We start from the raw sequence: 72,089 nt of genomic DNA, 5'->3' as shown, positions 1-72,089 counted from the left end.
CACAAAAAAGTACAGCATCATTATCTGTTAAAGGGGCTTGGTGAAGGTCCTGATCTTAGTGAACTCACCATTCAGAATGTAGAAAGTTTTTTCTGCAAACTGTATGGAGCAATGAATGTTAACAACATCAACGATGTTCAAGTAAGCATGTTTGTGAAGGGCATGACAATAGAAAGACTGCCACCAACTAGAGATTCTCTCTACTTCCACATTCAGCGTTCTCACTTCCAGGCTTTGGTCTGGCGGCAGGCCCACATGCAGCAACCAATTCTGCCACCCCCTGAGACCATGGGATGGAAAATGGAGGAAAGTTCACTTGTTCCTCAACTCATGTCACTACCTCCAGATGCTTGTGAGGAGTTTATCTCCTGTGGTTGCACCAAAGAATACAAGACAGCTACACTGTAGATGCAGTTGTAAGCCTAACCCATGTACTGCTGCTAGCAAATGCAGAATGTCATGTGATACTTGTATGAATCAATAATAAGTAAAAATAACATTTCAGAAAACTGAGTTTTACGGTGATATCTATGTTTTTTTGTTTTGTTTTTTTTTTGCCCCATTCATACGGTGGTGTTTTGAAAGTGTCTGAGACGCATATTGTTTCAGTACAAAATATTAAGAACTGGTACCCTAATGAATATGTTATATAGTGGATTTATATTCAGGAGACATTGAACCTTCAAAATATCATGTATAACAACTTTTACCCTCACATGGGTTCATCCAATGTGTACGTGTCAAAATTGGAAATGTATGCATATTAGCGCATATTTCAGTAGATTAAGCCTCATTTGCATATTTAAACATTACATTTCAGAAAACTTGTAATACAAAAAATACTTGTCTTAATGTAAGTGACAAACTGGGAAAGTTTTGTGGTGATACATAAAAGTTTAACATTTTACCCTATCTACCAGTATTTTTCTCACCTGAGTGCAAGGCATCTATGTTTGAATGAAAATTCCGAGAAACTGGGGACCTAAAAAAAATGTTATATTGTGGATTTGTATTAAGGACAATTTGAACTATCTAAAAATGCTGTATAACAACTTTTCCTCAAAAATGCCTACAGGGTTACAGAATCCTGAAATCTGGTCCTGACTAGAACGGAGGAAAAGAGTCTACATGTGCCGTTAACGTCATTACACAGTACCGTTTTAAGCCGCTAGATGGCAACATTGACCATGGAATAGTTATAGTCACGAACTAAAGTTCTACTTCCTAATTTGAAGGGAATTTGTGTTGTATGTGTTTTTAGCCTACTATTTCAGCCTGATAAGCATAATAGTGCATTTATGTATGATGAGCTGCAGAAAGATTATTTGCAAGGAATTAGAATCTAAGTTGTATTTTGTTCTTTTCTTTCAGACTATATATGTATGTGATATGTATACATGTGTGTGCATATTGGCAACTGAATATCAATGCTGGAACAATACAGAGTTAAACCCCATCTCTTCTTCATCATATATTCTGATCGATATACCATCCAGTATAGTGCCACTACCCTACACCCGAATCAGTGCAACCTTATAACCTCCCCAATAGTTAGTAAGCCTGAGTTAAGTCTCCATCCTCCTTGATATTTGTGCGAATTAGAGGGGAGACAGAGGTCTAAAATGTGAGGTGCATGGTCAGAAATGACAATGGCAGTGTAGTGTGCAGAATTAACGAAAGAAAGTAGAGCCTTGTCAATGAAAAAGTAATCAATGCGAGAATAGACCTGATGGACAGTGGAGTAATAAGAGAAATCTTTAGCATTAGGGTGAAAGAAACGCCAGGGATCAACACAGCCAATTTGATCCATATAAGCTGATAGTGCCTTAGACATTGCAGTAGGGTTGACTGATTTAGAGTGAGCGCGATCCAATGCAGGGTTTGTAACACAGTTGAAGTCTCCTCCCAAAATTAAGTTATGGGTTTCCAAATTTGGAAGATGAGAAAAGATTGTGGACATAAAGTTTGGGTTATCCCAGTTGGGAGCATATATGTTTGCTAAAACAACAGGTGTTTGGAAAAGCTTTCCTGAAACTATGACATAGCGACCACCAGAATCACAGTGCACATGGTCTGGGGTGAACCTGATTCGTTTATGTATTAAAATGGCAGTGCCTCTGGATTTGCTATTAAAATTGGAATGAAAGATTTGTCCAACCCAAGGCTTACAAAGTCTCGTATGATCATCCATGCGTAGGTGCGTCTCCTGTAGAAAGACGACATCAGCGGAAAGACTTTTTAGGTGTGAGAAAACTTTGGAACGTTTAATTTGCCTTCCTAAGCCGCGCACATTCCAGGTAACTACTTTAAGATGATGCCCGTTTAAACCGCCTGGTGTCATATTGGCATTTGTCATTTGTAATATCCCAGGCATCTGTCAGTAAGAAGGGTGCCCTGCCATACGCATTGTGTCATGGTATATTGGAAATAGGGGAAGAAGAGGGAGCAACAGAAAAAAATAAACAAAATAAAAATAACACCACCAAAAAAAAGACATAGGTCAACTTACCAACCCGGCCGCCCACCCACCCACCCCCACACCCAAATTCCCAACATTCCAACTGGAACCTTAGAACACACGCCTGATGCTCGTCTGCAAAAGGCAGCGAGCAGCCATAGTACATGTACATACAACCGATTTTTCATGTAGTGTTATCTGCTCCTAATTTGTAATTATGTTATACCCTAGGCAGTACAGTGACCCAATAAACTGATAATATGCACTTTTGCACTCTGAATAAGAGCCTCAAAGTGGTATGATATCTAACTTGTGGAAACAAAACGTCCAAAAGTCCAGGAAATTACATTAGAGAAAAATAATAAAAAGAGCTAATGCTAGCCGCTGACTGTAGAAAAAGAGAAAAAGTAAACCCTCGTCACGGTTGCAACAGCCACTTCAGAACAGGTTGTATACATTTTAAAGACAAATTTAAATAAAGGACAAGCCTACAGACTTTTCCACTGAAACGAAAGTGCAATCAAACCAGTTCAGCTTGTTAATAAACGTTCAGACAGCTAGCCAAGAGCTAGCATTCACCTGAAATAAGCAATGTGGCTCTTAAAGTGATTCAGCGTTCCTCCGTGGTAGAACTTGATTTATCCGGGATAAGGATGCGTTGTTGGTAGAAAGCCTCATAGTCCATGAGCCACAGGGGGTCGTCACTACCACTTGGGGGGGCAAATTCTCACTATATTTTTCTGAAAGCTACATATCTCTGGAGTATAAAATGGTATGATAGCAAGTTGGATCTTGTAGCTTTGTGGCTGTACAGGCCTTCAAAGTTGACCTCTGATTTGAAAAAAAAAGGAAATTCCGCCTATTGGCTTTTTTAGTTAAAACACTCATAAGAGCCTAGAAAATAATCCAAATCTTATTATTACTGATGCATATGTGGTGTTTGATGTTGGCATACATATTTTGACTCATTATGTGATTTTGCTCTTCATTTTGGTTGATTAAATTCAAGATTTATGTGCTAAAAAAAGCTAATTTGAGTTTTCAGAGCAACATGTTATGGCAATACCTGAATGCAGACCTTATTGATTACTATTCTACCCTCCTTACTTTCAATTGCGAGTTGAAATTAATGTTAAATTATGACATACATAGGTCTGCAGTACAAATGTTCTTTAAATTGTAGCTGAAACGAGTACAAAGGATCTTTAATCTATTCATTGAATTCATCGTCAGAACAGGAGCACAGAGGATGGCATCTCTATGGCACTTCACTCTGCCCTGTCCCACCTTGACAATAGCAACACCTATGTAAGAATGCTGTTCATTGACTTCAGCTCAGCGTTCAACACCATCATCCCCTCCAAACTGATCACCAAACTCAGTGAACTGGGCATCAATACCCCCCTCTGTAACTGGATTCTTGACTACTTGTATTGCATTCATTGTGTCTACACTTGAGATAAATAAGTTTGGTTTTTCTTTTATCACATATACATATATTGGTAGATGTTTTTTCTTTACCTTGACATGTTTCGACGTATACTTTCATCTTCATCAGAAGGTCACACGGTGGAGTAGTGTGACGCATTTTTATCAGCTGATGTTGTTACGGAGGTGTGATCCACCTGTCAGTTTTTTGATAGGTGGACCACACCTCATGCTGTCAGTCAGCCGCCCCCCAGGACGGCACTCCAGGTATGGGAGAGCATATATGCTCCCTCATCTCTGTTCATCGTCTTTGGGCTCCGCTTTCTTATTTCAATCGCCTCCTTTATCCAGCGGTGGTATCGGTTGTTCTCCTGCTTAATGACTCTAGCATGCAGGAGGTGTGGTCCACCTGTCAAAAAACTGACAGGTGGATCACACCTCCGTAACATCAGCTGATAAAAATGCGTCACACTACTCCACCGTGTGACCTTCTGATGAAGACGGAAGTATACGTCGAAACATGTCAAGGTAAAGAAAAAACATCTACCAATAAATGTGTTTGTGATAAAAGAAAAACCAAACTTATGGATTCTGGACTTCCTAACCAACAGACCTCAGTCTGTTAGGTTAGATAATCGCACCTTCTCAGCCATCGAACACCAGTGTACCACAGGGATGTGTGCTGAGCCCTCTCCTCTACTCCCTCTTCACCTACGACTGCACACCTGTACATGGCTCTAACACCATTGTCAAGTTTAAAGATGACACTACGGTGATTGGTCTCATCAGCAACAACGATGAGATGGCCTACAGGGAGGAGGTCCAGCACCTAACATCGTGGTGCACTGATAACAACCTGGCTCTCAACACCAAGAAGACCAAAGAGCTCATTGTGGACTTCAGGAAGTCTAAAGCTAGCACACACACACCCATTCTCATCAACAGGACTGAGGTGGAGCATGTCACCAGCTTCAAGTTTCTGGGTGTCCACATCTCTGAGGACCTCTCTTGGACCCTCAACACCTCTACCCTGATCAAAAAGGCTCACCAGCGTCTCTTCTTCTTTCTGAGGTCCATCTGTCTCCTCAGATCCTGGTGAACGTCTACCGCTGCAACATCGAGAGCATCCTCACCAACTGTATCATAGTTTGGTATGGCAACTGCTCTGCCCACGACTGGAAAGCACTGCAGAGGGTGGTGAAAACTGCCCAACACATCACCGGTTCCTCACTCCCCTCCATCGAGGCCATCCAGGGCAAGCGATGCTTGCGTAAGGCACACATCATCAAAGACTGTTCTCACCCCAACCACAGACTGTTCACTCCACTCCCCTCCGGGAGGCGTTACAGGTCTCTCCACATCCGAACCAGCAGGTTCAGAGGAAGCTTCTTTCCTGCGGCTGTCACCTTACTGATCTCTAGCTCTGCATCCCGGTGACATCCAACCAACTAAGCCCCCATCACCCCCTGCCCCGCCTGATTCCTCCTTGCCTGTGCCTGTTGAGGTGTCCACGACCATGGCAACCTTGACAGGGACAACAAGGAGGCGGACATCCCCTAGCCCCCCCCACAACTGCACTACCCTATCCCACCCATCTATCCCATCCATCTACAAATGTACATACTGTAATTACACTTATACTGTACATAGCCATATTCCACTGCTTTTCATCCTGCACATACACTTAATACTATTGTAATGTTACTGTTTCTGCACTACAATGGTACTGTTACCACACTGCATATAGTTGTACATACTGTACATATCTTTCTATATGGTTCATACTAAATATCCATATTTATTCAGTTTTTCTGTAATATATTCTTTTAATACACTGCATATATCTATATTGTTCTTACTACTACTATTATGGTACCGCCACTACATTGCACATACCTGTACATGTTGTTCATACATTGTTCATATTACAGTACATAGCCATATTTATTCTGCTCTTAACTGCTAATACACTGCACATATTTATATTTAATTTATGCTACTCTAAACCACCTTCTGCAAAACAACTGTATACTACTGTCTACACTGCACTATATTTCTTGTCCTGTCTATGCACCACCTGCCTATACTGTGTACAGTATATAACATTGCACTTTTCTGCTTTTTTGCACTGGTTAGACGCAAACTGCATTTCGTTGTCTCTGTACTTGTCTACGTGTGTCTCTGTACTTGTCTACTTGTTGTCTCTGTACTTGTGTACGTGTGTCTCTGCACAATGACAGTAAAGCTAAAGCTAATCTAATTTAATCTAAAAAATGATCTGCCTCTACTTTGCCTCTTTACGGATCATGCTATGAATAGCAGCAGCAATGTCTGCATAAGTTGAGACATTGTTATTGACCTTCTGGACCAGAGACATTCCATCAATGATTGTTGCTGTATTATATTCATCTGGAAGATTATCTGATAGTGATGCAAGTTTCTGCAAATGCTTTGCAAGTGCTGCTTTAGAGGTTTTCCTTGGGGTCCCCTCAGGTGTCGCCAAGGTCCAAGAGGGTGACAAAAGACTTCTCTCATGTCCAGTCTTTAACATGATGGTCTTGCCATGTGCCTGTGTTTTCTTTTTTGACTCATGCTCGTAAATGTCTTTAATTTTTGCTTTGTCAATGTATCATGGAATTTGTGCTTAGGTGTATCTGACTCCAGCCTCTATGTCATGATCTTTGCCTGTAGTATGAGCCTGAATCAGATCATCCCTAACCTCTTGTGTTGCTTTGCCTGCTGTAGATATGCAAATGAACTCATGTTCCTCTGAAAATGGATTGATCCAATTTCATTGTTTGTCTCATCTCATCAGAACTGTGTAGAATTTTTAAAACTGTTGTAAATGTATGTACTTGTAGATCTTGGAAAATAGTTATTATTTCTTTTCAATGGAAATTATTTTAACATCAGATGAAAGACAATTTTAAGTATGATGATAATAATAATAATAATAATAATAATAATAATAATAATAATTGTACATAATGATAACAATGTGTAAAGTATGAATATTTTCACCAACCAGTTCATCTAAATCTCATTCCCACATTCTTACTAGTCAAAAGTACAACTGAAATGTATAATGTAGATCATTTTAGCACCTGTGATGCAATTACCATAATTTCCCAACTATTAGCTGCAGCTTATACATTGATTTTGCAAAATTTCTTCAGCTATGAGGTTAATACACGGGGGCAGTTAATATGGTATATGGTTTTGTTTCTTTCAACTTCATAAAACACTGTCCTGTGGCTTATACACAATACGGCTAATACACAGAAAATTACTGTATGTATTTCATGTGCCCTGGACATTATAAAATTATAATATTTATGTTAAGCTGGGTACATGTGGTGATGTGAACAATTTTCATATGGTATTCCTTGAATGTAAAGGTAATATGTGATTGGTAATCATGATGTTTTGATCTCTTGGAATATCTCTTATTAAATACTAATTTACTGAATTTTGGGGTGTTTCCGAATAGTACATTTACAAATAGTAAATAGCATAGCAATGCAGACCTATGTAATCATTTGTATTTCAAGTCTCTGCTGGGACGTAGGAAGGTATAAATACATTGATTAATGAGGTAGTGGGCATTTCAATTAGTGCTGCAACACGTTGTGTCTCTGAAAACATAGATTTGCTCATTATTACACATAAATCTTGAATTTTATCAACCAAAATTAAGGGCAAAATCACATAATGATTCAAAATATGTATGCCAACATCAAACACCACATTTGCATCAGTAATAATGAGGTTTGGATTATTTTCTGGGCTCTTATGAGTGGTTTAACAAAAAAAAGCCAATAGGCGGAATTTCCTTTTTTCAAATCAGAGGTCAACTTTGAAGGCCTGTACAGCCACAAAGCTACAAGATCCAACTTGCTATCATACCATTTTATACTCCAGAGATATGTAGCTTTCAGAAAAATATAGTGAGAATTTGCCCCCCCAAGTGGTAGTGACACGCCCCTTTTTGGGCCTGTGGCTCATGGACTATCAGCGTCTTCAGGGGAGTTGAAGACATGTTCTCTGTTGTCGTAGGTGACCCTGAGACGGGCTGGATACAGCATGCCAAATCTCACTCCTCGTTTGTAAAGAAGTCCTTTGATCTCGTTAAATGCTGAGCGCTTCTTTGCCACCGCCACGCTAAAATCCTCGAATATACGGATTACATTATCGTTGTAAGAAATGTCCTTGTGAGATTTCGCCCACTTCAGCACAATCTCCTTCTCGATGTATCTGTGGAATCTGACAATAAAAGGTCTCGGTGCATCTTCTGGTCGTGGTTTGGGCTGTAAACTTCTATGGGCTCGATCCAGCTCAGGAGGCTCATGAAGTAATCCACCAAGCAGGGTAGAAAACATTTTAGCCATGAAATCCCTAGGATCTTTCCCCTCAATATTTTCCGGTAGTCCCAGCACTCGAAGGTTTTGACGCTTTGATCTCGACTCCAAATCTTCCACCTTATCCATGAGCGCAACATTCTCCTGAATCACCGACTCTAGGTTGGATTGTAGTCCACCCACATCGTGTTCTATCTGGGTTATCCGATCACTATGATCAGATAGGCTGGTTTCCATTTCTCTAATTGTGGATGCCTGGGTCGATAATGTCGCCTCAATCGATTGAACTGATGAACGGATAGGTTCCAGGGAGCTGTTTAGTAGAGTTGTGAATTCGCCTGTCATCGTTTTTCGAGTTCTTCAACCAACCTTTCAGTGGTAAGCAGTGATGGGCTATCCGCCATGTTGCTAGCCCAACTTTTAACACTTGGGGTTGATGTTTGAGTCGACGTCTTGTTGGTTTTCGACGACCTGCTCCTTTCTGTTCTTTTCGAATGTCGATATCATAGGCTACGAGGCACTTGAAATTAAATGGGATAGGGTATTTTGGTACAAATTGTCTGAAAGTAATCGGAGCACAGACAACGCACGTCTTAACACCACATTGCGTTAACCGGAAGTCCTACACTGCATATATCTATATTATTATTTCTACTATTATAATGTTACTACATATATTATTCTACTTATTGTATGAGATAACTGCTAATACACTGCACATATTTATATTTAATTCATATTACTCTAAACCACCTTCTGTAAATCAACTGTATACTACTGTCTACATTGCACTATATTTCTTGACCTGTCTCTGTATATTTCATCACCTTTCTATACTTTGCATTACATTGTATGCATACTGTAGCTTAGGGCTGTAACAATATACGATTCGAAACCGAAATCGCGACATTCATATCCACGATACTGTGTCGCGGTTTGAAAAGGCAGAATCGCGACACACCCTTTCTAGTGTTTCACGCAGTGCTTTGCAGCTTACGCGGCCGCAAAAGCAACCACATCTCCCGCTTTACTTATCGGTAGCCTACGTTGTCCAAAAACAAACAAATAAATAAATAATAATTTCATACCTCTCCTTGCTTTCATTGTAGACTATGTGTGCAACTTTACCAAACAGTATAGAAGTAAACCCCCTCTCCTTGCCCCGCTCTCTCTCGCGCTCCCTCCCTCTCCTGCTCAATGAACACGCGCGACTTAAATAAAACATTCACAATCGTGAAAGCAAGGACGCATAGAAGACGACTAGCTAAATTACTATTAAATCCGCTTAGCATCATCAGCGTGCTGCACATATTTTTTTAAAACTCTTGCATTGAAGTTGACTGATCATCTCAATACCAACGTTTCCCAAAAGGGTCTGTCCCAAGGAGAACAAGTATTACCTTGAAACTTAAACACACATGGGGAAACTGAACAGTCCAATCAGTAGACTATGATAGCATAGTTGGCTAGCTCAGCCTACTTTGTTTACAATATTTCCATGCTTCAACCAGCCAGCTGAATTAAAGAGTTGTAATAAAAAATAGTAGGCCTAGGCTATAGGCTAATCTGCATAAAGTGTGCTGTCATAAATATCAGTCATTCAGAAAAATATTTTTAGATCAGGATATAAAATAATAGATATATTATATTGTAATCCTCTGGTGTTCTAAGGGAGGCTATTAAAATGTTATTTAATAACAAAAAAAAGCCCCCCCCCCCAAAAAAAAAAGAAAAATCGAGATTCGTATCAAACAGTGGGTCACAAATCGTGATACAAACCGAATCGTGAGGTTGGTGTATTGTTACAGCCCTACTGTAGCTACATGAATCACAGCTAAGATCCTTGGTTGCTATGAAGGCCAGTCGTTCTAAATGGATGGTTGCTATGGCCAAAGGCCAGTTATCTCTGCCGTCGTCAAGCGGGCATATCCTAACTTTATCTTATTTTAAACATCTCTATTTTACTTAGCCTACTTCCATACAGTGACTCCTATTAAGAAGTGGCCACTTCATTCACGCTTACCATGATTCACGCAGCAACATTATTAAATTAATCTGTCACTATGCCTATGCCAACGTTTGCAAAGAGGAGAATCTTTAAATTTGATTCACAATGAAACGTTACATTTAATGTACATGTAAACAATGAGTAGGCTAGTTTTGGTTGTTGTTGGTGGTGTTACTGCCCTTAGTTATGCCTACAATGCAAAATTGTTCCCTCGTGATTGTTAGATGCATTTCAAAACATCGCGACGTGAAATGCCACCACAAAACATTGTTTGTGAATCGGTCTTATTAGGAGTCCTCGCTTAAGCTGTCACAGACTCAGGCATTACTTTTAGGGCTAAAATGCTTCCTGAATTACTCTTAGTAAAAAAAAATAGGAGTCCTAAAGTTACGAGTGATGAAGTTACGAGTACAAGCATCTCATATCAAATGACCATGACATTACGCTAAGCAACATAAATCTCATAACGTTACAGCAACATCTCCTCCCTATGACCTAGCTAGCTAGCTTCTAGCCACACAAGAAATGAATGATGTTAAAATCTCCGCTTAGCATTCTAATAACAGAAGGGGCACATTTATGTGGACCACTACAACATGACTCATTATGTCTGTAACGTTAACTGTATAAAACACTTACTTTCATAAAGGAAGCACACCATCCAGCACATACACATGGAAACCGATATTTTAGGTAGCCTACTTGGCCACAAACTCAAAACGTGTCTCTCTGAAGCTCTGTTCTAGAATCTTTGCTCTGAAATCTGTCCCCATTGCTAAGCAACATCAAATGAAATGAAAAAAAAAACGAAATGACAGTCATCCAGTATTAAATGTGTACGTGTGATTACGAATGGATGTGTGTAGTTTGCAATTAGAATAAACAAGAAATAACATTTCCAATAATTTCCCATGATAAATTACATAATATTTGCACCTTCCTTCCTTGTGAAGCTCACACTAATTCCACCGCATTTAGTGAAATGTAATACAACGTTGCCACCTAGCGTTCAGATGTAGGCTAATTAAGATTAACGTGGCATTTCCTGCTTATTCTTTTGTCAACACCATGCTTTTAGGAAAACAATCTTTTTATCATAGTTCCCTCTTCAATGAGCGATTACCAGCTCGTTTTTGTAACAGAGATAGCTGTTTATTGTCCCTAGGTTTACAGAAACACCTATTCATATTAATACTTAGCCTATGGAGTGCTGCCGACCACTGTTCATTACGGCCCAGAATGCCTTGCATGTCTTTACAACAAAACAACCCAGTAAAACCTGATTTCCCGTAAACATATGAATTTGCATACATTTTTAATAATACTCTCCCATCATGATATTTAACAATAATGAAAAATGTATTTTGAATACCGTCAATGTGAAAACAACTCTATTATGTAAGCTATATATAGCTACTGTTCTCCTTGCAATTTCAGTTCATAAGTCCATACTATCCCATGGCAGAGCAAGGATTTCATGAGTGGGCAAGGTTGCCCGGAGACATTGTGGCTGCCCAGAGGCATTGAGCATACTTGGAAGGCATTATGATAGAAGGTGAATGGTGCAAAGGTGAATGGTGAGTTACCAAATACCTGTGGGTGGTTTGCAAAATGATGTAAACTTTTGGAATATTTTTTTTTTTTTTTAGCTTATGCACCCTCACATTGGAGTCCCCAGTTCATATACAAAATTTGGTATCGATATGTGACAGTGTTCCTGAGATGGACGACTTCCTGTTTCGGAGCTTCGCCACCGATTTCCTTTGGCTGTGACGGGCAAACGCTTTCGAAAATCAAAAATCCTTCCGGTAACTTTTGTGAGGCTTGGTCCAAGGATAATGTACGTCAAGTTTTGTGGCGTTCGGACCAAATTTGTGACCTGTGAAAATTTAGTTTCGCTTTCTGTTCAATCCAATATGGTGGACGAACAACACGCCCACCTGACGTCATCTTCGTGGCCAACTTACACCGGTACTGACCGGACGTTTTAAAGTTGGAACGGTGTCTCTGTCTCAAAGGGCCTAGGAGCTAGAGCTGACAAAAAATTAGGGAGACGGGAAAAATAATAACTAGACTGCATTTCCGGCGGGAACTGCGAAAGTGTGCTTGCCCTGGTCCGGTCAGCAACGTGAGCGGACAGTGGCATACGCTATGCTGAACCTGGCTTGATCCAGGCATTGTAACAGTGCCTTTCGATGTTGGAGCAGTGGCAATACCTCAAAAGCTCTATTCAATGAATGTTCGTTGGATTTTACCTGTGGCCTGCCTTCGAATTTAGCTTCTATGACTAAAATCAAATCAATAAAATAAAACAACAGCAGTGATTGGCTGCAAAAATAAATAATGTCACGCGTCTTGCACCTCTCAAACTGGGCTATCAGGTAACCTAGAGAAAAATGTGAAATTATAAAATATGACTAAGGCATTCAAATGCTGCTTGTTTGTCAGGATACTTTTTCACTGATTTATTTTAAAAATATGAGCTATGAGTGTGAATGTTATATATTCCATCACCTAATTCTGTTTTACTGGTTTATTTGACAAATAATCTATATGGATTTGCTCTATAAAGACCTTATGTCTGTTTGGGATTGTTTTGAGAGCCTATTGATGTATCTCAGAATAAAGGAATGTCCACAACATTAGTGATGGGGTTTTTTTTGTGTGTGAATGTATTTTACTTAACTCATTGAATGTAGCTGGATACTCATGAACGCATGTCTCTAATAGCCACAATAGGAGTAATTTTAGCAACACCGTATTTTGTGTGGCCCATAACGACCCAGTGGATCATGAAAATGTGCCAAAATTCACATTCCTTGCTTGTTGTTGGTACATTAATCCCATTCAGATTGCCACTTATCTGAGATGTAAGAGTTCAGTATAGGTTTAAGGTCTGGGGCAGGGATTTGACATTCTGTGACTTCTTCATTGAGGGCTTGCTTAGCAGCACTGTCCGCTTTCTCATTTCCCCTCAGACCAACATGGCCTGGGACCCAGCAAAAAACTACACTCAAGTTCTGGTTCTTTAGACGTTCTAGTTGATCAAGCTCAGCTTTGGTTGTACTTTTTGCGTGACATTAAAGCCTACTGGAAAGATTTTTAATTGCAATTTAATTTAATGCAATTTACTTTTACGATTAAATAAAATTAATTTATCCCTCTCACCCATACTTTTCTATTTATTTACAAATGTACATAGGCCTACTGTAATTACATTTATACAGTTATTCTACTGATCTTTATACTATTCATCCTGCACATAGACTTATTCTTACTACTCTTATAATGTTGTTTCTGCGCTACAATGACACTGTTTCCACACTGCACATAGCTGTATGTTATGTACATATCTGTTATATATTTGTCATATTGAATATCCATAATTATTCTGTTTTATTATATTCTGTTAATACACTGCATATATCTATATTATTATTTCTACATTATAATGTTACTGCTACATCTACATACATTATTCTACTTATTGTATGAGATAACTGCTAATACACTGCACATATTTATATTTAATTCATATTACTCTAAACCACCTTCTGTAAATCAACTGTATACTACTGTCTACATTGCACTATATTTCTTGACCTGGCTCTGTATATTTCATCACCTTTCTATACTTTGCATCACATTGTATGCATACTGTAGCTACATGAATCACAGCTAAGATCCTTGGTTGCTATGAAGGCCAGTCGTTCTAAATGGATGGTTGCTATGGCCAAAGGCCAGTTATCTCTGCCATTGTCAAGCGGGCATATCCTAACTTTATCTTATTTTAAACATCTCTATTTTACTTAGCCTACTTCCATACAGTGACTCCTATTAAGAAGTGGCCACTTCATTCACGCTTACCATGATTCACGCAGCAACATTATTAAATTAATCTGTCACCATATGCCTATAGGCCAACGTTTGCAAAGAGGAGAATCTTTTAATTTGATTCACAATGAAACGTTACATTTAATGTACATGTAAACAATGAGTAGGCTAGTTTTGGTTGTTGTTGGTGGTGTTACTGCATCCCTTAGTTATGCCTACAATGCAAAATTGTTCCCTCATGATTGTTAGACGCATTTCAAAACATCGCGACGTGAAATGCCACCACAAAACATTGTTTGTGAATCGGTCTTATTAGGAGTCCTCGCTTAAGCTGTCACAGACTCAGGCGCTACTTTTAGGGCTAAAATGCTTCCTGAATTACTCTTAGTAAAAGGAGTCCTAGGGCCCTATTTTAATGGTCTGAAACGGAAGTGTCTTCGCGCAAAACGCAAGTGACTTTGTGGGCGGATCTTGGGCGCTGATGCTATTTTACCGGCGGGATATTGACTGTTGCGCCCGACGCAAATCTAAAATGGGGTGGTCTGAAGTAGCTACATTAATCATGGGTGTGGTTTGGGCGTAACGTGCAATAAACTAGGGGTGTAACGGTACACAGAAGTCACGGTTCGGTTCATACCTCGGTTCGGACATCACGGTTCGGTACGAGTTCGGTACAATGGAGGGAAAAGCAAAACAAAAATGCAGAAACCATTTTTTTTGTACATGTCTCAGGCTGTACCACCTAGTGTCATACAGTCTCTTTCCTGAGCTATCTGCAACACCCTGAAGTGTGTAAGATGTAGGATAAACAGTACAATAAGTACCCAGACTCCATCTGTAACTTGTAAACAAAATAAGACAATCAGCTATAAAACTGAAAATAGGCCTACAGCATCTCTTATTTCTGAAAGTGCAAATTACATAGAAAAAATATTTTTAAAAATCCACTTAAACAAGACCTTCAACATCTGTGTTTAGTTGTATATGAAAGGGTCTACAATTTGCCTCAATATTTGTTTTTATTGTGTGTAAAGTAATAATCTAGCCTACTAACTGTGAAAATATCACACTATTTTGCCTTTTTTTAAAAAAACGAAATTGATCCTTTCATTTTAGAAGTCACGTGACTTTGCCCTTTGACGTTAACTCGTGGTTTGTTTGGCTTGTTTATTAGCCTGGTTAGCGTTGTCACTTTATTTTGCTGTCTATGCACTTAACTACGGTGGCCGAGAAGGGCCATAACACATGCAACTTATGAAAACACATGCAAATCAACAAAACACATGCAAATCAACAAAACACGTGCAAATAAACAAAACACCAACAACTTAAGAAAACATCTTCATCTTCATTTGAAAACACGTGCACATCATTTAGAAAACGCGCTGCAAATTCAGACAACATTTCAGAAACGAGCTGCAAACTGCACTCACAACACAACGGAAGTGTTTCCGGGGGACACTTAAAAGTGATGAACAACTCTGAACAGATGCGAACGGGTGTGACAGCAACAGCTGGCTCTGAATGATCGGAAATGTGAGTATTTGGGTTTATTTTAAAATTTTAATGGCACTTAAAAATAATGAACACCTCTCCTTTACTGTCTGTACGTATGTATGTATGTAGGTTTACACTACACTGATGATAATGAGCCTACTATGAAACTATCTAGGGATTGTTTTCATGCTAACTGTTAATTGTTAGTAGCGTAGTTTTGCTATCTTGCTAGAATGCCCTGAACATATGTAATTGTAATGGTGAGAAACTGTTTCAGCAAATCTACCTTTTATTTATTTGTAAATTTATTTGTTACTACTTGTTTATTGATTGTGAATAGTGTTGATTAATATTTGATTAATATTTGACACATTGACCGTTCCGGTTACCATAACAACCGGAATGTTTACTGCCTCCTCAGTTGATGTTTATGCTGAGTGAGGCAGGTATGTATAGCGACTAAGCTCTGAACATTATGACAATAATTGATAAATACTAGATAAATATACACAAAATATACATGATTTTCTTTTGTATTGTTGGATAAAAACATGTAACATATGTAGATACATTGTTCTCTAACTGTATTGAGTCAGATATTAATAAAATTATACGTAAGATATTAGCCTAACGTTGTTAGCATTCTAATCTTAATTATAAACTAGCTGCTATAGCCTAGGCTACGTCAAGAGTATTCAATTTGCTGTTATGAATTAATTGTATAGGACTACTGTTATTAATTAATTGTATACTGTTTGTTGTCTTTCTTAATGGGGTTTTGTAATGTCGGGACAATTTATCTTAGGATAGCTAATGTTTTAACCATAGATTATACGTTGGATGTTGGAGACGCGGCTCCGCGGCTCGCGCTGAGAACGCAATTTAAAAGTGAAAAATACTTAGCGAACGGCTTATTGCCTATCTAGCTTCTACCAACATTATATGGGGGAACGGGAACTCATTGTTTTTTTGTCTTATTGTAGGACTTGATCTGACTTTATCCCGTTTGTGTGTACCCGGTTGACGACAGGTAATTAGACTTGTTATGTATTGTTCTTTTATTTTTCTTCTGAGTTGATGTTTATGTTGAGTGAGGCAGGACTTGATCTGACTTTATCCCGTGCCTCCCTGTTTGTGTGTACATGTTGATTGACGACAGGAGCTGCAAACCCCTTAAATAAAAAAGCAGTTAACGCATTGGTATGAGCGTCTATACGTCCTTTGTGGTGGAGCTGGAGAGATCCTCTACATAATGTTAAATCCTTTTGTGAAAATGAACGGGAAGGTGTAGCGCTTGCCTGACTCCACTGGTACATATTAGCTGCTAATGTATAAAAGTCAATGACGGGGTAACATGACATTTTGTATAACTTTAGTTTCTCAATTGTCTTCCCAAAACGTCAACTATCGTTGACTAGCAGCTGAGAGAGAGGGGCAGCTCATTGGTTGTGTGCACGTAAATAAAGAGGGTGAATGAGATGAGTGTAGCCTAGCTTAATGTAAAGATTTGGATGTTGTAGTTATATATTGTGGTATGTTATATTACTTTATTACACGGCTCTTCATAGTGCTGCAGAATGCTCCATTCACTTGAATAGGCCTTTCCAACGTTCGGCGGTCTGCTAATTCTGAATAACAGACCGTTGCTAAGTATAACAGACCGCTGTCAAGGAAAATGGGCTTTGTGCTTCCAAGTCAATTCTTTCATATTACTACGCAAGGATTGGAACTTCATTCAAAAGTGAAAGCAGACGGTTGATCAGCTGTGTTCTAAAGAATGTTTGATTCAAGTTCAGCGTGTGTTGTTGCGAACTATTTGTTTCTCAGCAAAAGCCATGATGAAACGGTAACAAATAGGCTAATAGCCTAGGCTATGTAGGCTAAAGAGTCATATCGTGGGGAGTTTATTGTGTCGTTTTGGTAAGTAGCCGTGTAATAAGCGGGATAATGTATAGAACGCCGGTCATTGTCGGGAGATAGGTCCCTTCAGGGCGGAACAAGACCCCTCCGCTGCGCGTCGGGGTCCAGTTCGCCCTGTCGGGACCTATCTCCCGACAATGACCGGCGTTCTATACATTATCCCTTACGTAGCGCCGAGGCTATTTACATCCTGTATGACTGTCCCCAGTGTTTTCCCAATCTGTGTGCGAGTGTCTGCCGCTCCGTCTTGTGTTGTCAGTGTGTGTGTATGTGTGTCTGTGTCTATCATTGAATGGATTAAAATGAATTCACCATATCAGTGTCTGTGTTTTCAGGCTGCCATGTTTTGTCCTTTCTGTGGCCATGATCTGGGGACTGTTCAAGCCTTCTGTGGCTCATGTGGCAAAAATTTACAATTTTTGACTGAAGCTGAAGATGACAGTAAATAGACTTTATGTATTTGCAGAATATAAGAGTTGAACACACACACACACACTGTTTGGAATACTAGTAGCTACATACAAGATCTTTTGAAATCCACACCTACTAATCTAAATGTTTGATGTTAAAAAAAGTAAATATGTAAAGGTACTAATTGGATTGTAATATAATGTAGTACATACTTATATAACCTTACATATAAATATTACTTCATGAAATAAAATAATAAATATGTTTTTCCCCTTGATATTTGTCAGGGTCAGCATTGGACAGCCCCACTGAGGAGGACCTGATTCGGAATTACTTTGAGGATGGCTACAGCCATGATGAAATTTTGGATTTCTTGGCAACAGTTCACAGTGTTAAAATGAGCCTTCGCTCTTTAAAGAGAAAATTGAAAAGTATGTCATTATCAAGGAAAAAAAATTACTCTTCTCCTGCTACTGTACATGCTGCTATACAAAAGGAGCTGAAAGGACCAGGCCAGCTCCATGGCTACCGTTCGATGTGGCAGACATTGCGCCAGAAGTACTCTCTGACAGTGAGAAGGGATGATGTCATGGCTTTGATGAGACAGGTTGATCCCTCAGGAGTTCAACTTCGTGCAAGTCAAAGATTTGTAAGGAGAGTTTACAGCTCCCTTGGACCAAACTATACCTGGCATGTTGACGGGTATGACAAATTAAAACCATACGGTTTGGCTATTAGTGGCTGCATAGATGGATACTCCCGCAAAGTACTGTGGTTGGTGTGTGGAGCAAGCAACAATGACCCAGGGGTCATTGCTCAAAACTATATACGTTGCGTCTCAGAAGGTGGAGTCATACCAATGAGGCTTCGAACAGACTGTGGCACTGAAAATGGCACGATGGCAGCAATCCAGTGTACCTTAAGATCACCTTACACTGATGTTTTTGCTGGGGCTGCCAGCCATATGTATGGGACCTCAATGGCAAACCAGAGAATTGAAAGCTGGTGGTCATACTTCCGAAAACAAAGGTGAGGTGTTTTTTTTTTTTTTAACAGTATATCTTAATGATCAGAGTATTTCAGATGTTCTGACTACTTCTTACTTCGTAAATCATTAACAGTATGTTGTCTTTAGAAAGTTTTTGGGGTAACATAAGTACAACTTCATGTCAAGTGTTTATTTTTGCCATTTGCTCAAGTACAACGTACAGGCGCATTGGAATGCTTGTGTGGATCACTCAGTCAATAAGAAAAAAAACACTCATTAATCATTTCCCTCATTAAACTTGCAGATCTCAATTCTGGATGGACCTCATGAGTGACCTGAGGGAGAGACATCTGTTCAATGGCAGCCATGAGCACACATGCCTAGTGCGGTTTGTGTTCTTGGGTGTGCTACAGGGAGACCTTGATGAATGCAGGAGGAAGTGGAATACCCATACCATCAGACCTGTTCGTCTGTCTCGTTGTCCATCTGGTAAACCAGATGTCATTTACAACCTACCTCACAGGTTTGTTTCTATTCATTTAGATTAACGGTTACATTTTTCAAATTTACTTCATCAGAAATATCAAGACATTATATTGCTGGTTGAGTAGCGTTAAGTCAAATTATCAACTGGAGAGAAAAAAATACTTTTTCCTGATTGGCTATTAATTCTCATCCCTTACATACAGTTCCCCCTAAAAGGGACATTCCTATCTATTCATTTCATGTGTCATTACAGTGTGCCAGTTGACAAGCTAACATAAATGTAAACTCTCAGGTTTGGCGGAACCGACTGTGGGTTTCCAGTCTCACAGGAGGAATTGGGCCAGTTTGCGGTTGAGTCAACCTACAGTCTATGTGGAGATGCCCAGCTCCAGGCTTACTTTGAGGACCTACAGAGACAAAGTGGTCTAGTGCAGCCTTTGACCTGGGAGTCCTGTGTGGAGAGCTACATCAGATTGAAGAACATGGCTGAAATGTAATGAAATGTGAGTAAACCTACCACACACTTTTTTTTGTTAATGTTTATTTAGATTCCAGTTTGCACTAGGCAAACACACAACAATGCCTTAGAATACATACAAAAAAAACCCACATATTTGTGTGAATGGTGCTAGTACAGTACCTGCAAACTCTAAATACTGTTAGGACGGATACAATGCCTTAGAAAACATATAAAATATGATTTAGAAAATGGTGACTGACAGGTGCAAACAACCTGCAAATTTTGACAACGCAGGCAAATAAGAAAAAAACATGTGCAAATACACAAACAACTTAAGAGAACATCTCATTTATAGTTCACATTACTAGGGGAGTGTAAAACCTGGGGAATTTTGGATTCCAAAGTCCATGTTATTTCTAAACTGCTCATACGTCTTTGACATTGGTATCTCAATTGTATTTGAACAGGTTCTACCGACTGGGAAGCGAGATGTCCAGTTAAACACCAGTGTGGGTTGAGGCTGAATTCCTGAGGGAGGCACTGTGTTCAGTCCTGTGGCAAACATGAGGATGTTCTGGAGGGAGAGTGCTGTTTGGTTATCTGAAAGAAGTATAGATTTTGATTGTAAAATATAATTTCAATGCAACTGCAAATGAGCTGTCAAGACAATAATTGTTCTAATTAAAACAAACCTTCTGTATCAAGAAGATAGTCTCTCCAGAATCCTATTACTCTGGTTTCTTCCAGTCGTCTTGAGCTTCCCTTTTCACTGAGCTGAACCTCAAAGATTGTCTCCAATGTTGCAGATGTCAGCTGTTCTACACTTGAGCACATATAGGCCCTGAATGAAGAAGTATGCTGCTCCAAAGCATAAATGACATCTAGCGTTGAAAGCCCATCCTTGAATCTAGAAAATCATGTAGAGTAATCATCACCTCCAAAATGCTAACAATGGCAGCATCTTAAAGGAGCAGTCCCGCAATCATACATAAAGTTAGCAAACTTAATGCTAAATCAAGATGTAAATACATTTAAAATAACTGACAATCCAATACTTTCAATCTTATTTAATAAACTCTTGCATGCACACTCCTTGTACTACTAACAAGAAGATAAAATGTTTGACTTGGAAGAACATCTCAAATGTAGGTCTAATTAGACAGACATTACCTTTGTATTGAGAAATGGTTGCGGTAAATTATGTACCACTGCATGATTTTTTTGTCATTCACATCATCAGGGTACTGAAAGCAACCGGCAGTCTGCAACAAGCTAGAATGTCTGTCAATTGACGCATGTAGTTCATCCAATGTAGCTGCACTGGATATCTAGGGTAGACAACATTAACCATAAACAAAACAAACTCCCATATAGAGGCTTGGTGATAACATTTACTATTTAACAAGTTTTGGATTATAGTTCCTTTTCCAGGGCTATGGATATAAATGAGGGTATACGATAAGGTTGAAAATTGTTTGAAGATGTTGGATCATGGTTGAGTAAATACACGGGTTTCCCGTTTACCAACAAAACTAGATGCGCACGCAGCCGTGAGGCAGAAGACGCTTGGTGGTCGCCCACAACGTTATAAAATTAACCTAAATAGTCGGCTGCTGTAAGCTACAATCGGATTTTTTTGTATACCCCTGTTGTTTCAATGATAATAACATCTCATTTCAGACTATATTTCAAAGTTTGACGTTCATTTGGATTATTAATATAACATCGTATTTTGTCATTTTTGGCGAAGACATGCATTCCGTTAGGGATATTGAACATATTTAACATTCTCTAACCATTGTGATTTCGAATTGGTGCAGTTTTCAGCACACAAACTAATTTTTTTCTTCTGCTCTTTTGCATTGCTCTATGCTGTTCTATGGTGCTGTCTGCCTCTTGGTTGCGCACGCATGTTTTCGTGACAATCCATAGAAATCCATGTATAGTCTAAGCTTTTTACTGAAAACAAATTCTTAACAGGTTATAGGGAAGTCATCCAACAAGCTACTGTTAATGGTAGCAAATATCTGGGGTTACAGCAGTGTTTGGTAATAACATCAGTTATAGGCATAGTTAACTCAAAACTCTTGCCATGATCCATATTAGTATGCCAGCCTACCTCAAGCAGGGAAGCTCTCATGGCGTCATCGGTTATGTCTTCGATTGTGGCTTCAATGTCAGAGATTGCTCTTCCTGTGAGGTACTGATAGAGCATCTCTGACAGAAAGCAAGGACCTGGACCACCATGAACCATGGACGTTGCTATCATCCTCCCAGCCAGAAAGTACTCATCATCTCTTGAAGCTGTTGATATTGTATGTTGTTATAGTAACACATTAACCATAGTGTTATATTTATTTATTTAGAAATGTACATATTGTAATTACACTTACGCAATATTATACTGCTCTTCATACTATTCATCCTGCACATACTTATTCTTACTACTGTTATGTTACTGTTTCTGTACTACAATAGTACTGTTACCACAACGCACATATCTACATACCGGTACTGTACATATCATACAAGGTGGATTTAACAAATATTACTCTAACATCATTACCTGCACTGTCGAATATGAGAAACTTCCTGTTCTCTGGGCCATCAAAAATTCTTCGCGTTCTCAGGCAGTTCATTAGGAGGGTCAGAAACTCACGCTTGGGTCCACCAGTATCCACTCCATCCTCAGCTCGCCCCTCATCATCAGTGAATTTCACTAATATCTCATGAGAGGGGTCATATGAGGCACGCTTGAATCCGCGGACTGCTCCGTCCCACACATGAGCTCTATTAATATTGAACCTGCTGCAAGATGTTCTAGTTATCTTTGCCGAGAGTTCTGAAATAATATCTGCAGCCATCAACTCTGCTGTGCTGTAAAAGAGTTGGTGTATTATGATTTCAAATAATAAAACAACAAATCTGATGTAAAATATAAATATTAATTATAAGTAATGCATACCTTTCCTCAGCAGTGTGTTGAATGTGTTCTTCCTGATCAGACTCACTGTCAATTATAATTGGTGCATACAAGTTTGTGTAGTTGCTGCAGTGAGAAGACAACATTGTAAATACTTTAAAACACATAACATATTGATCAGTCATATTTACAAAGGGATGTCGATCCTCTTTCTGTTCTGTAGGTAAGGTTTTTGGGGGGATTTCTCCAAATGTCATGTAAAAGCCCATTAATGAATTTTAAAAAAATAATTGTGTTAAATAACCGAAATTAATTGACTATGTACAAAGATGTGTTAAATGTCACCATCCCAATACTTTACTGAAGATATAAGACTGTTATAATAGAAAGTTATGTATTTTGACTGACTCGTAGGAGTCACTTGAAGTAGGCTGATCTGAGGCGGTCATCTGTTTGGGCCTAGTTGCACTCTCGTCCTGTCGGATTGATAACACAACACACCAAAATAGAAATGACATCACATAAATAAAATGAACAGGGAAAAAGACAACACATTCAAGTTTACTACATTAAAAGATATTACATACTTCTTGATTAGATGAGGGGGATGATGTTGTTGACCTTAAAATACAAATAATTACAAATGATTAAGAATCAATTGTTTTAGTGTCATTGTTTTGGAGAACAGAATGGTTCTAGACATACATGTTGTTGGAGACCTAAAACATACAAATAATTTGAATAATTTAATTTAAATCAGATTAAATAATTGTCCATATGCTATACAGAGCACAACATGCTTGATCTATTCCTTATACCACAGTTTCCTCTACATTGATTTTGCCATGGTAGCCCCCCACGGTAAAATTATTGCCCCCACTCTATCATAATTAGGGCAGACACACAATGTTGTAGCAGTTGCCTGTTAAATTAACCTGCAGAGGTGCCCTCCCCCATGGCTAGCGTTCACATTGCATATTAACAATAAGTAGAACTAGTCAGAGGTTATTCAACTAGTCAGAGGATATTCAAAAATATCTAGCACAGTTCTCGAAATGGCGGGTGAAACTTACATTTCCACTGGAAGACTATCAAATGTTTCAGAATCTTCAGATTCTGAAAATGAGTCATCTCCATGACCTTGGAAAAAGAGACAATGATTATTAGGCTAGATATATCCAAAGTATGTGGCAATTTTACAACCAGCTTGAATCCCATTGAGGACTCAGTCAATTACCACCAATTAGCAATTGTTATTATTACTAGGGCTGTCAATCAATAAAAACAATGTCATTAATTATATACTCTGTGATTAATTAATGTAAATTAATCACATGCATCAGGCTACCTAACCTATAGACAGTAAAAAGGGTATTCCCCCCCCATGACTAGTCCTTTTTTGGCCATTCAAATATGTAGATTTTTATTCACACAATTACTAAGTTTTTGCCTTTTCTATCCAGTAGGTGGCAGTCCAGGATAAGAAATAGAGCAATTCATGTAGACAAAAAGATTTCTAAACAGTAGGAAAAACGACAGAAAAGCAGCATAGCCTACAAGTGAAAACGGAAATGTAATGTGTGAAGTTACTGCAGAAATAGTAGATTGATGCTCCTGCAAACAGGAGTGGTCTGGACGTTTTTTAAAAAAAAAAATTATTAAATATAGGCTAAATGTTTCATTGAAAGCAGTGCTTTCTCATCTGCCTCTTTCAGTCACTGTAGCCAGACTGCACTGGGTCAAATGCATTTCAATGTGTTATTCTTTCTGTAATTAATTATTCGAAATTAACACGTTATTTCATCAGCCCTAATTATTATCGTTATTATTTTACATATATGTACTACACTTCAATACTTACTCAAATCCTGAAGGGGGCAGATGTAGAGCGTAATCCTTTGGTAGGCTTTGCCAATGGCTTCTTTATATTGCTCAAGAACAAATTTTCTGTCTGTGCCTGGTATATGTTGTACCTGAGTGCCATCAGGATAGACCAGGACATATTCTCCATCAAACATCATATCTTGATTAAAATCTCGCTGTTTTTTTATAGCAGCTGGCAAAATTTCTTTTGATGACCATGGGGGTTCAACATTTAATGGCATTGTTTTCCCTCTTAGAGGTTTTAACCCATTTTTTGTCCTGGTCATTATGCCAATTGAAATCTATAGAAATCAGAAAAGAAGAGAAAAAAAAGAAAAACAAACATGATTAAGACTACTGTGTGTAATAGCCACATTACAACCTTAAACCTCCATCTTGACTTACCTTCACCGAAATGTTTGTTTTCTTTTTAGCCTTTGAAAAGGTCCTCCTCTCTTGCTCTTTAATTTCCCTGAACCTCATGAATGCCTTTCCTGGGATATGTGTCTCATTCACTAACACACACACACACACACACATACACTGATGCATTATAGCTACGACTATTGATTGGTTGATAAATTGTCACCTTGCTGACAGTTAAAACATCTGGAAGAGTTGTATTTATCTAACTATACACTGTTGCACATAATTAATCTCTCATAACTGCATCTACATAACTGCACAGAATACTGTACTCAACCTGCACTTTGGAATTTAATGCTTATTTGCACTACTGATTGGATGTAAACTGCATTTCATTGGCTCTGTGTCTGTACTCTGCTAAATTACAATAAAGTTGAATCTAATCTAATCTAATCTAATCTAATCTAATCTAATCTAAGGGAATGTTACCTGTAGGCCCATGGCCTTCACTTGATGTGGATGGACGCTCCGCAAGAAACCCCACATTCTTGCCACACGATGGGCAAAACTTCACACCACAAAACGGGCAGAACATTTCAATCTGAATAAATAAATAAATAAATAGTTCAGATATCAGGCATATTCTTGCATTAACATGGCATTTTTAAATTGTTTCATTGTTAAGAGAGACCCCTAACGACATGATGCTAAGCTGATACATTAGCGATTTAACCAAGAGGTAACGTTAGTGCCAGAGTCCCAGTAGCGGGAAATGGTGCTAAAGGAGCAAGGTGCTCATATCTCCACGAACTTGCACCATGAAATCAGAGTTTACATACATAGATGTGACAGTGACAATTTTCGAAAGGGCACAGTGCTTAGGACAACCATGTAATAACGCCGGTAATTCATCTATTAGTAACCAGGAGCGAGCGAGCTAGCCAGCTAACAACGTTTAGCTATAAACGTTTGCAGAACGTTGAACATTTATTTGCATGGACTAATACGTTAGCACTAAGCCTTACAATACAATGCCTTAATATGTTAAAAATACACAAAACCACTTTGGTATCAGAGCACATAGACAAGTCTGTCATAATAAAAGCGCAAACTCACTTACCTCTTGTAACGTTAGTCAATAATGGATGGGAGAAAATAGCACGTTCAACCCTCAACCGCATTTATAAAAAAGAAGCGCCAACCGGAAGCAGGTCTTCACTGATTATGGTTCCGCTGGAAACATTTCCGTTGTCGTCTTTTCAACTTGCATGTTGTTAACCTCGTTTGCTCGTGTTGTGAATATTTGCGTGAGGTAAAATCGATGCAAATGTTTTCAGAATTTGCAGGCGTTTTCTGAATATGCAGATGTTTTTGTCATTTGTAGCACACGTGTTGTGAAATCGATGTTGGTGTTTTATGAATTTGGAGGTGTTTTATGAATATGTAATTGTTTTATGAATATGCATTTGTTGTGGCGTTTGCATGTGTTATGGCCCTTCTCGGCCACCGTACTTAACACTACCAGCTCCTCATGTGAGAAGTTACAAGCTACCCCAACATAAAGGTAATTACCACGCGATTTACATAGCTTTCTGTCATTACGAAATCATTTAATTTAAGCCATAGGTTTTGGCCCTATTTGTATGTGTATCCAAAGGCTGCTGAAGCGCAGGGGAAGTTTTTTTCCCCTCGTTTCAGTGATTGGTAGCCTACATCATCTGGGTGATGGCTTCGAATATGTGTAGCATTTTTTCCACTCACATACCCAACAACTGCTGAACAACGCCGACACACAGTTTCATCTTATCCACCACTCTTTCGCCTGTACTAATGTTACTGTAACTGAAGTTCTCAAACTTGCGATCTTAAAGAGACCAGCGGATCCTCTAACTCTTGTGGGTCTAACCTTAGTGCTGCTAATGACTGACGGACTCGACCGACGACCTGACAAAAAAAACATAGGCGCCAATCAGAGCTTCAGAGCTAAGGCAAGGCTAAAGATTAGCGTTAGGTGTCGCTAAAGAACTCCCGTAACTCTCGCTACTTAATTGCGCATGACATTAATTAATCCGCACACGAGTTTTATGTATTTTTATACCGTGTATTCTCCGTGTAAATTCATGCACCGAACCGTGACGCCCGTACCGTTTCGGTTCAATACGAATACATGAACCGTTACACCCCTACAATAAACCAATCAGAGCGTCATCTCACAATCTCTTTAACAACAGGCACGCTTGTTCCATAGCTGATTGCTATTATGGTGGCGTATTTGCCAGGCGCAGCCAGGAGCGTTCACAGCGCTATAATCACTGTTCAGTTGGGAACAGTTAGCTATTGATTTTTCATCTTGACAAAATGTAATACAGAATTGTCACAAAGACATACTTTCCGATGTTTTGGGATCATTCTCACTGAATCACGAGGTTATGAATGCATGGTGATATATTTGCAATGTACAATGTAATCTAACATTATCTCTCTATAGACAATGCATATCTTCCTTCAGTTAATCTCTTCTCTCCCGTGCTGCCGCTGGGGCATTTGGGTTAAATGGCATCGGCATGCAGTTCAACATCACGTCTCCTTAAGTCCTCTAACATTTCCTAATTTATGTCATCAACACATCAGTGATTCGTGAAAATGTGTACGCTAGATTTATGCCTATTTTTTCACATGGACACCACACTGATTTCCCTCGAGTGGTAATATTTTTCTTTGAAATTATGTATGGTTTACAGAAATGGGAACTACATTGTATAGATCAGAGGAGCTAAGTGTGCGTTGCGCAGCACAGGCGGCCAAGCAAGGGCTTCGTTTAAGTTGACCTAACTTTCAACTCTGCACAGTATCCCATTAACTGCGTGACAGTAGACTATTTACAATATTTTCTGTAAAGCAGAGTTTGTAAACACATTATCATCAACTTAATTCACGCACAACATTTATTTGAGCAGGAGAGAGAATAACAATGAATGGATGCAGCAACTACAGAAATTGTACAGAAATTGTAACCATACTTGCTGCTTTGTTGTACTATCTGTTGCTGGTTAACAGCACATGAAAAGCTGATTTAAGCTAATTCACTAACTCAAGACTTCAAGGCCATCATGGATATAAAACGTTTTTTGAAAATAACGAAAGGATGGAGGGAACATAGCAAAGCTTGGAGTTATTTCAGATGGGCTACAACAAGGTAGGCAAAATTATGGTGCTTAAAACCTTACACAACGGTAAATTGGAACAAAACTAAAAGTAACTTTAGCCTTTATAGGGCTGTAGCCTGTTGTAAAGATATTGCATGTAGATGTTGTACTTTATAGGCTACTAAATATTTAGGTCACCAATGCACGAACAAAACCGGGAAATGGACAAATATTATCAAGGCTTTGAATGTTTCCGTCTGTGCACGGGGGTGTCTGTAGATTGGTGTGCAACGCATTCATTCATGCAGGCCTGTGGTCATGCATGCGCCCTTAAAATAGCATCTGCATTTTCGCCACAGACTTTAGACCAGTGAGTTCCTGGTCTGTGGCGGAATTGTTTTCTGAAACTGCAAAATATCAACAGTGAACGTTTGCGCCGGAACACGCCCCGTCTTTTCGCTGAACCGCCCCCGTGGGCGCAATCGAATTCCCTAATTTACAGGCATGTACCTGTGGAGGGAAAATTCCAATATGCGCTGACTGCAAAATAGGAAAGACAAACGCGCGAGTATACAAAGTCAATTGCGCCGGGACGGAAGATAGAGCCCCTAAAGTTACGAGTGACAAAGTTACGAGTACAAGCATCTCATATCAAATGACCATGGCATTACGCTAAGCAATAAATCTCATAACGTTACAGCAACATATCCTCCCTATGACCTAGCTAGCTAGCTTCTAGCCACACAAGAAATGAATGATGTTAAAATCTCCGCTTAGCATTCTAATAACAGAAAGGGCACATTTATGTGGACCACTACAACATGACTCATTATGTCTGTAACGTTAACTGTATAAAACACTTACTTTCATAAAGGAAGCACACCATCCAGCACATACACATGTAAACCGATATTTTAGGTACTTGGCCACGAACTCAAAACGTGTCTCTCTGAAGCTGTTCTAGAATCTTTGCTCTGAAGTCTTGGTTGCTAAGCAACATCAAATAAACGAATAGACAGTCTTCCCATAGACAGTAAAAGAAATGGACGAACAGACTCCGTCGTTCTCAATGGGAGGGTACTGAGTCATTTTTCAGTTGGTCCCCCCAGTACTGCGCAGACTCGCACTTAACTTCGTGACGTTAGCCATCGAACTGAATCTTGTAACTCGTATGATAGATAGGCTACACAGAAATTCTTCTCACACTTCCTTCGCCTTCAAAGTCTTCAAAGTTAAAAATGTATTTATGTATTATTATTAATATCATACTCACAAGTGATATCAAGTCATGTTAATGTTGAAACTACCACACATGATCATCTTCGAAAACAGTCATGGTAAAACAAAACAAAAAAGTTATAGCCTTGAGGCTAATCTTCTTTCCACTTTTCTGACCTACGTCAATCCATCGAAAACCTCTGAAATGATTAACGTTAGACTACCTAACGGTAAAACTACTGTTTTTCCATTAGGTTTACTTGCCTCTATGCTTTACCTTAACATAGGCTACAATGCTATTGTAGGCTACATAGCTTTGTTCACGAGTTTCCGTGCTGGCTGGACTACGCTTCTTATCCAAACAATACGGTTATCTCCCTTCAGTGCGTTAGCTTCCCTTCAACCGGACATGCTAAACATTCTTCTTACGGGAACCTAACGTTACGTACAAGGTAGTCGAGTCTTGTTTTGCCTTTTATTGTTTATGTAGATAACACAGAAGCTAAAATATCGGCACATGATATATGTTATATGAAGTTATGGGAGTTCAAAAAAATCCTAAATGGATGGGCGTTCTATGGGGTTAGCAGAGAGTTGATAACCACCGCTACATCGATGCTTCTACTTCCGGGAATTCGCCTGCCCCCTTGAGTCTTCCAGTATAGAGCTGGTAAGTCCCGCCCTTTCCGCTATCCCCGCTGGACCTCTAGATTGAAAAATCGTTAATGCAAGTGAATGTGAAAAAATAATTATTTTCTGGTCCCGTTTGAATTTTGCCATGAATGTGAACATATGTTGTCTGTGAATTTTTAATATAAATTTTTGTGTAAAGATTGCTACAATTGAGCGGGTAGAAGTTTGATGCGGTTAAACTTTGTGTGAGAGCACTTTGTGGACTACAACTTTCCGCTAGACGACAGCTAACTAGTTTCCCATAACAACCATCAGTTGGTCGAGATGTAGAGGGTTATTAAGATCGACTTTGAACACAGTGAACCATACAACTTTACAATCACACTGTATCATAGTGTTAATGTATTGAGTGAAGCTAGACATGTTTCGAATATTTTTGTTACCATGTGTGTTTATTCCTGCCGTTACAAAAACTAGCATCTCAGTTAATGTTAGCGATTAGAGCTAGCTCACGTCACAGGCGACATGTAGTCTTTCTCGTTATGTCTTTTCCACAACTGATAGCCGAAGAATCATACAATATACTGTCAAACTCGTAACATGAAAAATTATATTAAAAATTCACAGACAACATATGTTCACATTCATGGCACAATTCAAACGGGACCAGAAAAGAATTATTTTCTCACATTCACTTACATTGACGATTTTTTAATCTAGAGGTCCACTGGGGGTTTAGCGGATGGGCGGGACTTACCAGCTCTATAAAATGTGTACGTGTGATTACGAATGGATGTGTGTGGTTTTGCAATTACAATAAACAAGAAATAACATTTCCAATAATTTCCCATGATAAATTACATAATATTTGCACCTTCCTTACTTGTGAAGCGCACACCTAGTGAAATGTAATACAACGTTGCCACCTAGCGTCATTGCTTGCTTAGTCTTTCGTCAACTCCATGCTTTTAGGAAAACAATCTTTTTATCATAGTTCCCTCTTCAATGAGCGATTACCAGCTCGTTTTTGTAACAGAGATAGCTGTTTATTGTCCCTAGGTTTACAGAAACACCTATTCATATTAATACGTAGCCTATGGAGTGCTGCCGACCACTGTTCATTATGGCCCAGAATGCCTTGCATGTCTTTATAACAAAACAACACAGTAAAACCTAAATGCCCGTAAACATATGCATTTGCATACTTGTAACATTTTTAATAATACTCTCCCATCATGATATTTAACAATAATGAAAAATTTAATTTGAAAACCGTCAATGTGAAAACAACTCTATTATGTAAGCTATATATAGCTATTGTTCTCCTTGCTATTTCAGTTCATAAGTCCATACTATCCCATGGCAGAGCAAGGATTTCATGATTGGGCAAGGTTGCCCCGAGACAATGTGGCTGCCCAGAGACATTGTGCATACTTGGAAGGCATTGTGATAGAAGTGCAACTGCAAAGGTGAAAGGTGATAGTTACCAAATACCTGTGGGTGGTATGCCAAATGATGGAAACTTTTGGAATATTTCTTTTTTTTTTTAGCTTATGCACCCTCACATTGGAGTCCCGAGTTCATATACAAAATTTGGTATCGATATGTGACAGTGTTCCTGAGATATGGACGACTTCCTGTTTCGGAGCTTCGCCGCCGATTTCGTTTGGCTGTGACGGGCAAACGCTTTTGAAAATCAAAAATCCTTTCTGTAACTTTTGTGAAGCTTGGTCCAAGGATCATGTACGTCAAGTTTCGTGAAGTTCGGACCAAATTTGTGACCTGTGAAACTTTAGTTTCGCTTTCTATTCAATCCAATATGGCGGAAGAATGACAAGGGTCAGTGACATCCTTTTCAATTTCCACACTACACCGGTTCCGGCCGGACGTTCTAGAGTTGGACCGGTGGCGATATCTCAAAAGGTCTAGGAGCAGGAGCTGACGAAAAATTGGGCTTACAGGAATAAGAAAACTTAAGAAGAAATATAGCCGCAAGCGGCAATGGCGGGCCCGAGCACCTGCGGGCCGCAACCCATCACATGTCGGAATCCAACAAAGCACCGACGTGGTGCGTTTGTGAAATGTACATATTTGATGCGTGTGCTATTTGCTTTTGTATTTTATTTTCTTCCACATTTACTCGCTTGGCCAGGTGGGGGCTTAATGCAAGGCAGGCCCATTGGGTGTCATCATAATCATAATATATATTAACCTGAGAAATTTCAGACCATTCATTTTAAGCAAATAACATTTCTGATACACTTTTTGGTTGGCCAGATGATGGCACTATGTTAGGCATGAAAATTGCACATGTGAATATCATCACAATAATGATATCCAAAATGTTTGTAAACTTTCAGATTAATCACTTAAGGCATTGTCCATTTCTGGCACATTTCCTGCTTGACCAAGTGGTGGCGCTATGCCAGGCAGGCCCATTGGGTGTCTGGATATCATCATAATCATAATATCTATTAACCTGAGAAGTTTCAGACCATTTATTCAAAGCATAGAGCATTTCTGGCACATTTCCTGCTTGGCCAGAAGGTGGCGCTATGCTAGGCCTGTAAATTATGCATGTGAATATCATCACAATAATGATATCCAATATTTTATAAAGTTTCAGATCAATCACTTAAGGCATTGTCCATTTCTGGCACATTTCCTGCTTGACCAAGTGGTGGCGCTATGCCAGGCAGGCCCATTGGGTGTCTGGATATCATCATAATCATAATATCTATTAACCTGAGAAGTTTCAGACCATTTATTCAAAGCATAGAGCATTTCTGGCACATTTCCTGCTTGGCCAGAAGGTGGCGCTATGCTAGGCCTGTGAATTACGCATGTGAATATCATCACAATAATGATATCCAATATTTTATAAAGTTTCAGATCAATCACTTAAGGCATTGTCCATTTCTGGCACATTTCCTGCTTGGCCAGGTGGTGGCGCTATGCCAGGCAGGCCCATTGGGTGTCTGGATATCATCATAATCATGATATCTATTAACCTGAGAAGTTTCAGACCATTCATTCAATGCACTGTGATTTATGACACATTTCCTGTTTATGTGGTGAGATATTAAAATCATATCAAATATATTACAACATTCCAAAATCCATTCACAATTTAACATCAGCGACATCTTGGCATAATGTTTGCCAAATTTCAAATGAATCTGACAAACCGTCTAGGAGGAGTATGTTCAAATTGATCATGTGACATCAGTATAATTGTCATTCTTTCTGTTGCCAGTTGGTGGCGCTATGCCAAACATGCATTATGGGCATGTGAATATTATCATTAACATGGTATTTAATGACCTGTGAAATTTAAAACATTTCAAGCCATGCATGGTGAATTATGACACATTTATGGTTTATGTGGAAGGGTATTAAAATTAATAATTTCGCCATTTCGTCAAATTACAACATATCAAAAAAAAACTTCACAATTTATAATCAGGAACATCTCGGCATCATGTATACCAACTTTGACATGAATCGGATCAACCGTCTAGGAGGAGTACGTTAAAATTGATCATGTCCACAATGCACAAAATCTCAATTACCTCACTTCCTGTGGGCGTGGCTAATGGCATGTTAATACAAAAGTTGTTTGTTTTTGGGAGTTACATACACCCACCAAATATGGTGTGTGTATCTAAAACTATATGTCAACCACAAGTCACTGTGACGTAAGGGGGCGCTATGGAGTTCCTGGGCAACGCCCGGTGCCAAGCTTTTATCCCTGTCTATTCACTGTACCACTTGATGTGTGTGCTAAATTTCATGCGTTTTCGACTATGTTAACCACCTCAAAATATTTGCCAACCACGAGATCAGTCACCTAAGGAGGCGCTAGCGAGTCCCTGGGCCACGCCCGGGGTCAAGCTCTTGTACCTAACTGCGATGCATGACACCTGACGTGTGTGCCAAATTTCAAGAGGTTTCGACCATGTTAACCACCTCAAAAACAGGAAAGCAAAAAAGTGAAATAACAATAATAATAATAAATATAGCCGCAAGCGGCAATGGCGGGCCCGAGCACCTGCGGGCCGCAACCCGTGACATTTCGGAATCCAACAAAGCACTGACGTGGTGCGTTTGCGAAATGTGCATATTTGATGTGTGTACTATTTGTTTTTGCATTTTATTTTCTGGCACATTTACTTGCTTGGCCAGGTGGGGGCGCAATGAAAGGCAGGCCCATTGGATGTCATCATAATCATAATATATATTAACCTGAGAAATTTCAGACTATTCATTTTAAGCAAAGAACATTTCTGATGCATTTTTGGTTGGCCAGATGGTGGCGCTATGTTAGGCATGGAAATTACACATGTAAATATCATCAAAATAATGATATTTAATTAAAATTTTGTAAATAAATTCCAAAAACTATTCTGACTATGGCCAGCTGATGGCGCTATGCCACACCGGCATATTGGGTGTTTGGATGTCATATACACCTAATCTGATTAATCAGATGCATCTGATTGTAATATCCAACAGACTTGGAAAAAACACATTCCTTCTCTTGCCAATTGGTGGCGCTATGCAAGGCATGTTAAAAAGACATATGAATATCATCATCATGATATCTAATTTTGTGTAAAATTTCAGATCAATCAGTCAAAGCATTGAACATTTTTGGCACATTTCCTGATTGGCCAGATGGTGGCGCTATGCTAAGCATGTGAATTCCACATGTGAATGTCATCACAATAATATCCAATATTTTATAAAGTTTCAGATTAATCAGTTAAGGCATCGTCCATTTCTGGCACATTTCCTGCTTGACCAGGTGGTGGCGCTATGCCAGGCAGGCCCATTGGGTGTGTGGATATCATCATAATCCTAATATGTATTAACCTGTTAAGTTTCAGACCATTCATTCAAAGCATAGAGCATTTCTGGCACATTTCATGCTTGGCCAGATGGTGGCGGTATACTAGGCATCAGAATTACACATGTGAATATCATCACAATAATGATTTCAAATATTTTATACCTACCAAGTTTCAAATAAATCAGTTAAGGCATTACCCATTTCTGGCACATTTCCTGTTTGGCCAGATGGTGGCGCTATGTTAGACATGGAAATTAGACATGTGAATATCATCACAATAATGACATCCAATATTTTGTAAAGTTTCAGATCAACCAATAAAGGCATTACCAATTTCTGGCACATTTTCCTGCTTGGCCAGGTGGTGGCGCTATGCCAGGCAGGCCCATTGGGTATCTGGATATCATCATAATCATAATATCTATTAACCTGAAAAGTTTCAGACCATTTATTCAAAGCATAGAGCATTTCTGGCACATTTCCTGCTTGGCCAGAAGGTGGCGCTATGTTAGGCCTGTGAATTACGAATGTGAATATCATCACAATAATGATATCCAATATTTTATAAAGTTTCAGATCAATCACTTAAGGCATTGTCCATTTCTGGCACATTTCCTGCTTGGCCAGGTGGTGGCGCTATGCCAGGGAGGCCCATTGGGTGTCTGGATATCATCATAATCATGATATCTATTAACCTGAGAAGTTTCAGACCATTCATTCAATGCACTGTGATTTATGACACATTTCCTGTTTATGTGGTGAGATATTAAAATCATATCAAATATATTACAATATTCAAAAATCCCTTCACAATTTAACATCAGCGACATCTTGGCATAATGTTTGCCAAATTTCAAATGAATCTGGCAAACCGTCTAGGAGGAGTATGTTCAAATTGATCATGTGACATCAGTATAATTGTCATTCTTTCTGTTGCCAGTTGGTGGCGCTATGCCAAACATGCATTATGGGCATGTGAATATTATCATTAACATGGTCTTCAATGACCTGTGAAATTTAAAACATTTCAAGCCATGCATGGTGAATTATGACACATTTATTGTTTATGTGGAAGGGTGTTAAAATTAATAATTTTGCCATTTCGTCAAATTACAACATATCGAAAAAAAACTTCACAATTTATAATCAGGAACATCTCGGCATCATGTATACCAACTTTGACATGAATCGGATCAACCGTCTAGGAGGAGTACGTTAAAATTGATCATGTCCACAACGCACAAAATCTCAATTACCTCACTTCCTGTGGGCGTGGCTAATGGCATGTTAATACAAAAGTTGTTTGTTTTTGGGAGTTACATACACCCACCAAATTTGGTGTGTGTATCTAAAACTATATGCCAACCACAAGTCACTGTGACGTAAGGGGGCGCTATGGAGTTCCTGGGCAACGCCCGGTGCCAAGCTTTTATCCCTGTCTATTCACTGTACCACTTGATGTGTGTGCTAAATTTCATGCGTTTTCGATTATGTTAACCACCTCAAAATATTTGCCAACCACGGGATCAGTCACCTAAGGGGGCGCTAGCGAGTCCCTGGGCCACGCCCGGGGTCAAGCTCTTGTACCTAACTGCGATGCATGACACCTGACGTTTGTGCCAAATTTCAAGAGGTTTCGACCATGTTAACTACCTCAAAAACAGGAAAGCAAAAAAGTGGAATAACAATAATAATAATAATAATAATCCTTACAAAAACAATAGGGCCTTGCGCCCTTCGGGTGCTCGGGCCCTAAATATAGCCGCAAGCGGCAATGGCGGGCCCGAGCACCTGCGGGCCGCAACCCGTGACATGTCGGAATCCAACAAAGCCCCGACGTGGTGCGTGTGTGAAATGTACATATTTGATGCGTGGGCTATTTGCTTTTGTATTTTATTTTCTGCCACATTTACTCGCTTGGCCAGGTGGGGGCGTAATGCAAGGCAGGCCCATTGGGTGTCATCATAATCATAATATATATTAACCTGAGAAATTTCAGACCATTCATTTTAAGCAAAGAACATTTCTGATACACTTTTTGGTTGGCCAGATGGTGGCGCTATATTAGGCATTGAAATTACACATGTGAATATCATCACAATAATGATATCCAAAATGTTTGTACACTTTCAGATCAATCACTTAAGGCATTGTCCATTTCTGGCACATTTTCCTGCTTGGCCAGGTGGTGGCGCTATGCCAGGCAGGCCCATTGGGTGTCTGGATATCAACATATTCATAATATCTATTAACCTGAAAAGTTTCAGACCATTTATTCAAAGCATAGAGCATTTCTGGCACATTTCCTGCTTGGCCAGAAGTTGGCGCTATGTTAGGCCTGTGAATTACAAATGTGAATATCATCACAATAATGATATCCAATATTTTATAAAGTTTCAGATCAATCACTTAAGGCATTGTCCATTTCTGGCACATTTCCTGCTTGGCCAGGTGGTGGCGCTATGCCAGGGAGGCCCATTGGGTGTCTGGATATCATCATAATCATGATATCTATTAACCTGAGAAGTTTCAGACCATTCATTCAATGCACTGTGATTTATGACACATTTCCTGTTTATGTGGTGAGATATTAAAATCATATCAAATATATTACAACATTCAAAAATCCATTCACAATTTAACATCAGCGACATCTTGGCATAATGTTTGCCAAATTTCAAATGAATCTGGTAAACCGTCTAGGAGGAGTATGTTCAAATTGATCATGTGACATCAGTATAATTGTCATTCTTTCTGTTGCCAGTTGGTGGCGCTATGCCAAACATGCATTATGGGCATGTGAATATTATCATTAACATGGTCTTCAATGACCTGTGAAATTTAAAACATTTCAAGCCATGCATGGTGAATTATGACACATTTATTGTTTATGTGGAAGGGTATTAAAATTAATAATTTTGCCATGTCGTCAAATTACAACATATCGGAAAAAAACTTCACAATTTATAATCAGGAACATCTCGGCATCATGTATACCAACTTTGACATGAATCGGATCAACCGTCTAGGAGGAGTACGTTAAAATTGATCATGTCCACAACGCACAAAATCTCAATTACCTCACTTCCTGTGGGCGTGGCTAATGGCATGTTAATACAAAAGTTGTTTGTTTTTGGGAGTTACATACACCCACCAAATTTGGTGTGTGTATCTAAAACTATATGCCAACCACAAGTCACTGTGACGTAAGGGGGCGCTATGGAGTTCCTGGGCAACGCCCGGTGCCAAGCTTTTATCCCTGTCTATTCACTGTACCACTTGATGTGTGTGCTAAATTTCATGCGTTTTCGATTATGTTAACCACCTCAAAATATTTGCCAACCACGGGATCAGTCACCTAAGGGGGCGCTAGCGAGTCCCTGGGCCACGCCCGGGGTCAAGCTCTTGTACCTAACTGCGATGCATGACACCTGACGTGTGTGCCAAATTTCAAGAGGTTTCGACCATGTTAACCACCTCAAAAACAGGAAAGCAAAAAAGTGGAATAACAATAATAAATATAGCTGCAAGCAGCAATGTGGGGGCCAAGCAGGCAGTTCAGCAGGCCAGATTTGCCATGTAAGTCAATGCCGTTGCATCAGGCATATAGCCTTAAGCAGTCACAGCAAGTTCCATGCCATACAACCCAAGATTGGCTGAGTTACAAGGTCAAGTTTCACATCAAAACATAACTGATTTTGTGGAGCTGAACCAGGGCTAAGTGTCGCCACCCCCTCCCCCAGCCAGCCCACCGCCGCAACCACCCCTGCCCGTCCCACCCTGCCCCACTCTTGCACGCACACTTTAGAATTAACTGGATGGAACTCGCTGTCATCAGTTTGACATCAAAAATAAAAGATTGATTGATTGCTGTGATTTCAATGCCCCCATAGAGGTCAAAGGTCACCAAATTATTTGTGCATCATCAGGATGAACCAGACGGTTCTATGGGCTACCATTGACCTCCATTGCAGAATAATGCAGCAACTACAGGCCAAAATACATTTTTGCAAATTCCAGAGCCCCCTAGAGGTCAAAGGTCACCAAATTTCTTGAGCGTCCTCCTGGTGGGTCCTGGGGACCATGTACTAAGTTTGGTTTTGATACATGAAAGCATTGCTGAGATATGAGCTCACTTCCTGTTTGGCGGCTTCGCCGCAAAATTCGATTGGCTGTTACAGGCGAACGCTTCTGTCAATTGTTCCACAAAAAAATACAGTGATAAGGCATGGTCTGAAGATGGTCTCTGCCAATTTTTGTGAGGATCAGCTGAAATTTGTGACATGCGAATACTTATTCATGTTTGTGATTAAATCCGATATGGCGGCCGAATCAATTACGATGACATCACAAGTTGGCTTCAGTCGGCCTAAGGACTTCCAACAGTATTACCAGACACCACTAGTGTGTTTTAATTCTAAGCACAACAGCAGCTACAGGCCAAAAGGCATGTTTCTTAATTACAGCGCCCCCTACAGGTCAAAGGTCACCAGATTTCTTGAGCGTCCCTTTGATTGGGTCCTAAGTCCAGGTATTTAGTTTGGTTATGATAGATGAATGGGTTGCTGAGATATGAGCTCACTTCCTGTTTGGCGGCTTCGCCGCAAATTTCGATTGGATATTATGGATGAACGGTTTTAGTTCCGGAGACAAAACACCACAACTTTTGTGAGGCTTGGTCTGAAGATCATGTATGTCAAGTTTGGTGTCGATCAGACAAAATTTGTGACCTGTGAAGTTTTAGTTTCACTTTCACTAAAATCCAATATGGCGGAAAATCCATCATGGCGGAAAATGACGTCATAGGGTGCGTTGAACTCGTCTTGGCCCAAGGAATCCAACGATACCTCATTTTTGACAATTGGTCATACGGGTCAGAAGTTACGTGCGTGAACGCACGTCCAACTTTGGCCTGTTGGTGGCGCTAGAGCGGTCAAGGTGCCAACATGAAACTTGGTGAAATTGACCATGAGACTGTCCTCAATCAGTGTGCCAAATTTCACAACTTTTCACCAGACGGTTCTATGGGCTGCCATAGACTCCAATGGCGGAAGAAAGATGTTAAATAATAATAATAATAAGAAATCATAGAAACACAATGGTTGCCTCGCAGCTTCGCTGCTTGGCCCCCAATAATAATAATAATAATCCTTACAAAAACAATAGGGCCTTGCGCCCTTCGGTGCTCGGGCCCTAAATATAGCCGCAAGCGGCAATGGCGGGCCCGAGCACCTGCGGGCCGCAACCCGTGACATGTCGGAATCCAACAAAGCACCGACGTGGTGCGTTTGTGAAATGTACATATTTAATGCGTGTGCTAGTTGTTTTTGTATTTTATTTTCTACCACATTTACTCCCTTGGCCAGGTGGGGGCGTAATGCAAGGCAGGCCCATTGGGTGTCATCATAATCATAATATATATTAACCTGAGAAATTTCAGACCATTCATTTTAAGCAAAGAACATTTCTGATACACTTTTTGGTTGGCCAGATGGTGGCGCTATGTTAGGCATTGAAATTACACATGTGAATATCATCACAATAATGATATCCAAAATGTGTGTAAACTTTCAGATCAATCACTTAAGGCATTGTCCATTTCTGGCACATTTCCTGCTTGACCAGGTGGTGGCGCTATGCCAGGCAGGCCCATTGGGTGTCTGGATATCATCATAATCATAATATCTATTAGCCTGAGAAGTTTCAGACCATTTATTCAAAGCATAGAGCATTTCTGGCACATTTCCTGCTTGGCCAGATGGTGGCGCTAATCTAGGCCTGTGAATTACGCATGTGAATATCATCACAATAATGATATCCAATATTTTATAAAACTTCAGATCAATCACTTAAGGCATTTTCCATTTCTGGCACATTTCCTGCTTGGCCAGGTGGTGGCGCTATGACAGGCAGGCCCATTGGGTGTCTGGATATCATCATAATCATGATATCTATTAACCTGAGAAGTTTCAGACCATTCATTCAATGCACTGTGATTTATGACACATTTCCTGTTTATGTGGTGAGATATTAAAATCATATCAAATATATTACAACATTCAAAAATACCTTCACAATTTAACATCAGCGACATCTTGGCATAATGTTTGCCAAATTTCAAATGAATCTGACAAACCGTCTAGGAGGAGTATGTTCAAATTGATCATATGACATCAGTATAATTGTGATTCTTTCTGTTGCCAGTTGGTGGCGCTATGCCAAACATGCATTATGGGCATGTGAATATTATCATTAACATGGTCTTCCATGACCTGTGAAATTTAAAACATTTCAAGCCATGCATGGTTAATTATGACACATTTATTGTTTATGTGGAAGGGTATTAAAATGAATAATTTCGCCATTTTGTCAAATTACAACATATCAAAAAAACGCTTCACAATTTATCATCAGGAACATCTCGGCGTCATGTATACCAACTTTGACATGAATTGGATCAACCGTCTAGGAGGAGTACGTTAAAATTGATCATGTCCACAACGCACAAAATCTCAATTACCTCACTTCCTGTGGGCGTGGCTAATGGCATGTTAATACAAAAGTTGTTTGTTTTTGGGAGTTACATACACCTACCAAATTTGGTGTGTGTATCTAAAACTATATGCCAACCACAAGTCACAGTGACATAAGGGGGCGCTATGGAGTTGCTGGGCAACGCCCAGTGCCAAGCTTTTATCCCTGTCTATTCACTGCATCACTAGATGTGTGTGCCAAATTTCAAGACTTTTCGATTATGTTAACCACCTCAAAATATTTGCCAACCACGGGATCAGTCAAATAAGGGGGCGCTAGCGAGTCCCTGGGCCACGCCCGGGGTCAAGCTCTTGTACCTAACTGCGATGTGTGACACCTGACGTGTGTGCCAAATTTCAAGAGTTTTCGACCATGTTAACCACCTCAAAAACAGGAAAGCAAAAAAGTAGAATAACAATAATAATACTCAATAATAATAATAATAATAATAATAATCCTTACAAAAACAATAGGGCCTTGTGCCCTTCGGTGCTCGGGCCCTAACAATAAGTGTGCTGCTTTCAGCAAGCACACTTAATAATAATATTAATAATAAGAAAACTTAAGAAGAACAATAAGTGTGCTGCTTTGCAAGCACACCTAACTAGACTGCATTTCCGGCGGGAACTGCGAAAGTGTGCTTGCCCTGGTCCGGTCACCAACGTGAGCAGACAGTGACATACGCTATGCTGAACCTGGCTTGATCCAAGCATTCTAACAGTGCCTTTCAGTGTTGGAGCAATGGCAATACCTCAAAAGCTCTATTCAACTATTGCCTTGCGGGGTGAATGCGGTTCGTTGGATTTTACCTTTGGCCTGCCTTCGAATTTAGCTTCTATGACTGAGATCAAATCAATAAAATAAAACGACAGCAGTGATTGGCTGCAAAAATAAATAATGTCACGCGTCTTGCGCCTCTCAAACTGGGCTATCAGGTAACCTACAGAGGAATTGAAATTATGAAATATGACCAAGGCATTAAAAAGCTGCTTGCTTGTCAGGATACTTTTTCACTGATTTATTTAAAAAAAATATGAGCTATGAGTGTGAATGTTATATATTCCATCCCACAAATTATGTTTTACTGGTTTATTTGACAAATAATCTATATGGATTTGCTCTATAAAGACCTTATGTCTGTTTGGGATTGTTTTGTGAGCCTGGGGTTGTTTTGAGAGCCTATTGATGTAGCCTATCTCAGAATAAAGGAATACTTCATATTACTCTAAACCACCGTCTGTAAATCAACTGTATACTACTGTCTACATTGCACTATATTTCTTGACCTGTCTCTGTATGTTTCATCACCTTTCTATACTTTGCCTCACATTGCAACACAGCTCAGATCTTTGGTTGCTATGAAGGCCAGTCGTTCTAAATGGATGGTTGCTATGGCCAAAGGCCAGTTCTATCTCTGCCGTTGTCAAGCGGGCATATCGTAGAATTCTGATTAACCTTATCTTTTTTAAAACATCTCTATTTTACTTAGCCCACTTCCATACAGTGGGTCCCATTAAGAAGTGGCCACTTCATTCGCTCTTACCGTGATTCACACAGCAGCATTATTAAATTAATCTGTCACCATATGCCTACAGTATGCTTACGTTTGCAAAGAAAACATTTTAATTTGATTCACATGAAACGTTACATTTCATGTACATGTTGACAATGAGTAGGCTAGTTTTGGTTGTTGGTGGTGTTATTGCATCCCTTAGTTATGCATACAATGCAAGTTCCCTCGCGATTGGAAGCTCCTGTAGACAATAGTAGACGCATTTCAAAACATCGCGTTAGGAGTCCTTGCCACTTCTTTTAAGCTGTCACAGACTTAGGTGCTACTTTTAGGGCTAAAGTGCTTCGTGAATTACTGTTAGTAAAAAAAATAGCAGTCCTAAAGTTACAAGTGACGAAGTTACGAGTGCAAGCATCTCATATCAAATGACCATAAATCCCAATTAGCAACATACATCTCCTCCCTATAGCTAGCCACACAAGAAATTAATGATACTAAATCTCTGCTTAGCATGCTTCTCCCATAGCTTCTCCGCTTAGCATTCTAATAACAGAAGGGGCACATTTATGTTGACCACTACAACATGACTCATTATGTCTGTAACGTTAACTGTATAAAACACTTACTTTCATAAAGGACGCACACCATACAGCACATACACATGGAAACCGATATTTTAGGTTCTTGGCCACAAACTCAAAACCTGTCTCTCTGAAGCCCTGTTCTAGAATCTTTGCTCTGAAGGCTGTGTTGCTAGGCAACATCAAATAAACGAAATCAGAGCCATATAAAGGTTACCTACCTTTATATGGCTCTGAACGAAATGATAGTCTTTCAGTATTAAATGTGTACGTGTGCTTCCGAATGGATGTGTGTGGTTTGCAATTAGAATAAACAAGAAATCACATTTCCAATAATTTCCCATGATAAATTACATCATATTTGCACCTTCCTTACTTGTGAATCTCACACCGTAGGCTTGGGTCATCTATAGCAGTTCCGTGACCGTGGAGAGCGTTCATTTCTCACTAGATTTGTCATCTATAAAGGTTAAAGAAAAAAATTAGCCGGGGTGCCCCTCACAAAAATCATCACTTCACATACATACAGCACACTGCTTGCTACAGTAACCCTCCTCTACATACTTGCTGCACACTGCCCCCCCCCCCCCCTACATACACAGCACATTGTCTTCAGGATCTTCTCCAACACACATCCTCTACATACTTACAGCACACTGCCCCCACCTACCCACACACACACTACACACACACACACACAGTCACTGCTCCACTCCCCTCCCGCCCACACACACATCTTCACTGTCATCACTCACATACATCATACATACAGTACTCTGCTTGCAATAGTAAGTCCCTGCCCCCCCCCACACATACACAGCACATTATTTCATCAGGAAGCTTCTCCAACACACATCCCCAACATACTTACAGCACACTGCCCCCCCAATACACAGCACATTGTCTCATGAGGAAGCTTCTCCAACACACATATTGCACACTGCCCTCTCCCCACATACACAGCACACTATCCCATCTCCCCTGTCATCCCCCCAACACACACACCAAGACCCCTGGCAGTTGGGTTAGCCCCTTGAGCCGTGGATCTGCCCAAGGTTTCTTCCTTGGTAAGGGAGTTTTTCCTTGCCCCTGTTGCTCTTGGGTGCTCCTTGTTGGTGCCCCCCACCCATTCCCAATCCTCCCCCACCTTTTTTATGCAGCCCTTGCCACTTAATCTACTAAACCCCTCTTCTACTGCACTTTTTACCCCCCCCCCCCCCCCCCCCCCATTAATGCACAAATAGGCTGACACCAGACATAATTTCACTGCATTTCTTACTTCCAGTAACTATATGCATGTGACAATAAACTTCCTTGTATCCTTGTGTATCCTTGTAAAAATGTGGGGAAATTTTGTGAGAGCCCTATATCCAAAATGGCTGCCGTAAGCCAAGCTGGATATTAACTTGTTAATGGTTTTGCCCACAGTGCTGCATTACACATGGTTTCTGAGACTATTTGGGTCAAGAAAATCATGAATGATGTAGATTTATTGATTTGACCTATTTTGGACCTTCAAATTCAAGATGGCCGCCAATGTTTGGCTCTTTAAATGTCAATTTTTCAAAATTGTCATAAAGCTGTAATATTAGGCTCAAATGGAAGACCTGCTCAAACTAATTATTTATTTGAATGAACTAAAAAGATTCTCCATCTGAATCTGTTGAATCTCCACACTGACTCATTACATAACATTACATTACATTACATTACATTACATTTGGCAGACGTTTTTTTAGCCAAAGCGACTTACAACATGGTAAACAGTTTAAAGCTTTAGAACAATTCTTTCAACAATACTAGAACAATTAAAAACAATGTAAAAAGGTAGAGCACAATAAGAGTGAGTGCTGTTTTTATACAGTCAAGTGTCAGTTGTAGTCCGGTGGTAAGTGCTAGAATTAGCTAGTTGTAAGTAGTGCTACGAGAGCAGATATTCTCTGAAGAGCTGGGTCTTCAGGAGTTTTTTGAAGATGGAGAGGGATGTCCCTGCTCTAGTAGGAACTGGTAGTGCGTTCCACCAGCAAGGAACAACAAATAAAAAAAGTTTGGATTGACCTGAGCGTACATAACCTGACTCCGCCAGATGGATTTGCTCCGCATATCCATCTGGGAACTTTTGGGAAGGGGCGGACATACTGGTTAGCTGATTGGATAAACCATCTGTCTATCACCACCTTTGTTGGTTATCGACGGGCCAAATCAACCAATTAGATGAACAAAGTATTCTTCTAATGCCGTTTAACATACAATTAAGTTAGGTAACGTGACAAACGTTAAGATGTTTTAACTTACCATTTATGAACCTAATCAACGACAATTCCCATCAAGTTTTCACGGTAGGCCCTACACTTCTGAAGATAGTATATTCCTCCATTATGAACTGGAATCAGCCGTGGAGGATGTCTGTGTCGTTCATTCCTCCCAGCTGCATGGCTGAGACTCATAGCTTCACAGTTTACCCAGGAATACTTTCTAATTTGAATAAAACTTGCGCGATAGCTATGCTCATCTCTGTGGATGCCGTCATGTTGTTCGTTGCGTCACACCTCAACCCGCCTCAAAGCCAACGCTGATTGGACGTTCGTTTGGTGAACTGCTCCAAATTTTCTTTAACGGAAAGTATCCAGACTGATCTGCGAGTGAAACCCTGAAGCTCGCGAGATCAGGATGGTCTCACGAGGCTAGAGCGTACCGGTGGCAGAGCTAGACGTCGTAAGTCTGAGGAGCGCAGCGGTCGGGAGGTAGCATATGCCTGTATGAGGGCATTCAAGTAGGTGGGAGCAGAACCAGAGACTACTTTGTAGGCAAGCATTAGAGACTTGAATTTGATTAGGCCGTGGGCCGGACCCCGAAATTGTGAATTCCATTTTTACGTGGCCAGGAACTAAGGGCGTGTCTCATTTCAGGGGCTGGATGCTTCGGAGCATTCGTGCTACCAAGCACTGGTCTTCTGTGACCGCAGAGACCGGACTTGGCTGGACCAACGGTTTTTCTAAATGAGACGGTCTAGCCCACAGTGGAATTCCCAAATACGTCACTTTAAGAACACAATGTATCCCGCTCGTGAAAAGACGCTAGGTCTACTCGTTATTAATCATTAATCGCTGCCAGCACTATTTAAATTTAGCCTAATTAATCATTTGTATTTTAATCACTTATTTTAATATCGTAGCCATGGATCCAGAGATTGTGCTGTTGTTTTTTTTATTACATTTAATTATTGAGGAAATGGGGAATGAACAGCGCCGGAGACGAAGAACAATTTTTCTTCGCCTAAGAGAGGACAACGATAATCAGGTAAAATATGTGAATATGTAGGCTACTTAATAACTGGTGAAGATGTAGGCTACTTATAGCCAACTGTAACAATCGATGTTAACGTCTAGAAATCAGAATAAGTTATGCGGTTGTGTAACATGTCAACGAATAGACCATGGTTGGTTATAACGTTACAGTTAGTGATAGTAAGCTAACGTGCAGGTTACCGTTATCGTTAGTGTCGTTATGCCTAACTATTAACGTTGCCTAGGCCTACTGTCAAATGTTTAAAAACTGTAACCTTATTCAGTAGCCTATTGGAGAAAAGTAGGTTTACTGCACCTTCATTAGGCCTAGCCTACTACAGGCACTGCCTACTATGAAACATATTTAAGCAACATAATTTAATGTTGGCCTATTGTCAGTAAAACTCTTACCTTGCTGGTAAAATAAAAGTAGGCTAATCAACAGGATGGTTTGATGTAGGCCTGTATAAGACAAGTTGTTAATAGACTTGTTTGATTAACACCTTTTTCCCCTCTGTTCCCTAAAACAGATCGGACCAATCATGTTCTGCAGGATAAATCTAAGCGTCCCTGTCCTGCAGAAATTTTTCAATGGGGAAGACACAAAACCAGACTTTCGGCTGAGCAGGGAGGCCCTGGCAGTGCTGCTGGACCTCCTTCAACAAGAGCGAAGACACGGATGGGGTGCCACAATCGAGACCCTTGTTTTTTTGCTTTGGATTGCCTGTGGGACATCGTACAGGGTGGTCGCCAGAGCATTTGCAATGCCACGAGCAACTGTCCACCGCATCGTCCACCGAGTCACTGAGGAGGTGGTGGCCATTCGCCACAAGGTCATCCACCTCCCGAAGACCCCAGAGGAGCTGGAGGCAGTGACTCGGGGATTTGCAGGGCTGGCTCGACATAGAGTTTTCCAGCAAGCTGCTGGAGCAATCGACGGCTGCCATGTTCGCATCAAGGCACCAAGCGGCCCTGATGGTCAGTGCTACAGGAACAGAAAACTGTTCCCATCCATCAGGGCCGCTTCATTGACACCTATGTGGGCTGGCCGGGGTCGGTCCACGACTCACGAGTGCTCCGGTACAGCCCGCTGTATAGGCAGTCAGCGTATCCTCCTCCAGGGCACTTCATTTTGGCTGACGGTGGGTACCCGTGCCTCCAACACCCACTCCCCCTCATCACTCCCTACAAAAGGCCGGTACAAGGTGTGGGAGCTCAGCGATTTAACAGGCATCATTCCAAGGCACGCTCCATTGTAGAGCGTGCCTTCGGAGTGATGAAGAACAAGTTCAGGACCATCTTCCAGCAAACGCTGATGGTGCACCACACCTTTGTACCGCACGTAAGTTCTCAATCTCTTTTTTTTTTTTTGAACAAAAGTAGATAAGTCAATCAAACAAGCTGATTTCAAATTACACTTTTTAACATTAACTTTGTACCATTTCAGGTCATAACAGCATGTGCCATCCTCCACAACATCTGCCTTGGGGCTGGTGAGATCGTGCCCCAGGAGGATGTGCCTGTGGAGGATGTGGCCGAGGATGAGGGGGAGAACGGTGTGGAGGTTGTCAGTGGTGCACGCTGGCGGGACCAACTGTCAGCTGAAGTGAATGCCCTGGAGGAGGAACCTGACCATGCTAGAGGTAAATTACAAATGTTGTTTAATTGAGATTTCTTTATATTACATGTTTTGTGAAAATTTAGTAGAGTGTATATCTTGATTACATATCTTGTATCTTGTCACAAACTCTTAGACATGGCAGCCGTCGATTGAGCCAGCCCTGCAAGACCGGTGAGTGGACGATGCGGTGGAGACGCTCTGGAGACCACCCCAAGACGATGTCCCACTATTGTGGCACCCCATCCAGGTCCAGCAGCACCACCAGGACCTCCCTGCTCAGCTATTGTATATATTGTAATTAGTTGTATATAGTCTTAATCTTAATTAAAAAAAAATAATTAACTCATTCATTGGATAAATAAAATTGCCCAGTAATTATAATTAATATTAATCAAAATAAACAATGAACTGTTGATGTATTTACAATTTTTTTTTATTTTTCGACCAGTCTCTCCAAAAGAGAGAAGAGCCTCTCCATTCTCTCCTTTCCATCTTTCTCCCTCCTCTCCTCAGCATCCCTCTGCAGCCTCATGTCCTCTCTGATGAGCTCCATGAGGTTGTCCCCTTTCCTTTCCTTGCTAGGCCTAGCCGCCTCCTCCTCCTCCTCTTCATTACCAGCCCCACTTGGCCCTGGTTTGTCCTCAGGGATTGAGGCGATTAGGACAGGAGGCTGAATGGATGGCCTCTGTCCTAAAACCTCATCCATGAGGACAAACCAGGGCCAAGTTTCTGCTGTGGGTTTCCCCCCAACCCCCTCACCACTCCCTGGGTACTTGCAATCCTACCGTAGAAATCAAGCATGGCATTCAACAACAGCAAAACAAATTCCAGCAAACCTTTATTTTCAATTTGAACATCATATGTTACATTAACATTACATTTTATGACTTTTAAGTGTGCATAGGGTGTGTTATATGTACATACTTTATATATTTTTTTTAAATTGTCCCACTTCTTTTTAGCCTGTAAAGGCTTCACTTTGTCCGCCAGCCCCAACTTCTCCAGCAACTTCCTAAGAACATACAGAGAGGCAGAGAGAGAGAGAAATAGAAGACACTTGTCTTAAGGGTTCAAAGTTGAAAGGTAGTTAAATATGACAGGGGGCACATCACCATCCATTGGTTACACTAGCTCATTATCAGAAAAGCCTGGATATCACTACACCATGAGGACTAAATGGTCAAGTAAGGGAAAATAGAAGTGGGCAAATGGGCTATTGTGGACTTACCCCCATCCCACACTCGCGGAGAACTTGGCACCTGTAAAAAGGTACTCCATCTCCCCCCTCAGCTTTATAAAAGCCTCGGTATTTTCTTTGCTCCCTAACACAAGACAAGAGGACAGGTGGGCATTTTTTTCACAACTGTAAAGTAGGCCTATAAAGTTCTGTTACAATGCGGCTATAATTGGCTACTACTTTGGGTTAATGTAGCGTAACACCAACGCAATCGGTAACCACCACCAGTTACCAGTCTGCAGTAGCCTGTTCCCCTGGTAAGTAATGTCTGATGAGCTCCACTAGATAGACAGATAGATAGATACTTTATTGATCCCCAAGGGGAAATTCAAGAAACACTGATAACGTTCGTATTTTCTCAGGTATGTGTGAACCGCTACATTTCTCTTAACAGTGTAACATTATCCCATGTTTTTCGCTTTTCTGGCAAGACATGCTAACCGAACCTGTAAACCGGCGATAAACTTCACAAAAAACAAAGAAATTATACACCTGAAGTGTTAGCATGCATTGTCAGTTTAGATTCACGACAACTGTTAGCAGCTAAGTTAACGTTTACGTCAACATTAGGTCTCAACATTTAGTGACATTCACAAACGCCCCATATGTAGGCTAGTCAACATATTATAGACAAGTTTAAACTCAATACTTACATTTAAAAACGTACTCCTCAGGTGCTGACTGTCCCGCCATTATCTTCTTGAATGAATGAAAGAAACGTCACAAGCGCGTTCAATGGTATTTCGGAATGTTGGGGACAGATAGGCCGCGAAGCCATAGACATATACACTAGATGTCGCCTTGACTACTGCTGTTCATTGGAACGAATGCGTCAATCGAGACGCCATCTTGCTTCAGTGATCCACTCCTCTATAATGCATTAGCGTCAATCTGGGCAAAGATCTAGCGAAAATAAAATCACCATAAATCGTCAAAATCTCAAGCAATTATCTAGTTTTTTGGGTTGTTCCAACTGACAGGCATGTATTTATGGTTGAGTCTAGAGAAAACTAAGCTTAAGACGATAATAAAGATACATTTTACCCGTCTAGCCCCATAGACTCCCATTCATTCTGCACTAGCTAGCGGCGGCCCCTAGAGGAACAATGAGTAAACTGCAACCAGGTTCGATACAATGAAAGTAAACAGGCTCTTCTAGACAGGCTCTGGTTGAGGCCACATACCCCTCGTCTCGTTTACTCATGTACATTGTAATCTCACCAGAAGCTGCTGTAGATCTGTAGAACATTTACCTCTGCTACTACAACTACATAGGCTACGCCAGTCGTTACTTTTATAATCATGGGTCAGTGCCATGGGCAAACGAGATGTAGCTGAATTCATAAATGACAAAGCCATGAGAAAGGTGATTTTCTTACGTTTCAACAACAAAGAAGCCGATCTGCCATCATTGTGAGAAGTTCCCAAATTTGTCGCTAATCGCTAAAAAGGTTTTCTATCGCTGGGGATGGCCAAACGTCGCTAAATAGGTAACGCTGACAATACAGGAGAACTAGTTTAGCGCTTCAGATCCCTGTACAAAGATGGCGGCGGTGTTGACGCATGCTGAGAAGCAGAAGGCGACATCTAGTGTATATATCTATGCCGCGAAGCATACACCCGATGCGCACTCCGTTTCGGGGAAAAGAAGGGTGGATTTGTCGGCCGAATTCGAAGGAGCCCACGAAATGGGACAGCACTAGTCGCGCCACTATGACGCAACCGGTCTACGAATCTGGCCTTAGAACCATGTAGCCCCTGAAATGAGACACGCTCGAAGTAATGTTTTTACAGATGACATTCTAAATATCATATAAGTACTTTAAGTGTTGTTTCCAACTTCGGTTTCTGCGCAATTGAAGAAGCCATCGATTTAAACTCATCGTTTTTTAAGATGGCAAATTTGCGAGACTACTAAACCGTACCGTCAGAAAAGGGTACAAAATACTCGTCTCCTTGACAACCATGACGTAAATATCGCGCACGCTGCTTTGTTGTGAATGAAACTCACTGACAGCTTACACCCAGTATACTTACAATGCTAACTCCATGCTATGCATATGTGCTACGAAGACATTGTTATTATTAGCGGTCATGATACAGTTGATTCCTCAAATAAAACAAAACTTGCTTGTTAATCTGTTTGAGTGTCTTTTAAACGATTCATTGTGCGTAACTTACTGTCTGGTGACCTCACGAGCGTTGACCGCGAACTACCCCCACCACAGCTTGATTATATCGATATGCTATTGATATTGACAATATGAAGTGTTGTATGCATATTTCTTCGAGTGCTAAAAGCCCAATAACGGCATTTTCCCAAAAAAGTTGGGCGAAATTTGTGCAGTGTGCCCAGGAATGGGTGAACCTGGACACTACAGAAAGTGTCTTTGCTGAAAAGACAATAGTGTTATTTAATTTATCAGAAACAAATGGAGACAAAGATGTGCCAGCTAATATGGGATACCACAGAGAATGCTACATGCTATTCACCAACAAAGAGCACATCGCAAGAGCACGTAGGAGAGACAAGGGAGTCGAAGAAAGAGAAGGTTTGTATCAATTACACTGTATTTCAATACTCAATGAGGGCGGGGTCTGCGAATATGAATGAACGTTAATGCACACACCCTCCCTAGTGTTACTCCTCCTCTCCGCCTCGTTTATCCGGCTACTGCCACAAGGTCATTGGGCCTCTATCATGATAGACGCCCCTTAATTATTGCAGACATTGTCATTGGTGTACACTGACTACATATTAAGTATGGGGAGGAGAGTGAACTTTACTGTTGATGTATAGTAAGGATAGTTTCATACCTAACATACCTAATACACTCACGACTTGATGGGGTTGTTCCAATCATTGCCCGCTGAATTCAGTAGCTGTATACACTGGGTACTTTTTAATGTTAATCTGACTGTGTCCATAATGTCTTTATCTACAGTTAGTATATAAACCTCACACTACTGAATATGAATTACATACGGTCTATAGTTTGTTAATATTTAATTTATATTTGAAAGACGTTGTACATTACCATTGAAAATACATTTAACAGGAACAACAAACATTAATCCAATATGAGATTACAATGAAAACTCTGAGGTATATTGGGGAGTATTAATGATCAAATAAAGAATTGAACACAAATAACTATTTTTAGGAATGCTTTATTTCAACACATTACATAAAACAAGACAGTGTGTTTTCTAGATTAAAATCAACCACCTTTTAAATACATTCTGGTCTCCTATTGTCATGCAGGTGAAGCCCAACCACTGCCAGATGAAGTCAGTGATGAGACTGCATCCAAGGTTCGGGTTCTGCGTTCTACATCTGATAGCCAAGGCCTCCTAAAAAGATCTTCTCATCTCCTGCCAGTTGGATGCATAATATGCAGAAAGAACCAGTACATAACTGACCGTCACAGCAGAAAAAGGTCAAAAGAAAAGGTTGCTCACTGTGAAACACTAACTGCAGGTAAACTACTTCTTGCTGCAGAGGAACGAAGAGATGAAAATCTTCTAATTCATATACGTGGGAGAGATCTTGTAGCTGCAGAGGCCATGTATCATTTGAGCTGCTACAGACGTTATACAAGACATCTGTCCAAAAATTCTCGACAGGAAAATACACAAAGCAACCCATATCAGATGGGCTACACCCATTTCTGTAAGTCTGTGGTGGAAGAGAGATTGCTAAGAAACCGTGAGGTGTTAAGGCTGTCCCGGTTAAATTACCTTTTCAAAGAAATTGTTAGCGAAAATGAAGGTGTTAACATCACATCTTATAAAGCTTCTTCCTTGAAAGCAAGACTGCAAAAGTCACATCCATGTCTGAGATTTCTGAAATCCTCAAGAAATTATTTAGTGTTTGTTGATGACTTAAGTGCTGATGAAGTTATTCATGATGAAGATACACAGTCATCATCAGAAAATAGTGAAGATGACACAGAGGTTGACACAGAGCCAAGCCATGTAGCAGAAGGGTGTAAAAAAAAAGATTCCCCCACAGCAGACAGTAGACTTCTATATCATGCTGCTATGTCACTCAGGGAGATTATAGAGGCCAAGTGTAAAACTACTCCTAAACTTCCATGGCCACCCACAGCGCAAGACCTTACGATGACCACTGCCTCTAATCTGGTACCAACGGAGCTATACAATTTCTTGGCTTGGACTTCAGGTATAACAACAGCATTTGTAACTTGTAACTGATGGTTTGCGTGTCAATGTTAGTGTGGAGGCCAATCAGAAGATTCTGTCAATGAGCCAGGATATCATGAATCTTGTAATGAGAGGACGCTGGCTCATGCCAAAGCATTCCTCCTTAGCCATGGCTATACGGCATATGACAGGATCAGCTCACCTTATAGGAATACTTAATGGTCTTGGGCACTGTTCCTGTAACTCACAAGTGCTGGAACATGATACCGCTCTAGCAGAGCTGCAAATGCTAAGAGGTGACACATACATCCCATCAAACATTACAGTGCATGTTCCAGCAACTCTTGTTTGGGACAACAATGACTTTGGAGAAGAAACACTATCTGGAAAAGGAACAACACACAACACAAATGGCATTATCATTCAGAAGGCCTTTACCTGTGATGTGTCTAATTCTGAGACGGTATCTCTACAGAGAACAAGGAAAAGGTCTCTTCAACCACCTCCCATCCACATTGACACCTACATAAGAGGAAAAAGGACCGGTCCAAAACCTATTGGATCAAAAGTTCAACTGGGACACGAGAACTACACTACTACACAGGACACTGCACAAACACTGGATAGTGCCTACTTTTTCCTGCAGAGCCCAGAAGTCCATAGCCGTGTTCTACCGGGATGGACTGGTTACAACACTCTGCTACAAAGAAGTACGATTCCACTGCAGTCTTGCATTGGTTACCTGCCCGTAATTGACGCCAGTCCAACAGATCTAGATACAGTACATACCATCCTCACTCGTTCCATTGAAATAGCTGACAAACTGGAGCTGAATGAAATTGTATTGGTAATGGACCAGGCTATATATGCAAAAGCACAAGAAATCCGTTGGACTAACACCACATTTATGGAACGACTTGTCCTGAGAATGGGGGAATTTCATACCGCCATGTCATACATGTCCTGTATTGGGAAGCGCTTTGGGGATGCAGGATTTCAAGACGTCATCATTGAAGCTGAAGTTGTTGCTGCAGGGTCTATAGAGGGAGTCATATCTGGACATCAGTACAACCGAAGCATGCGTACCCATAAGCTAATGTGTGAGGCCCTTCAAAGACTACGCTGGCAGGCATACCTGGACATTCTTTCATCAGAGGCCCGTGAAGCTGCTTTAAAGATTGCTACTGATCTGCAGACAGTCTTCCCTAGTGAGGAATTTGATGGTCTTGTAATGTCTGAGAACTTCCTGATGGTTATGAGAGGCTATCAAAATTTAATCAAAGACAACACCACCATCAAGACATTCCACTTTTGGAGCACATACATTTGGATGGTTGAAGACCTTCTCCTCTTCATCAGAGGAACACGAGAGGCAAATTGGAGTCTCCATCTGTCAAGTGTACGTTCCATTTTACCTTGGTTCTTCTCTTATGATAGGATAAACTATGCCCGATACTTATCAACGTACTGGATGGAGATGATGAGTTTGGGAGACACTCATCCAAGTATAAACCACCAGCTCCAATCGGGGGATTTTGTCGCCCAGAGACAGCAGACTTACGGCTTTGCTTATACTGCATGTGACCAAGTTATTGAGCAGACAGCAAACCGTGACTCTAAAACGAAAGGTGGACTAACTGGGTTTACACTCAACAAAGGCGCAGTTCACAGATGGACACTAACACAACACGAGCGAGCAGCCATCACTATGGAGTGCAGAGACATGGCTGGACACAACACCACAACAAGGCAACGAGCTGAGCTAGATTGTACACGAAGGGAACGTGATGAGAAGGATATAAAAAACATCATGTCCACCATCCAGAGCATGATTAATCCGTTTGATGCTGCCATAGATAGAGAGGTGCTTTACCACATAACATCAGGTCATGTAGCATCAGAGTCTGTTTTCACTGATCTGCATGAAGCAAAGGAGAGAGGTGAAAAAGTCCTTTTAGAATTTTGTGAAAAGAGGCTACAAACTGATGAGGTAGGAATCTATGAACCAATTAAAAAAATGAAGCTCAAGACCTTCAAAGACACAGGAATCTCAACTGTGACAAAAGCAAGAGGCAGAGAGATAGCCCTAAAAGCAGACTGTGATTTATTTGCAAGATTAATTGTAGTTGGAACCGTAAGGAAAATTGACATGTTTGAGATGCTTGCACATAGTTTGGGGCCCTTGCCAGCCTCACTAGCTAATTATGATGGCTCCCTCATGAAAACAAATAAAGCAAAACTGATGCACTTTTTAGAAACAGTAGTGAACCCACCGGCGACAGTGGAGAACATTCCTGAGGGATCAACTTGGGTGTGGGATGCTATGGCACTTGTGCAAACCATGAAACCCCAAGCAACATTTGGGATGTTTGCAGACAAAGCTCTGAGGTTGATTGTCAGTGTGGCTAAAGCGTGCAAGTCCAAAGTGGTACATTTTGTACCAGACACCTACAAAACCACAAGCATAAAGAATGCAGAAAGAGATCGACGGGCTCTGAAGGGCTCTCAAGTGACCAAAATATATTCAGAAGATCAAAAGATTCCTAAGCAATGGGTAAAGTTCTTGGCTTGTGGTGAGAACAAAGAAAATCTCCAACAATTTTTCTTTGAGAGATGGTGCAAATCTGCAGATGGTATGCTAGAGGACCTCACGTTGATTGTTGGACACGGAAGAGAGTGCCATGCTCTAAGAAAAATACCAAATAAAGATCTGGAAGTCTTAGCAATGCCAGCACTGTTCACAATACAAGAGGAGGCAGATACTAGACTTCTGCTACATTGTGCACATGCTACTAGTTACAGCAGGCATATAGTCATCAGAAGTCCGGACACTGATGTGTTTGTGCTGGCCCTTGCTTTTTACAAAGAGCTTGGGGCTCATCTGTACTTTCACACAGGAAAAGGAGTCAACACTCACACTGTCTCAGTCCAAAAGATCCATGACCACCTGGGAGAAGAGGTGTGTGATGCGCTGATTGGTCTACATTGCTTCTCTGGCTGTGACACAGTGAGTTCCCTGTATGGCATAGGAAAGGTGAAGACAGTCAAAACACTCCTGTCTAATCGTGAGCACTGTACTACGTTCAGAAATATGGGCACTGCTTTCACCATCCCACCAGAGCTCTATGAGGCAGTGGAAGCATTCACATGTGAGCTCTATGATCAGAGGGGTGTTAGCAGGGCCTGAAGTTAACTTTTTTGGCCACCAGCCACTGTGGCAGGTGAATTTTGAAATCCATCTGCCACAGTGTTTTTTTACCAGCCAAAATTATTTTGTGCCCAAAATAAAGGTGAACGGCTCAGAAAATGCATAAGAAAGGTTCTTGAACTTGTACAGAATACACATTACAGTATTCAAGTAAAAGTAAAAAAGTACTTTGTTAATAAATTACTCAAGTAGGCCTAACAAGTTACTTTTTTGTAGGCCTACATTTTTATATTTTTGATGGACCTTTAAAGGGATACAAAAGTATCCTTTATGCCTATTTGCTTTTCTCCTCCTCTGTAGGCTAATCATATAGTCAAACATATTTTAAAAGCCCAATTCAAATATATTTTATTTAATATACTTTGTCATAGCCAGAATAAACATTACGTGGCTATGGATTGAAAAGCAGTCTTCCAATACATTGCAGCTGATTCTTCTGCTTTGCATTGCTAGAAGTCTGGTTATAACTTCACCATACAGACAATGTAACCTAAAAACAATGGCTATATTATGGGTAGACCTATATTTAGCCTATAATAGCCTAGGCATATCCACTCGGGTAGAGCGACAGAGCAGGCTATCTGTTTTCTCAGCCGACCGTCTCATGTCATGTCCTGCAACATTGAGGCTACACAAATGAATGCTAGGCTTTTTCTAACTTGTATGCTCGATTTCCAGTGCATTTGCTTTGCTTGTAAATTAAGTTGTAGGCCTACTTTTCTTGTCCAATGTGACTGTTGAACGATGTTGGCCAGAAATGAATATATGTGGAAGTTTCCGTGTCATGCCATACCTCTAGTCTCGTTGGCACTCTGGCAGCCTCACCAGAAGATGCAGCAACTAGCAGGACGTCATTGCGTTAACTGAGTTGTTAGCTATATAGAACATCTACTTCTGTGTAGTAGGCTACATAGGCCAGCCATCACTTTTATAATCGCGGGGAAACGTAGCAATGCTTTCTGAAGCCCTGTTTCTTTTCTCCCATGCCGTTGTGTACCGGGGGAGAGGTGCTCTTTTCTCCCTTGAGATGGCCTACTTTCTCCAATAATAAACTTGTTCTCGTAACGAAAGGCAATTGAAAATGTAGCGGAGTAAAGAGTACATTTCCTACGGCAATCCCGACAGTGCATCTCCTTGCTCAGTGTTGTCTTATTGGCTACCCGCCAACGTGGCAGGTAGATTGACAGTTTCACCCGCCAAACACAAAAGTTACCCGCATTTGGCGTGTGGGCGGGTGCCAATTTCATGCCCTGGGTGTTAGAGATGTAAACATGGCAAGGTGGCAAATGTTTAAATCCGGCAAATGTTTGGAAAGAAGTCTTCCTCCAAATAAGGACTCCCTTCACCTGCACATTCAGCGAGCAAACTACCAGGCTGCTATATACAGGTACAGAACCTAGGAAAAGAAGGAAAAAAAGGAAATGATTAGAACTGATATGTCACTGTAAGGACAAGTGATACAGATAATTCCAATGTACTTACTGTCCAGAAATAAACTTGGCAAATAAACTTTCTATTATTCTGTTTTACAGGAGAAGTTTGCAAAGTCAGCCAGACATACCCCCACCAATGCAACGTGGCTGGAGGATGGAGGGAGAATATCTTGCAATACATTGGATGACACTTCCACCAGCACCAAAAAGTGTCTTAGAGCTTGTGCATTGCCAGTGCAAAGCACTACAATGTGTGGGGGGGAACTGCACATGTAGAAAGCACAAGTTACCATGTACAGACATGTGTCTATGTAGAAATTGCTCCAATCACACATAACTTGTGTGCAGCTTTTGTAAATCTGATTCAAGTAAATCTAAGTGCACCTTTAAATTATATTACAGTAAAAATGAATCTAATTCAAGTTAAATTTTGTCTGCTATTGTTAATTTGCTAAATAGCCAGTTTGCAGAACATAACGTTAGCCGAGTATGCTGGTGGCTAACCTTCACTCACATAACTTGTTTCACATAGCATTGTCGTAATTGTGAGGCCGTGTCCTCCCTGAGGGCATCTTTAAATAACATTATAGTAAAAGTTAATCTGATTCAAGTTAATTTCTGTCTGCTACTGTTAGTTCGCTAAATAGACAGACTTTGCAGAATAACCTAATTTACCTAACGTAACTTCGCCTAGGCTAACGTTATGCATATGGCTAACCTTACAGTCGAGTTAAGCTATCGTTATTATTTTCACTAACGTTAACAGCAATCATCGCGGCACTAGATATAGCACAAGCAAGCATAAGATATAGTGTGTAGTCATATATGAAACAATATTTTAGTAAATCGTTAAAAACCAAATCTTACCTGGACGTTGCCAATGTGTTGACTTCTTGATCCGAGTGAGAGGTTTATTCTGACAGCCGGTTCAGGAATAACGTGACTGGCCAACCGAAGTTCACAAGGTAACAACACGAATTTTGATTGGATCACACTCCGGCGCTAGGGGTAACTCTTTTGTCATCAGCCAGCGATATTATATTAAAGTTTTATTTAAAATGCGCAATAATTAGCGTTGGAAACAATCAATAATGTGTTCATAAACAATTTATATAGCCAATTATAAAAAATGAACCAGTTCCCTGAAGGGGATTTATCAATTCGAAAACTAAAGGAGTAAAACAGACTTGGCCCGCCGTCTAGATGTGGCCGGCCATAGGTAGCCAGTGTAGCTGGATGAGCAGCGGGGTAACATGTGCCCTTTTGTGTTATTTGTAGACCAGGGGCCGTATTACAGAAACTTCCTATCTTAAGTCCCAAGTTAAGATAGGAGAAGTGTAAGATAGGATATGTTTCTGTAATACCAAATTGAGAAAAATCCTATCTTATCTCAAGTTAAGATATCCTAAGTAGGCGATCTAGCATCGACGTTCAGCTTTTATGTCTGTTACTTAGCAACAGATGAAACTTGTTGTTGGATCACCTCACTTCACAACTAGCAGCTATCATAATAATAATTCAATGTGGAGTTCATTACCCGTTGGAAACTTGATGTAACTTCGCGCTAATCCACCAATGGCTTTTGCCACCTCTGTTAAAGGAGAATTCCGGTGTGGTATTGACCTAAAGTGTGTTGAAACATGATACCGAGTGTGAAGGTATGTCTAGCTCATCTCGGCTTGTCCCCTGCACTCATAAATCGGGCGCTAGTTATCCGCCTAGCCATGCAAATAAATCACTGTTTAACACCATTTACGAGTCTCAAAGTAGCTCCATACTTCATTGTTAGACTTCCGAGGGCCTTGACATTTAAAACGAGACATTGTGAACTTTGAAAAAGCACTGGTAGTTTATTTATTTACTGCGCTACATGTAACCCAGATAGCAAAATTTCACCGGCCCACCTCTGGCCCACTACCTTGCCTCAGGGTTTTGTGAGTGTTGGCCCAGTTCTGGCTGGGCCTCCGGCCCAACAATGGCCCAGTTACTGATAACTGACACAAAGAATTTCCTCTGGCCCAGATGTGGCCCACACACTGCAAAATGACTCTCATTGTTTCTGTTGGCCCAGGTCTGGCCCACACACTGTAAAATGACTCTTATTGGAACTGTTGGTCCAGGTGTGGCCCACACACTGTGAAATGACTCTTATTGTTTCTGTTGGCCCAGGTGTGGCCCACACACTGTGAAATGACTGTCATGCATTCTGTTGGCCCAGGTCTGGCCCACACACTATATAACTGAGTGTTGGCTGAGTGTCGGCTGGGCCTCTGGGCCTGTACTGGCCCACACACTATAAAACTGATCTGACTGAGTGTTGGCTGAGTGTCGGCTGGGCCTGTACTGGCCCACGCACTATAAAACTGATCTGACTGAGTGTTGGCTGAGTGTCGGCTGGGCCTCTGGGCCACATGTGGCCCATTAACTACCAAAAGTACTTGAAAATAAACACAAATCCAGAACTAGTAATTAAAAGCACAAGCTACTTTTATTAACAAGTTTGACAAACACAACCTTGCAAATAAAATTTATACAAGCTTCAATTTAAAAATTATACAAGCTTTTACATATATACACTTTAGAAATTAAACAAGTTAAAATATACAATCTACTTTTATCTACAACAATCAACATCTTTCATAAACAAAAACACAAACAATTAAACATTTTAAAACTGTATAATGATTCAAAGAAATAAATTATTCTAAATTAACATTAAACATTTACAGAAATATTCTATCTCTCTCCCTCACTCACTCACTCACTCTAAAAGAGTAATTCCATTGTCAGTAGTTGTGGGTTGTGAGTTAAGTGTTGTGCTAGTGCTTTAAATTCTGTATTTTTGTACCATGTACCATGACCTACCCAGCTACATACATGCACACATACTCACTCTCAAAGTATTTTTCAATAGCAGCAACCTTTGCCACCTGCCTTCTCTTTCTGTTGCCGCTTCATTGTTGCCTCCACCAGTTTCAGCAGCACTACCAGCCGGGGGTGTCTCCAAACTGCATTTAGGTATAAAAGAATATTATAAGATCATTATGAGGTCTAAAGAAAGATTTCAACATGTCATCTGTCAGAGAAGTTCTGTTTGTCCACTCAAATATACTTACAGATAGTCACCTCAGCTCTCTGTGGGGGTTGATCAAAGAGTTCTTTCCATCCTTCAATTTGAGATGCATGGACAGCATGTCATTTCAAAAGAAAAGAAAAAAATCATTAAACTATTTCTCCTTTACTGTCTGACAAAATATTACTAAAGCCCAGTCTTGCCACTCTGCAGCTGTCTTGGTAACACCTCCCTGGTAGTTATTTTGGGCAACATTGACATTGTGTGATTGTTATATATTACCAATGACAATCACCAAGAGCAAGACTTATTTGTCAACACATACAGACCTGAAGCACAAAGGCTTGTGGACTTCCTTCACAAGAGCCTTGTGGGTGCTCCAGTTGGTTGGCCATGTTTTCAACAGCGCATGTTTCCTGCCCACTCCTGTTCTTTGCTGACATAATGCATGAGGCAAACCAAAAGCATCTAAAAGTGACACATCACAAAACACAGGCCTAGATGAAAGCTGATTCCTATGATTTGGCTCATCTAAACAAAAATGTATTACTTATTCTATTAAATCAATGTACAACTTACCAAGAGCTCTTCAGGTCTCCTGTTTTTCCAACACAAGAAATGGTTCACACATGTATACACGGAGCCTTCTTCATCCAAAGGAGTGCAGGCAGGTCTCTGGTCAGTGTGGCCTAGATTCTGAGGTGTACATTTAAAAAAAGTCACAGTAACGTTAGGTTAATGTAATGGAAGTATATGTGTTCAAAATGATTACATGATCATAAACAACCCCTCAGTACAGAACGACCTTAAAATACAGATTTTGATGAGCGTTACATGACCAGGACAGGACCCACCCTGCTACAATCTCTCTCTCTCTCTCTCACACACACACACACACTCTCTTAAGGCATACAGTCTCAGTCCTGCCTGCCTAGTGCCTGAAGTTAGAATAGATAACGATGAAATGCCCAATTACCAATCGCTATATTCTAAGTCATGCAATACTGTTTAACTGTTAAGCTATTTCTAAAATGATTAGATCACACTTTTCTTTGAAAACCACATAATTATGCAAGTATAGCTAACGTTACAGCACTGAACGTTTTTGACTAACTACCAACACTGACGTTAACGGTAATTAGGCCAACAAAGTAGGCTAAGAAATCATAACGTAGGCTATGTTACCGCTAGCTTCGTCATCGTCAAGGGGGTTAGATTGAAACACCTATTCTTGTTATGCTACTTGTTAAACTTTGTCTGCAATAATAAGCCTACGTACATTCATAATGATTTACATGCAATAACAGGTAAAGGTAAAGTTGCATGTTACTTACCACAGGCAGTGTCCAAAACGAGACAGTTTCGCGCCGTCCTGCTGGTTTCAAACTGAACAGTTGCTCTGCTCGTGGCTCTTCCACATATAATGGGCCGACAGTCACTTTACAGAATTGGGCCATGTACGTTAAGCGTCCGGCTGTCGCTAAATGTTTCATTTTTGCCGCCAACAGCCGCGATACTGATCATTGTTCGTTCCTGAAGTATCGGGCCACACACTGTATGAAATCCGTCTGCCGAGATTGATTCGAAAACTGGCAGTAGCCCATCAAACCCCAATCGGGCCAAATAATACACTCAGTAATCAGCCCAACTACTGCGTGTCAGTGTCGGCCCATTCAAGGAAACAGTGCCTCAGCCGACCTGAAACTCCGCCGACAGTGGCAGCACTCAGCCAGGATCGGGCCGACTGTGTTTACTGTGCTTCAGCCGACTCGGACCTCAGCCGACACTGCCAGCACTCAGCCAGAATCGGGCCGACTATGCTTGCTATCTGGGAACAAAAGAGCTGCCATCTCGCTTATTTGTAACATTAATTTGACAGTTAGGAGAGCTGATGGGTCATCCTAAAGTTAGGACAGTTTATTTAGGATTTTGGTAACTTAGGATATTTCTGTAATACACATTTCCTATCTGGAGTTAAGATAAGAAACTGACTTTAGGATCGGCCGTTCTGTAATGACTTTTTTCCTAAATCCGTTCTAACCCTTGTTACCGTAGTTGGGTGATTCTCCAACTATGGTACTTTTTCTGTCCTTGACATATATTAAAAAAAAATAAAAAACATTTCCACTTTTTTATTTTTTTCACACTTACTACATATTTAGGGGAACCTATATATAAAAAATCATTGTTCAATTATGTTGTTTTTTATAAAATATAAGACATTTTATATGCGTTTTTTACTATTTTGCCTCTGTCCCTAGGCCAGACTTTGGATCTTCGACCTTATCTCACTTAAAATCTAATACTGATATAATTTTAAATTCAAACAGAAAGTATGCATTATAACCCAATTCATTCAAATCTACTATTTGTTTTTATATTTCTTTTCGATTTGGCATATTTTAAACATGTTAAACACTTGTCCCTTGGGTTCACCGTCATTTCCACACCTCTGCATAAAATGCAATCCCAGGCTCAGTATTCTAGATTTGTATACTCAGTAACCATAGCAACTGACACTCCAGAGGGATCCACATGGCTGAATGAAAGAATGATCCCAGCAGAGGTTAATACATAGGAGATATATCAAGGTAAATATGAGAAATACCGCGAGTATGTTTATTGTACGTCATTTCTGAACCGCTCATAATTCATTCCGATGGGAAAAATTCTGGATTTTTACAATTTCATTAGGTGTAATTTGAGATTATTTAATGCTAACTCTAAAACTAACACTAACAGGCTAGTCAAACATGAGATATTAGAGGGAAAGTGGGAAAATGACATTTCCACGACCGTCTTTTCCACATCTGTCTCCATGGTAGTGATAGGTAGACAGGTTGGCTTGTTTTTGTTCGGTTGTGGAAATGACCATTGCTTTTGCCATTGTCTGGAAAAATGTCAAAAAATACATATTATTCCATAAAAATCAGCACAGCCAACTTCAGGGCAGGTATCTAGGCATACTGGGGAAACAAATTTTGCCAGTAATATTTTAATTAAAAATGCTTCATTTTCTGAAAATGTTCAGGTCCAAAAAGTACCATAGTTGGAGAATCACCCAGTTACCAAACAGATAAGATAGGATTTTCGAGTTAGGAAGTTTCTGTAATACGCCCCCAGGCGCACTGCCGCGTTCTGGTCTGGATCATCTGAAGGGGTTTCACTGTGCAGGCTGGGAGACCTGTCAGGAAGGCGTCACAGTAGTCGAGTCGTGAGATGACTATTGCCTGTACCAGGAGCTGGGTAGCATCTTGAGTCAAGTAAGTCTTGATTTTCCATATGTTGTAGAGTGCGAAACGGTAGTTGGTTGTCGAGAACGACTCCTACATTTCTTGCAGCCCTGTAGGTATAACAGACAGGGAGTCAATTTTGATGTTGATGCCATGATGTATAGTAGGTTTAGCTGGGAGGACCAGCAGTTTGGTTTTTGAGAGGTTTAGCTGGAGGTGGTTTGCCTTCATCCATGTAGATATGTCTGAGAGGCAATCCAAGATCCATGCCGAGACCAAGGGGTCATACGGTGGAAAGGACATATAGAGCTGTGTGTTGTCTGCATAGCAGTGGTATGGGAAGCTATGTGAACAGATAATCTGTCCCAAAGAGGTGGTGTAGATAGCAAAGAGAAGAGGGCCCAGCACTGAGCCCTGGGGGACCCCTGTGGTGAGATAGTGAGGTGCGGACAGCTGTCCAAGCCATGATACGTTAAACGAGCATTCTGTGAGATAGGATTCAAACCTGGAGAGAGCAGAACTGGAGATTCCCATGTTTAAGAGTATAGAGAGAAGGATGCGGTGATTAACAGTGTCAAAGGCAGCCGATAAGTCAAGTAGAATGAGTTCTGATGACCGAGCGGTCGCCTTCCTTTAAGGCTTCTATCATGGGCGTAGATTTAGGGTGGGACGCTAAGGACTAGTCCTAATCAATATTTTAAGATGACAAAATTGTCCCCACCAATATTTTAGCGAACTCATTTGTGCTGCTGATTCCGACAGCCAGCACAACATTAGGCTACAAGAAACGTCATATGATTTGCTGAAAAACAGAGGGGGAGGGGCTATCTGACATGCACGCTGCACGGAGAGTGTCAAAGCACAGGCTACTGGCAGTCAAGCGAGCGGGTGTGTGTCAACGACAATGGTAAGTTAGGGCTGTCTGCCAATACATAGCCTATCCCATAAAAGGCCAGAGTAAAACATTGTGATATTCCCTTTGCCCTTCAGCATACTCATGTTTGCCCCTTTTTGTGGTTTGTAGATCAGCTATGCCTCCCAAAAATACGAAGCTTTTTTATTATTCAGTCTCGGCAAAATAACTAGCCATACAAACTGGCAACTGGTGACCAGGCTTTCAAATGCGGATTTTACTGTGTAAAATAGCATTAGCTGTTAGGATATTACCCAGGATATTGTCACAGCTAAACCTAGCTTCTGTAATCTTCCAACCAAAGTTAGGAGTCATGTTGAATAGGCTGTGCCGCACGGACAGTCGCATATAGGCACAGAATAGAAGTCACCATCACTGACTGTTAGGCTAATTGGGCTACCAATCTTGCAGTCGCAGTAAACAATGGATCCGAGACATTTTCCTGTTCCTATATTCTGTTTATGTACGCTAATGTATTTGTGAATGTAGCCTGCACAATGCAAAGAAATAAAAGATAAACTGTTGCATTTCCATACTCATAGAAATGAACATTGCGAGACACTTATCTCTTCTATGATCTCATTCCAGAAAAAAAATCTTTGACTTTTTTTTTTACATTTATTTTATCTAATGACATTGCAAACATGATTAGGGGAGACCGGGGTTGGTTGTCACAATTTTTACTCATGCATGAATTGCTCATCTTCAAAAACTCTTTCAGCAGTAATTCCTACATGAAATGAAAGCTTGGGGTCTTGGCTTTAAATGTGCATAATTTTTACTTTTAGAATGTATTGTAACAGGGAGCAATTAACCATCAAAGACACTCTGACACAATGTGACAATCAACCCCATCACGGGGTTAATTGTCACAGGGTATGGGGTTGGTTGTCCCTATACAGTTTCAATGGGATTTCAGTAATAAAATGGGATCTTAAAAAATGAAGTGTAACTTTTTAGTTTTTTAAGCTAGAAACTGCAAATAAGTTTTAATATGAATACCACCCCTATGATAGTTGTCACCAATGCCCCTTATGTTTAAACAATGGGATTAAAGGTGCCATGTGTAAGAATTGAAATATCCAAAAAATGAGCTACACGCATCAAAAGAATGAGAAGAAATAAGGGCGATGGTGTCATTAAAACAATGACAAGGTATAGTGCTGCAGAGATATCAACCTGAATTAGCATGCTAAATTACTAGCCACAGCCCGACAGGTGTCATAATACCAGTTTCGGCCATGGGAGGTGGTATGCGGGCAACATAACCGCCAGCCAAACTGCAACACACGTGTGTCGGTTGTTACTCTAGGGTAGACCAACACACTTTCTGGAGGTATACTGCCCCATCTTTTATGGAATGTGGAGTATGAATTGATTTTTTGGCGGACATTACACATGGCACCTTTAAAGGAGGTGATCAGTTACTTGAATTGTCTACTGTGTTGAGAAATAAAATGAAATCATTTTCAGTGCTAAAACCTCTTTATTATCATGTAAGTTGCAAACAAAGTTGCAAACACAGTGACAACTGTGTCACAGTGACAACAAACACATGTGACAACCAACCCCTCGAGCTATGTGACAACCATCCCCAACTGACCTCTTGACAAAGATGTTAACCTAGCTGCCACATGGCTTTAACTTGATAGCTAAAATATGACTCAAAATAAAGCTACTACCTTTGGCTTTTTAATGAGTGTTTTATTTTTGAACTACTAATATCCTACAAGCTCTCAATACAAAAACAACACCAACATGAAAATTTACGCTGACCCATGAAATTTAAAAATTGTCTCCTCACCTCAATGCTGTACGGAGCCCTCCGGGTGACATGGGGGAAAAAAACATGGGTTAGAAAAAAAAAAAAAAAAGTAATGAGGAAAAAAAACATGAAGAAGAAAAAAAAACGATGCACTTTTGCGATATCTCATTGCGGGATCTCGCAAAACTTTTGCGAGATCCCGCAAAACTTTTTTTCTACTTTTGGAACTTGCTGGGCTTCCTACTTGACCCCAATAGGCCCACAAACCACTACCGCCAGATGGCAATCGTATCATGATACTATGATTGCTCCATCACTGTTGCGTGTTGTGGGTTTTCTGGACACATTACATAGGCCTATGACACGGGAGGGAGAGGGAGACACCTGCGTGTAATTGAAAGTAAAATATGGAAATAAACACTCCCGTAAAGAGTTGGAACCGTATCTATAACGCACACACAGAGACACAAATAGGTCTGTTGATTTGATTGAACGGTCATCCAGCCAATCACATCAAGTTAGGTGAAGAACCAGAGCCGCTCTGATCAAATTCAAAGTGTACGTCTTTCAAGGCTATGCTGCTGCTTGGGTCTGCATTGTAATGTCTGCAGTGAGCAGATTTCAGATAGAATTGAAAAGATTATGCATTATGCTAATTTAGTAAACCAAAATTCACTGTCTGACTGACAGTTTTTGTCACAATGCAGGGAGTCAAAGTGAAAGCGGGGTGCGTGCACCAAGGCACCTGTTTCTGCAGAAAAACCTTTGGCTACTGTTCTCAGAGCATTATGCCTTCTCTGCCTATGATCTGCAGCTTTTCTCAAACTATGGGCCTCCTCAACATTTAACCTACTACTGCTCCACGTAGCCGCGAAATTAAGTTATGCCCGGTGCTTCACACGTCTGCTCATTTGCAGCATACTGTAGTGAATGGCGTTTATTGGCCACGACGGCTACGCCCCCACCATGTGGATTAATTGCAGTAGGCTGCAGGTGAGGTGGGACACCTGTGGCTTGTTGGGGGCGTGTGATTGTTGCTGGTAAAGGGGAGATAAAGAGAGGCTGAATTTGGACACGACAGGACTCTCGGCGTGTTGATTAGTGCGGCTGGACGGGGGGCATTCCGCGGATTACTTGCGAACGTTGTGGATTACTTGCGAACATTGTGGATTACTTGCGAACACTGTGGATACTTGCGAACTCTGTGGATTAGGCTACTTGCGGATTCTGAATTATCTCTGGACACTTACGGTCAGTCTCATAACGCTCCAGGCTGGAGCTGCTGTACGGACTAAACCAGTACTTTCTCAAAGCCGGTCATAGGACCCTGTGATCTAGCTCAGTCTACTGATTGCCTTGTTATTGCAGTCTAGTGTGGCCTACTGTGTGTGTGTGTGTGTGTGTGTGTGTGTGTGTGCGCGCTTTGAGTTTAGCCCCCGGCCGGGGTTAATGGCCAGTCCCTTCCCCTAGTTTAACTCGGCCATAGAGAGGGCTAGTTTAAGCGGGTTGTATGAATGCGGGGTGGCTGTGTGTGGGAGGTAGTGGTGTATTAATTAATTCTTGTGAATAAACTGTGAAAAGTAAATCCCGAGTTGTGTGTGTTTAACTCCTCCTCCGACTACCAATAACATAATTACAATACTTATTCATTTGGTGTCATCAACTATATAGACATAGCCCAGTCAGCACACATACAGTACGTCTCCAAGACGCTTGGAAAGGAACAGCTTAATTACATCGCGTTCCATTTAGAACGTCTTATTTGATCTGATCTTACAAACGGCGGCGTCAAGACACATTTGAGTTCTACATCGGAGATAGAACGCTTATGATCGCTCATGCAATGTGTGCGTCCCTGCAGCAAGTGAAACTGGAGGTAACGTGGGCTAGAAGCAACAATAGTTTAAACAACAACGTGGCTTCCTGTAACTATCAATGGAAAAATGCATAGAAACTGCTAATCATAATCTTTAAATTGACATTAATTAAGCTGGCTATATGCAACACAATTTATATATATATATATATATATTCCCTTTGCATATGTTTGGGTAGACTTCAAACGTTTTTGAATTTGAGCTTACAGTTCTGTGTCTTTTACATTTATTTAATAGGTATTAGTGATACCTCGAAATTAGGCTGCTGTCTGTTAGGCAATTTATTGTAGCCTGCTGTGTGTGCGTGTCTGCACGCAGGTGTCTCCCTCTCCCTCCCTTGTCATAGGCCTATGTAATGTGTCCAGAAAACCCACAACACACAGCAATCATAGTATCATGATACGATTGCCATCTGGCGGTAGTGGTTTGTGGGCCTATTGGGGTCAAGTAGGAAGCCCAGCAAGTTCCAAAAGTAGAAAAAAAGTTTTGCGGGATCTCGCAAAAGTTTTGCGGGATCCCGCAATGAGATCCTGCAAAAGTGCATCGTTTGTTTTTTCTTCATGTTTTTTTTCCCCATTACTTTTTTTTTAACCCATGTTTTTTTTCCCCATGTCACCCGGAGGGCTCCGTAATGCTGTGTGTCTGCTCAGCAAAATTTCTAGTGCAAATGAGTAAGCTATCAACGGGTAACAGTTTGATATCAAAATTTTACCACAGCATCACCTAGTGTGCCTGGAATAAGCAATGTGACAACCAACCCGTGAGACAACCCCCCTAATTGAATCCACATATCCTTGCACTTGCAAAACTATTTTTCACTAGCCTAAAACCGTGAGACTGAAAGCTAATTGCGTTCACGTTCCTCTTAAAGTGACAAGCACTCAATTAGATTTACACACCACAAGTGATGATATTAAAGACAAGTGTAGCCTAATCATTTAAATATCAATATGATTTATTCAAATTACTAAATATGTTTAGCTATTAGTAATCATGCAGATCATAAAATACTATAAATAATTAACAATATAAGTTTATAGTTTATATGAATTCCAAAATATGACAACCATCACTTTCTGTGTGTGTGTGGAGGGTCAATCAAATTCTATGATTGCCACGGATGTGAATGATCTCACAAATCACACAAACCAAATAAAATTTTAAAAAAATCGCAATAGTATCGAAATTGAGATTCTTCACTTGCTATTGGTATTGAAACAATAATGTTGGTATTGTGACAACAGGAGTTGTGAATGTGTCCCCACCAAAGCTGAGACCAAACCTACGCCCTTGAGCCGAGTGGCCCCTCTTGAACCCAGATTGATTTAGATCCAGAAGGTTGTTCGGTGAGAGGAATTCAGAGACCTGTTTGGAGACTGCTTGTTCGATACCTTTGGATAGGAAAGGTAGGAGTAAAGCAGGACGGTAGTTCTCAACTTGAGCAGGGTTGAGAAGTTTTCTTAAGTAACGGTGTTACCCAGGCCATTTTGAATGCTGTTGGAAATGTGCCAGAGGTTAACGAAGCATTGATCACGTGTGTGAGCTGGTGTGATAGTTGGGTTGATGGACTGAAGTAGGCTCATAGGTAGGGGTACAATGAGCATGTGGTTGGACGGCTGCCCATCAGGAGTCTATCTCTCTCTCGGAGAGACTTCTCTCATCATCACTGCTACTCTCATCTGAGCAGTCATGAGGTGTGACTCAAAGAGTCATCATCAGGTGGGAGATGGATTGTACTCATATTCTTCAGTTTGTGCCATTTGGAAACTCTGGTCTGGCCTGCTGAATAAGTGTACAATCCATGTCCCACCTGATGATGACTCTGAATCTTCATATGGAAAGGACAAACTACCTTTCATATTTCCAGCTCCATTACAACCTGCAAGAGCATCTTGAGAACGGAAAGTGTCGACCAGTGCGTCACACCCCCTTGCCCCAGCAGCTCACACCTCGTGAAAGCTCAGATGAGAGTAACAGTGTGGAGATTCAACAGATTCAGATGGAGAGTGTTTTTAGTTAATTCAATAAATAAATCATAATAAATAAATAATAAAAAAATGACAGACATCTGATGACCTATGTGTATGTTGTAATTGTACTGCCCATAACCGAACTCAGTGTGAGCAGAGCTTCCATTTGAGCCTAATATTACAGCTCTATGACTATTTTGAAACATCAACATTTAAAGAGCCAATAATTGGCGGCCATCTTGAATTTGAAGGTCAGAAATAGGTCAAATCAACAAATCTACATAATTTATGAATTTCTTGACCCAGATAGTCTCAAAAACCATGTGTAATGCAGCACTGTGGCAAAACCATTAAAAAGTTCATATCCAGCTTGGCTTACGGCAGCCATATTGGATATAGGGCTCTCACTAAATTTCCCCACATTTTTGTGAGGGGCACCCCGGCTCATTTTTTTCTTTAACCTTTATAGATGACAAATCTAGTGAGAAACGAACCTTCGCTCTCCACGGTCACGGAACTGCTATAGATGACCCAACTAGTATTTCAAGTAGGCTACACTAGTGAAATGTAATACAACGTTGCCACCTAGCGTCCAGATGTAGGCTATTTAACATTAACGTGACATTGCTTGTTTATTCTTTCGTCAACTCCATGCTTTTAGGAAAACAATCTTTTTATCATAGTTCCCTCTTCAATGAGCGATTACCAGCTCGTTTTTGTAACAGAGATAGCTGTTTATAGACCTCTGAAGTTCGCCTACAAAAAGGCTGCCATTGTTGCCCATATATGGAGATCCGGTATCTCGCGATTTTTACTATGGGAAATTAA

The 72,089-nt window shown here is 40.5% G+C and overlaps 1 protein-coding gene and 1 long non-coding RNA gene across 3 annotated transcripts; one reads left to right on the top strand and one right to left on the bottom strand.

The window, feature by feature from the left end:
• The first annotated feature begins 15,566 nt into the window (after window positions 1–15,566).
• On the top strand, window positions 15,567–20,499 carry LOC143114348 (uncharacterized). Of its 2 annotated transcripts, XM_076275892.1 has the most exons (7): window positions 15,567–15,622; window positions 16,567–16,613; window positions 17,839–17,944; window positions 18,202–18,943; window positions 19,207–19,425; window positions 19,681–19,891; window positions 20,316–20,499. In XM_076275892.1, the coding sequence occupies exons 3-6, from the start codon at window positions 17,845–17,847 to the stop codon at window positions 19,883–19,885; spliced, it is 1,266 nt and encodes a 421-aa protein (XP_076132007.1). In that variant the 5' UTR covers window positions 15,567–15,622; window positions 16,567–16,613; window positions 17,839–17,844; the 3' UTR covers window positions 19,886–19,891; window positions 20,316–20,499. The 2 variants fall into 2 exon arrangements, with proteins under 2 accessions (XP_076132007.1, XP_076132016.1); XM_076275901.1 differs by lacking the exon at window positions 15,567–15,622 and having other exon boundaries at window positions 16,550–16,613.
• A 28,801-nt stretch (window positions 20,500–49,300) lies between these two features.
• On the bottom strand, window positions 49,301–50,349 carry LOC143114343 (uncharacterized). The gene is made up of 3 exons (XR_012984900.1): window positions 50,276–50,349; window positions 49,614–49,707; window positions 49,301–49,397 (listed from the first exon to the last, which is right to left on the bottom strand). It is a non-coding gene; the product is annotated as an uncharacterized LOC143114343 (long non-coding RNA).
• Between the last annotated feature and the right edge of the window lie 21,740 nt (window positions 50,350–72,089).

The sequence above is a fragment of the Alosa pseudoharengus genome, unplaced genomic scaffold (genome assembly GCF_046254945.1).
Source record: "Alosa pseudoharengus isolate Yale_2024_CS ecotype anadromous, Long Island Sound unplaced genomic scaffold, YU_APseudo_1.1 YU_APseudo_1.1_scf_11, whole genome shotgun sequence".
Classification (NCBI taxonomy): Eukaryota; Metazoa; Chordata; class Actinopteri; order Clupeiformes; family Clupeidae; genus Alosa; species Alosa pseudoharengus.
This window is presented reverse-complemented; position numbering and strand designations above follow the sequence as displayed.

What these genes read in the sequence shown, in the direction of transcription:
- LOC143114348 (XM_076275892.1), top strand. Translation starts at nt 17,845, where the DNA reads ATGTTTTGTCCTTTCTGTGGCCATGATCTGGGGACTGTTCAAGCCTTC. An exon ending in TCATACTTCCGAAAACAAAG is followed by an intron (nt 18,944 to 19,206) that starts GTGAGGTGTTTT and finishes TTAAACTTGCAG; the next exon opens with ATCTCAATTCTGGATGGACC. An exon ending in ATTTACAACCTACCTCACAG is followed by an intron (nt 19,426 to 19,680) that starts GTTTGTTTCTAT and finishes GTAAACTCTCAG; the next exon opens with GTTTGGCGGAACCGACTGTG.